Below are 72,089 nucleotides of genomic sequence, written 5' to 3'. Positions count from 1 at the left end.
CAACTTCCGACATTAACATTGTTCAAAACAATATTATCACCATATTTGTGGAAATAAGGACACAATGATGGTGAAACTCTGATACTATGTCCTTCATCGCTGTAAAACTTTTGAAGATCAGGTAATTTCTCTCAAGGTACTTTGCTCATTCAGTGATGTATCCGTCCATTGTCCTGTTGTTAAACATTGTGTTTATTGACTCCTTTCCAAATGTTGTACCACTCTTCCATGAGCCTTGATTCAGTGATACATGTAGCCTATTGAATTTTTTTTCCCTCTTCGCTAAAGGCACTGTGAGATATTTAACGTCCTCCAATGACCAGAGCTCACAGATGGGTCCTCCAGCTTCAAGTCTATCCAATGGAAGGCACACACAGATTAATGCCTCGCCCTGCATGCAAAACACCAGGGTTATAGCTTGGTCGAGATTCAAACCCAGAATAGACACCTCATAGGTGAGTGAGCACACTCCTTGGCCATCCTGCCAGCAAACTGAAATAATATATTTGATGAATATGAATTTTTGGTTTTAGATACTTAAGGAAAAATGCATCATCATTTGGAGGGCCACCCTTGATCACTTGAAAAACGTGGAGAGGTCAGTCCACAAGACAGCAAGTGAAGAGACCACACTCCCCCTCCCCCCAACCCCTCCTCCCACCCGTTATAAACACCAAGTGCCTTATTGTGCACAAAGTGCAATTTTTCACACCATTCGCTCTGATGCCCCAGTTTATTCTTATTGTTTTTGACTGGTTAATCATCACACTATCAGAAGGACTTGGAACCTGCCAGACAATTGGATTGGAACTGGACATGTTTGCTGGACAGCTGGGCAGCATGCTGTGATAAATCGTGCAAAAATTAATTTGCAAATGAGTGAGATGCTGGCACTGTGTGCCAGTGCCAGAATGGGGGGAGATTTTAAACTGTCTTTTAATGGCTTTGTGTGGACACATGGGGGTCTGGAGGAGATGAATGCTTTGAGTAGAAATGCTCACCCAACCAAATTAACAAAAATATTCATTGGATTTATTAATTCGCAAATAAAGAAACTGAGGAGGGGAGTGATTGAAAATTGCACATTTTTAATATTCGATTATTGCATACATATTAATGGTACTGTGGTCCTGGAGAGAAGAAAAAAATATATATGTATATATATATATATATATATATATATATATATATATATACACACACACACACACACACACACACACACACACACACACACACACACACACACACACACACACACACACACACACACACACACACACACACACACACACAGAGCTCTGGAAAAAAAAAAGACCACTCCAGAAAAATTTTAAATCAACATCTCTACATGTATGGCAGCCATTCCATTCCAGTGTCTGTTGAATTCCAACACAGGCACACCTCATTCTACTTAGTGAGGTAGTGATTAGGTGATCACCTGAACCGAATCTTATTTAACAAGGAAAAGTATAAAAACCACTGCTGTGGTCATCACTATCCTCTTGCAATGGGACCAGCTGGATGGCAAAAACAGTGCTAGTAGTACCTCAAAAGTAATTGGAATCAAAAAAATAACCATTGACCACACCAAAAGAGTTGAAAAGAAAAGTTTTGAGTGAGGAAAAGAAGGGTTCAATTCTGGCTTTACTGGCAGAGGTATACAGAGAGCGTCATGTCGCTTCCATCCTTAAAATTTAAAAGATGGCGGTTCATAAGAACAAGGTCAAGCAGCAGACATTTGAGGACAACAAAGCTACAGACTGGCAGAGGGCGAAAACGACTTTCCACTGACCAGGATAACCGCCAACTCATTCGAATGTCACTCAACAACTGTAGGATGACATCAAGTGACCTACAAAAAGAATGGCAAACGGCAGCTGGGGTGAAGTGCATGGCGAGGACGGTTCGAAACAGGCTCCCAGGGGCAAGGCTGAAGTCGTGCAAAGTTAGAAAAAAAGCCCTTCATCAATGAGAAGCAAAGAAAGGCCAGGCTGAGGTTTGCAAAAGACCATAAGGATTGGATCGTGGAGGACTGGAGTGAGGTCATCTTCTCTGATGAGACCAATTTTCAGCTTTGCCCAAAAGCTGGTCGTCTAATGGTTAGACAGAGACCTGGAGAGGCCTACAAAGCCACAGTGTCTCGCACCCACTGTGAAATTTGGTGGAGGACCGGTGATGATCTGGGGGTGCTTCAGCAAGGCTGGAATCGGGCAGATTTGTCTTTGTGAAGACTTATGAATCAAGCCACGTACAAGGTTGTCCTGGAAGAACACTTGCTTCCTTCTGCTCTAACAATGTTCCACAACTCTGAGGATTGGTTTTTCCAGCAGGACACTGCTCCATGTCACACAGCCAGGTCAATCAAGGTGTGGATGAAGGACCATCAGATCAAGACCCTGTCATGGCCAGCCCAATCTCCAGACCTGAACCCCATTGAAAACCTCTGGAATGTGATCAAGAGGAAGATGGATGGTCACAAGCCATCAAACAAAGCCCAGCTGCTTGAATTTTTGCGCCAGGAGTGGCATAAAGTCACCCAACAGCAATGTGAAAGACTGGTGGAGAGCACACCAAGACGCATGAAAGCTGTGATTGAAAATCAGGATTATTCCACAAAATATTGATTCCTGAACTCTTCCTAAGTTAAAACATTAGTATTGTGTTGTTTAAAAATGAATATGAACTTGTTTTGTTTGTATTATTTGAGATTTGAAAACACTGAATCTTTGTTGTTATTTTGACCAGTTGTCATTTTTTGCAAATAAATGCTCTAAATGAAAATATTTAGGGACAACATTTGACAACAAATGACAACATTTGGGAGAAATGTTGTCAGTAGTTTATAGAATAAAACAAAAATGTTCATTTTACTCAAACACATACCTATAAAAACTAGAAAAACCGATAATTTTGCAGTGGTCTCTTAATTTTTTTCCAGAGCTGTATATATATATATATATATATATATATATATATATATATATATATATATATATATATATATATATATATACATATATATATACATATATATATATAATAACACACATATATACATGAATATATGCATGTATATATGTATATATGTATATATGTATATATGTATATATATATATATATATATATATATATATATGTTTTTAGATGTATATATATATATATATATATATATATATATATATATATACACATATACATATACATACATACGGTTGTTGAAATTCACAGATCACCATTGAGGTTCCCCAAAGATCAGTTATGTCGATAAGTGTGTGTCCAGGTTAGATTTCCCCACCGATGTATAACAGGGATTATTCTTGTGCCGGGCTGTGAACCTTTGAGGTTGTGTTATTATTTTCTATCTTTATTTTAAACAATCATCTCCTCATCACCTTCTCCAAAACCGCCAACATCTCCTCATCACCTTCTCCACAACCGCCAACATCTCCTCACCAGCATCTCCACGCCGCTGCCATCTTTTCACCAGCAACAACATCCTCAACAAACAACATCTCCACAAACAAACACGATGGCATCCTCGACAGCGGAAAAGTGATTCCAAACACAGCCGTGTTGGGAGAGTGATTTCAAACACGGCCGCGTTTGACGGTGAGATCGGATCAGAACGTCGAAAGGGGTGGAGCCAGCTGGGGGTGGAAGTTCAAGGGTGAAAAGGGCAAGCGCCGCCTTCGGGTGGCGAAGCCTACAGCGGCTTCACCCTCAGGGCTATAAAAAGGCACGTTTCGACGCTGAGAGGGTTGTAGTTGGCTGGAGAAGTGGAGTTCGTTCGTCGTTGGAGCCAGCCAAGTCACCAAGTGTTGGTCGTTGTTGGTCGTTGTTGGTCAGAGGAGTGGAGTTCCTTCATCATTGGAGCCAGCCAAGTCACCAAGTGTTGGTTGTTGTTGGTCAGAGGAGTGGAGTTCATTCGTCGTTGGAGCCAGCCAAGTCACCAGGTGGTTGGTCATTGTTGGTCGGTGGATGCAGTCGAGTTGGAGTCAGGAGAAGTCGCCAGCCGGACAGAAATCGCCAGCCGGAGAGAAGTGGCCAGCAAACTACATAACGGTCCGAGTGATCGGGCCCCGAGTCGGTCGAACGACGCTGAGGAGTGAGCGGGCTCTTAAAGAGCATCAACTCTAAAAGAGCAAGGCCCGTTCGCTCCTCTGAAGCATCGTCGGCCAGGCCCGTTCGACCAGGCCGCCCTGCTAGGCCCTGGACCAACCAAGCCACCGTTACAACAGCTGCCGCATTGACGACGACACATACGGAGGGTCGCCGACCAAAAGATCCATCGAGTTGCCTCAAGGTAACCTGCCCAACAAAGGTAACCTGCCCGGCCTCGCGGAGCTCCTTCGGTCATCCCAGCTCCGAGAAACATTAAAGGCTTACGAGCCCTGTTCATTCTTTCTTTTCTGGGGTTTTTGAATGGAAGTCTGTGGCACCTTGTCGACCAAGTCGAACTGATTAAGTGCATGTACGTAATAAATAGATATCGGCTGTAGGTTTTTACTCGTGTCTTGTCCCATACCCCCATTCATTGCATTGCTTACGTGTGCCAATAAATGTTCACCATTTTTGAATGTCACCTGCTCGTTGCGTCCCTTCCTCCATTGACTGCCATAATTGCGTTCAGAATAATTAGCTGGCTGATTAATAGCTGATAAAACGTACATCTGGTTCGACAGGACATGTATATATGTGTATATATATATATATATATATATATATATATATATATATATATGTACATATGAATATATATGTATATATAGATGTGTATATATAGATGTATATATAGATGTATATATAGATGTAAGCCTGGTGTTGGCGTAGTGGTTCGGGTAGCGGCTTGGGATCCAAAAGGTCCTGAGTTCAAGCCCCGTTGGCCGCTTGAATTTATACACACCAGGAGGTTGACTCAGCCTGCCATCCTTCCGAGGTCGGCGAAATGAGTACCAGTGTACTGGGCCCGGTGTATGCCCCGGTTAGAATAGGTGTACCATATCCCTGTGTCGTAAGAGGAGACCAGGGTTGCATCAGGAAGGGCATCCGGCGTAAAAACTAAGCCAAATCACGATGCGGATCATACGAATGATCCGCTGTGGCGACCCCTAATGGGAGCAGCCGAAAGAAGAAGAAGAAGATGTAAATATGTATGTAACAGGGTGTCCCAAAAAATGTACTCACATTTTAGCTCCTCATCACTCATTGAATTTTTCATTTATTTTCTGATCAAATTGACCAGAATAATGGCAGAAGTATGACTCGGTTTTGAAGAAAGAAAATTTATCATAAAGTGCAACTGGAAGCACGAAAACATCATGGAAGTGCAAAGACAATTTAGAAGACATTTTCACAAAGATCCACCAATGCGATGCACCATTGCTCGCATCCTAGATAAGTTTGAAACAGATGGAACTGTGCATGACGTCCATAAGGAGCATTCAGGAAGACCACGGTCATCAACCACCCGCGTAAAGGAACATCAATTGCTGGAAACCCTCCACCGATCCCCACGGAAATCTGTACGACAAATGTCTCGTGAGACAGGAATCCCAAAATCAAGCGAATTTATTGGAAAAGTTACATTCCAACATTAATCCATGCTCTAAATGAAGACGATCCTGACCGGAGAGCTGAATTTTGTGAGTGGTACTTGGGCAAATGCGAAGAAGATGCAGCATTTCCATCCAAAATTGTTTGGAGCGATGAGGCCAGCTTCAAGTTAAATGGCTCAATTAACCGACACAATTGCACCTACTGGGCTCCTGAAAATCCGCATGTTACTATGGAACACCATTTAAACTTACCAGGGGTTACTGTGTGGTGTGGGATATCAGCATTGGGCATCCTAGGGCCATTCTTTTTTGACCAAACTGTCACTCATGATGTTTACTTAAACTTGCTGCAGGTATCCGTCGGTCCACATGTCAAAGAGATATTTGGTGACGAAGAGATTTACTTTCAGCAAGATGGAGCACCTCCCCACTACCACCGTGATGTAAGGGCCTATCTCGATGCAACTTTTCCGAACAGATGGATTGGGCGAAGAGGTCATGTTGAATTCCCTGCGCGTTCCCCAAACCTCACTCCAATGGACTTCTTTTTATGGGGATATCTCAAATATAAGGTTTACGGCTCAAAACCAGCAACAGTCGATGAGCTGAAAGAGGAAATTGAAAGACAATGTCTTGTAGTTCCAAATGAAATGATTCGTAACACTGTTGAATCCATTGGTCCGCGTTATCGGCTGTGTTTGGAACGTGATGGTCGTCAGTTTGAACATTTGTAAACATGCATTTATCCATTTATACATTCAACCATTAATCTTGTTTCTAAGTCAATAAACAACACATTTATTATCATTTAAAGAGTGAGTACATTTTTTGGGACACCCTGTATATATACATATATTACTCTATCGGTCAAAAGTTTTCGAACACCCACATTTTTCAGTTTTTACTGAAATTTAAGCAGTTCAAGTCCAGTGAATAACCTGAAATGGTACAAATATAAGCGGTAAACTGCCAGAGGTTCGAAAAAAGGTTTATGTTCCTAAAAGCTGAAAAATAATGTAACTTTCAGAGTTGTTGAAAAAGACCCTTTTCAGGGAATAAGTATTGGGTTAGCAACTGCAGCTGTTCTGCAGCAATGGAAGTAAATTAAGCCTTGAAAGTTGATGCAAACAATTCCTACATGTGTCCCAACTTTTGTTGATTAGTTACAAACCCTCTGTCTGTATAAAAGCAGTGTTGGAAAAGACTGTGTTGCTCCACCCTCTGAAGCATTATTTGGACAATATTGCACTGCAGGAAGTAGTATATTGCTATCATAATGGCGAGAAAAGACAATTAACAAAGGAACACAGACAGACCATTATCTATACATGACTAAAACTCTCATCTTGTATGTATGTATGTATGTATGTATGTATGTATGTATGTATGTATGTACCGGAAATACAGCCAAAATGGTACAAGATAGCGCAAAAATTTGAGGGCCACCTCACTCATAATTCTCCTGTGGTGTGCAGTATCAAGTTTCGTTCAAATCGGGCAATGACAAAAATTATTAAAAAATCAATTCCCGATTCAGTCAAGTACTCTTCAGGAGTATTTGATCAATGCAAACAATTTCAGCGGTATAGTTCGCTGGAGCTGTCTTTTTTTTTCTTGAAATGATTTTTTTCATCATCAGCCATCACAACGGGAACCCAACGGGTTCACGGGTCGTCCAGTAACGCTAAAAAGTGTAGGTCTTTCCTTTGGAGAAATTGCAAAGAAGCCAAGGTGTCAGTGAGTACAGTTTCCTACATCATCAAAATGCACTTGGAAGCTCGAGAAAACTCTGACAGGAAGAGGTCTGGCAGACCCAAAGCCACAACACAATCAGAAGACAAGTTTCTGAGAGTCAACAGCTTGCGTGATTGGCAGCTCACAGGACAGCAGCTTCAAGCACAGCTTAACACTGGTTGAAGTAAGGAAGTCTCAGTTTCAACTGTGAAGAGAAGACTTCGAGCTGCAGGTTTGACAGGTCGAGTGGCAGTAAGAAAGCCATTGCTAAAATGGCAAAATAAGAAAAAGAGGCTTGCCTGGGCCATGAAGCACCACCAGTGGACTACTGAAAACTGAAAGAAGGTCTTATGGACTGATGAATCAAAATCTGAAATCTTCGGTTCATCACGCATGGTTTTTTTACGCCGTTGAGTCGGCGAAAGGATGGTTCCTCAGTGTGTGACACAAACTGTCAAACATGGAGGAGAAAGCATGATGATCTGGGGCTCTTTTGCTGGATCCAGATTCGACAACTTGCACAAAGTGACTGGCACCCTGAACCAAAAGGACTATTACAGCATTTTGCAGAACCATACAATATCTTCTGGTCTACGCCTAGTTGGTCAGGGGTTCATCCTACAGCAAGATAACGACCCAAAACATACCTCCAGGCTATCTCAGAACTACCATAGAAGAAAAGAACAAGATGGTAGGCTTCAAATCATGGAATGGCGAGCACAGTCTCCAGACTTTAACCCCATCGAGCTGGTTTGGGATGAAATCAAAGCAGCCTACAAGTGCAACACATTTGTGGGAACTTCTGCAACAGTGTTGGGAAGAACTTTCCGAACAATATTTGATTTCCATTGTAGAAAGAATGCCGCGAGTATGTTCGGCTGTTATATCTGCAAAAGGTGGCTACTTTGATGAGTCAAAAATTTAGATTAAATTTTGTTCAACAAAATGATTCCAATATTTCTTTTTTATCTGCAATTGTTTATTTGTTCGATGCTTTAATTTCAAAGTACATTGAAACATTAAACCGCTTCAATTTCAGTAAAAACTGAAAAAATGGGGATGTTCTAAAACTTTTGACCCATAGACTACATATATATATATATATATATATATATATATATATATATATATATATATATATATATATATATATATATATATATATATATATATATATATTGTTGTGGTTTCCCGCCGGCACGTCGCCACGAGCACGACCCTCGATGAAGCAGTGGGACCGTCTCGGCTCGATCCCCCGGAATTTACAGATCGCCGGCCCGAGTAAGTCTGGCTCGACGGGTCCTGGTTATTTTGGACCGAAATACACCAATGGGGAGATCACGTGTGGTAGGGTTAATTGCCAACTTCAACTTACCTAAGTACTCGTGTGATCCAGCTACCGGCATACTTCACACTCGGCGGAACTCGTACGGAAGCGAGCCGCTTAAGCGGCCCGTTCCGTGTACGTAGCCGAGCGGTGATATCGCCGAATTCCACCGGCCCTATTATCTTGTGATCCTTTGCAATGGCCGCCTAATCCCTCACACGCAACATGCTCAGTCGATGAAAGAATTGACGCGACAAGCTGAAAACATTTAACAATTGGGGTTTATTTATACAGTAATCGGGGAACTCGGGAAGCACGCAAGAGCAGAACTATACTGAAAACAATAAATGCAATGCAATCATTTACAGCACACAAAGCACTTAACAGTTCTATACTTGTTAGACGGGCCCACGGACACACATACGCACACACACACCCAAGAAATGGTGGCTGATGCCTTTAATAAGGACTTCAGCTCGGAGGGAGAGATGAGCTGAAACCCAGAACCTGGTCTTCAAGCTGTTCGGACCCGGGCTCCAGCGAGGGCGAGCTGGATCCAATCGCCGTGAGCCGCGATCCTTCCTGAGCTCCAGCGGATCCCCTCGCGCTCCGGACCACGTGCTGTTGAGACGAAACACCGAGCCTTCCCGAAGATGCGTCACTTTCCAAGTAGAGCCAGCCGAACCAAGGTGAGGCCACGAAGCAGAACAAAGGCCGAACCAAGATAACTCAGAAGCAGCATGACCCTTTGAACCACCGACTGCACAGCCAACTCGAAAAAGCACCAGCAGAACAACAACCTCGAACCAACTCGACCACCCATGAACCAGGCCGACACTCCTCGACCACCAGGCCAAAGAAGAACCACAACAACCCGAACAAACTCCTCCGATGAACAACTCTCTGATCAACCAGCTCCTCTGATAAACCACCAACAATCAGCCCGAACTCTCCCTTGAACAACTCTCGGCGAACTCACGACAACCAACCAGCCACAACCCTCTTCCGATGAACAACCCTCCCAACAAGACCCAAGAACCAACTTGAGCAAAGCATAGGGCCCCTTTTTTAGTCGCATCTCACGTAGCGAATGCTGGCTCATAGAGAGCTCCATATTGTTGTGGCTCTTCTGGTTATTCTGGTTATTCTGGTTATTCTGGTTATTCTGGTTATTCTGGTTATTCTGGTTATTCTGGTTATTCTGGTTATTCCAAAACCTTTAGGCCTCAGCTCTTTTATATGCAGGATCCAGATCTCCTTAAATACTGAAAATCTGGATCTCCTTAAATACTTTTCCATCACTGCACACATCCTCGCATTGACGGTGCCTTTGAGAGCGTCTATCATGAACATTTAAATATATTCGGACATTTGCTTTTAAGTTTCGAAAAGTTCACGTTACTATTTAAAGATTATTCCATTTAATGTGTTGTAATTTCGTAAATACACGATTTTCTCGTCATGAACAGGAACCTCCATGACGGGTCTCGCTATTGGCTCCATCAAGGCACGTGACTAAATATCGGAAGTTGTTGTTATTGCCTTTAGGACGCGGCTCTTGGACACATTTGTCCTTTTTTTTATCCCTATCGACCCCTCCCCCGCTCCGGCGTGACTCATGCCCTCGTGCGCCACACAACCGCGGGTGGGAGGGAGTTGTGTACGTCATTGCATCACGTGACGGGAGGGTTCTTCTTCCTCTTTGCAGAGGAGGGGGAGGGTCGTTCTTCTTAGTGTTCTGATTGAACCCTAACTATTAAAATGAATCACAGCGCATTTAATCCATTTTTACCCATTAAACAATGGAAGGCGAGCTATCTATGGAACATGCACTTTCCGAGATAACTGAGCTCAAGGAACCTGAATGATGAGTGCGATAATGGTTTCCAGATTCGCAACAATATATAGGCCTATAGCTTTTCATAAATGGCAGGCTTACTTTGTGTCGGTTTTCTTGGTTGCTTGATGCATCTTTCTTTGGCTGGCTGGAAGAGCATGAGGGTTAATCTATGGATATCCTTGCAACCTGGACTAATTGCTTTGGTTTGAGCTGGTTCGAGTTGATTCCCTGCAATTATGGGTGAGGGACGTGATTGGGTCTTGTTATTTGTATTTTATACGCAATTGGCATTGCACGTGGTACATGCTTGGAAGACTCGGTTGTGCTGTCACTGATGACTCATCAACAAGACAGTGATGAAACCTGTGCAGAGGCTGAGGGGGACGCGTAGCATTCAGATTCTCATGTATGTACTACTTTTGAATGTCTGCAGCTGTAGAGGAAACTGGGTCGGGTTTGACACAGCAAAAGGGCTTACCTTGTGTAGCTTTTCGTGGTTGCAAACTTTGCATGCATACTAAGGGAACTCCAACGGAGTGATAAATGAAAATTAGATGTTTTGGTAAATTTAAACACCTCTTTTGAAGATAATTTATGGTCTCAATTAATTATCCTTTATCAAGGCTTCATCCTTGGTCAACCCCTTCGGTCAGCCCACTCTTCCTTGCTGAGGTCTGAATTCACCATTTGTTTTGGCCTGTTCAACAATGTCTTGACAATTGGAACAGGCTGCGATGGTTCCTCAATGATAAAACGCTCAATTTTTTTTTTCACTTTCCTCACTCATCTCGTCGAATGCCTGATCTTCATACCTATGAATAGCTGGATACATTTCAATGCTTATAAATGTCCAGAATTGTATTTACACATTATTTGATACGTGTCCGGATGGTGTTCGTCTCCAGACATGTCCAGATGGTGAATGTCTCAGGACATGTCTGGCCGGTGGATGTCTCTGGACATGTCCGGATAGTGGCTGTCTCCGAACGTGTCGCATCAGTATGAAAAATTTTGAGGGTCATCAAGGGCTAAATTGTATGGATGAAAAAAAACTGATGACGTCATCAATCACGTGGTTTTGGCAGCTATGATTTTTAAAAGAATAAACCTTTAAAAATGTTCTTCTACAGAATGGCTTGACAGATCAAGGGGAAACTTCCCCCATGTTCCCCAAACCTTGGGGATACCAGGGTGTGAACGAATATATAATTAATCGGTCACATGGTCTGGCAGCCATATTGGTTTGAACGAAAATCTTTAAAAAAAAATATTTCTCTTGATCCGCTTCATCAATCGACGTGAAATATCACAATTATGATCCAGTAATCACGGGGAATATAAGTTTTAAATTTCAAGCTGATTGGATGCATGGTCTGGCAGCCAGAATTATTTAATATTTTGAATTTGGGTGCAGGGATTTAAATTAAACTTGGTACAAGTATGTATCACGAAGTAATAATGTGGGCGGAGGCGTATCTGGCAACGTCGCAGAGTGTCCTAGTTTTGCACTAAAAACACGTTAAATGAGTCCAACAAAGCATACTTTTGTACATTTACATTCAATAACATCTGAATCATAAAAGAAAATACCTAACAAACAAAACAAATAAAAGCATTATATAAATAAGAAAAAGGTAACAAGTAAAGTCAAGTACTGTCTTACCGCCGATGGTCGTGGATGGAGCTTGTGGAGGGAGATGGAGTTTGAGGGAAAATGGTGGGGGAGTGGGCCATTACAAGGAGGTGGATTATGGAGCAGAATGCACCCCCCCCCACAATGCCTCTAAATTGTGATGTTCAGTGGAAATTCACTTCAAAATAAAGAATGTAGGTTCATGGGTGGATGCTGAATAAAGACCAAGGTTTAGCTGAAATTCACTTCACAATAAGAGTGTACTGATGGGAATTGACGTTGTTACATGGAAAAGTGTTCCCTATTGGTTGGTGACGTTATCGCGAAACGACATTGTTCGAAGCGACATTGTTGGAGAACTTCTTCCTCTACTCTTCCCTTCATAACGGGTGGGATCCAACTGTAGCAAGTGTCTGCCCTGCCTTGACCACAATATTCTTCCACTTCTCCCTGTCCTCAGCCATTTTTCTCCACTTTCCAACCATTGCCACCTTAATGATATCACTCCTCACACAATCTTCCCATCTTAACCATGGTCTACCTCTTTTCCTCCGACCTTGCTTTCTCAACCTATCCTCTCTCTTTGCCATTCTCTCTTCCTCTATCTGCACCAAGTGTCCAGCCCACTTCAGTCGGCTTTTTACCAATCTCCCCATCAAGCTCATTTGCACACCAATTGTATGTTCATCTCATCCTCCCTCAGTTCATCCATCCTCCTATCCACCCTGTTCACTCCCACAATCCTCCTAACCCAGTTGTAGGAGAACTTAATGAATATATATATATATATATATATATATATATATATATATATATGTATATCTATTGTGTTTGTGTTACGGTTTTGGCACATGCGCCAGGCTCACGAGGTGCATGCTTGGACCCACCCCAATCGCCAATGCTGAGGCCCCCGGACTATGGATAACTCTGTGGCCTGACGGGCTGTTAAGCAACCAAAGATGCTGGCAAAATCAATTACACTGAGCAGGGTCCTCACATCGAAAGCTACATTATCTACTCATCGATATAACTACCTGAGCTGGGGTCTACGCCCTCAATGCGCACCCGAGTAATTATTACAGCAATACGGAACCACTAATGCAGCATTGAATATAATTGGTGGAGCCAATCAGTGCAGCAAAAACTTCCCATCTATCGATTATGAACATGCTATGTAGGATCAATGAATGAAAGCACATAAATGAGCCGGCCTGGAAATGTAACAAGTATCTATTTACACAAGCAAGCAATGAACATTAAAGCACGTATTTCCATGCAAGCAACAGTAATTTTTATTTCACACAAGCAGGAAATCATCAAATAATCAAAGGCGAAAGGCAAAATAACACAAAGAAAAAAACTTACTCTGAATACTTATTTCCCTCTTTTACAGACTTACTCAGACAACAGACATGGCACCATCATTAATTCCGGGAAGAAGGAGACGAGAATAAATGAGGGCAAATTTGCAGAGCGGAGTATGGGGACGACTCCTCCCTTACCTCATACAACCAAGTGGGGTTGTGTCAGGCAAAATATTATGAGATGGGGAGTTAGGGGGATGGGGGGTTGGGTGATGGAGCATCGGTGTTGTGTTGGAAGCGTGTGATGTGTGTATATTGAGCTGTGCGACACCTCCAGGGACTTCACCCTCCCCTTGGCTCATGGGCCACTCACCTCTGGCTCCAGTGCGACCCGCTCCTGTGCCTCATACTCCAGCTCAGCTGGGTGCATCGCAACCTACATTCCGGAAGACAATCTCCCGAACACCACCTTCACGTACAAATCTCACAATTTCTGCTTTCTCTTGAGAAAATTATATTAGAAATTATATCAGAAAATGGGGTTTTTCCAAAACCAAAGAAAATAATGATCAACATTCACAACAAACTAAAACGTCCAAGTCTAATGCATCTATTTATATCAAATTTATGTCAGTAGCTCGACTGACAATAAAACTATTCCCACGTTCTTTTTGGTATATTCATTTCCAGACACCCTGTATGTATATGTGTATGCATATGTATATCCATCCTTCCATCCATTGGGACCATACTCTGTGCAGAGTATTGGTGCTGCCGATGCAGTCTCCTTGGCTATTGGACACAATACTGGGCAGGTCGCCACTCCGATAGAAAATACCAGATAGCTGGCACTCATTTTTTCTGCCCTCGGAAGGATGACAGGCAGAGTCAACCCCACCTGGTATTAATTCAACAGCCGAGTGGGATTTGTACTCAGGACCATCGGATTCCAAGCCCACCACCCCAACCATTGAACCAACACCGTGTGTGTGTGTGTGTGTGTGTGTGTGTGTGTGTGTGTGTGTGTGTGTGTGTGTGTGTGTGTGTTTTTTCCTCAATTACCAAGGTCTCATCAGGGAGCAATATTATTCAAAGAGGACTTTAGGACATGAAACTGACTGTCCTGTCTATATTGCAGATATTAAATAACATTAATTGTTTTTAGATGCTCATTTTGATTATAGTTCACTCAATGAACAATCTTTGTTTATGAATTTCCTGTTACATCACCCTTCCCCAATGTGAAACATTTTAAAACTAAAGTAGGCTGATAAATCGTTAACAGTCAATGATGAATTCAGTAAAATGTTGAACCCAAAGCCCTGGCAATGAAAGTGTTTTTTTCCCCACTTAGAGCCCTCCACCACGTGACATCGAAAGACGACAGCTCTAAAGTGAGATTACTCCACAGCTGTGGTTCAAGACGCCCCCTCGAGCAAGTTGGCTTCCCCTCCCCCTACCCTTTCGTTACCCTACCATCAATCATGGCACATGATCATTCATTTATGATGCTGGCAGGATAACTCAGAGGGGGCACACTTGCCACTCAGCTGTCGAGTCTGGATTCGACTTCCGACCGACTACATACTGTCATCCTGGTGCTTTTAAGGCAGGGCTTTGCTTCAATGAATATGTCTGTCTTTCAGATGGCACGGTAAGCCGGTTGTCACCTACTATCATTCATCAGTACACATTAAAGATCCTCAGACATTAAAGATCATTTTACAAAAGTGTAAGGAGGTCATTGTTTCCCTTGCAAAATTGCCCTCCGTGATAAAATATTCCACCATATTTGGGGACATAATAAATACAGAGGCCACTCTTCTGCTAAAGAGAATGACTTTTATTCTTGTCGTCTTGCACCATGCGATTATATCGTGTCCTCAAACTCTATCTGTAAATTTAAATAATCTTACATTAACCCCATCCTGTTTCAACTCCTAAAATCCAGGCTCACACGGCACACCTCAACTTTTAATTTGTTCCTCTTTACTCCAGTTTGTGAAACTTTCCAGTGGCGATACAATCTTCCTTCTCGGGCTTCATGCAGTTGGTGCACCACCATCTCATGTTATCCCCCCTTTCCTATCTGCAATCTTTATTCCCCCATGAACCCTCACATAATCCAATCATCTTACTTGCAGGTTTCCTCCCCTCTTCTGTCCTCATTCTCTTGCCTGTTGCTTCCATCTGGTGCTCCACTTTCAGTTCGTTGCTTCATTGACTTTTCTCCCTTCGCTCTTCCACGACCTTAGATTTTGTAAAAACAAAAACAAAATCTTTTAAAAATTCGAAGTTGCAAATAATATTCTATTATTGCATCATGAGTGTTGTGTGATGTTTATTGTGAAACTTCAACAAAGCTCCAGGTGAGGGTAAAACTGTGAAAAAAAAAGGTGAAAACGTGAAAAATTCACCGGCTGGACGCACCCCGGGGGTGCTTTCGCGGCTTTCGAGAACCCCCAGGAGAAGCGACAAGCAAAGGCGGTCCTCCTTTGCGATATGGTTTTCAACACGCCTGGGCAAGCGGAGCCATGCCACTCGGCTTGCATCCCGGCCGTGTAATTGCTCGTGAATTTAGGGACACAGCATCTACTAAGTTCCACTGATGGAAGGTGTAATCGGTCGGATCTTGTGTTTTTAATGCGGGGGATATTTTGCTGAAATGTATATCCGAATATGTGTAAGGCAGCTCCGGTACTGGTCTAACAGCAGCCCATGCAGACTTCATTAGAGTGTACATAGATCATACAACCAATTAAAGGAAGATAAAAGAAGGATCAAACCTCCGGCTAAATATAGATCGCATAAAGCAGATCCTGTAGCTTAGGATCTTTTTTGTAGTCTGAACATAGCCGGAGGTTTTATTGTCTTTTTAATTGTAATTTTAGCATCTGCCTCTCCAGTCTGTTTGTGGACCATACACAGGATAGTAAGTGGCAGACACATCCTATGGGATAGGATCTATGTGGAAATATCATGTGTGGGATGTGGGTTTTCATGGTACTGTAACAGTGAAGGGGCTGGCCTGGCAGGATACCCTAGACGTATGCACACTTGCTCCTTTGGGCTGTCCAGCTTGAGTTGGAATCACGACTCACGGATAAACGATCAGCCGAGTGTTTTGCATACAGGGTGATGCGTTGATATGTGTGCTGTCCATCAGAAGGATGCTAAAGAAGAGAACCCATCTGCTCGTATTAGTTGGTGGAGGTTAAAGATCTGATGGTGTCCTCACGAAGAGTAGGTAAGTTATGAATTGATGATCGCAACTTGATTCCTGAGAAATGTTGATCTAAGAAAAAGTGTTATGATGGCATTAAAAAGAGCCGGCAGAAACAACAGCGAGCTTAGATGTGACAAAAAACAAAGAAATCAAAACAATAAGTCCTTTGAGATTTTATTTCGGAAAGAAAAATGCAATCTACTACAATATATAGAACTTGTGTGGCTGTAACTATGTCGCCAATATTCACTCGTCAAATGGTCGTGGCACTGACCAATTGGGTGTGACCGTTTCTCCCAGTATCGTGATTCGTGTCTCTTGTTATCGCGTTTATCCACATCAGCAAACACCGGTCCATATTGGTGATGCGGCAAATCACACACCTTCCTCACCTGTCACAGTGGCGATTGCAATAACGGTGATTACGGTGCGGTGTCTATCACACACACTTTCCTCACCTGTCACAGCCATGATTACAATATTGGTGATTATGGTGCGGCGTCTTTATCACACGCTTTGCTCATGAGATGGAGTAGGATATGTTCCAGGAGTATAAAAAAAATTGATTGAATGATTGATAACTCGTGTACCCCGTATTTTCTCCATCACTGATAATTAATCTTCACCTTATCTTCATCTTAGTTTCACTTACATTAATCATCTTAGTGTTGGCTTAACGGTTGAAGTGGCTGGCTTACGAGCTTAGCGTCGAGAGTTTGAGTCGCTATCGTTTCCGTTAAACAACACCAGGTGGATTGACTCAGCCTGTCATCCTTCTGAGGTCAGCAAAATAAGTACCAGCTAACTGGAAACAAGGAGTACTGCATCAATGGCACAGCCACACTCTCAGAAATGATGCAACCAGCAGTCACAGGCTGCATACGAAATAATAAAATTAATTATAATTGCATGTTGTTATCTCTATTAATCTATTTTTATGTTTTTTTTTTTTTACTTTAAGTTTTATGCTTTTATTGTAAGTAATAACAAAAGTATTGTCAAAGTACATGTCATGATAGAAAGTGGTCCCGTTGATCAATCTATCCAGAATGGCATGCTGGAAGTCTTCCAACTGCAAGTATATTCAGCAAAGCAAACAAGGCACAGCACATACAGCAACTCAGGACCTCTCTTCCCTCCTTCTCTCAAGAGAGAATCTCCATGAAGATTTTTCCTTCTGCCAGCAGCTTTTTCTTTCTCGCTGATTTGAAATCTGGCAGCCAACAGAAAATTCTCACATCTCAGCGACTATTCTACACATGTCAAAAGCTAAACACAACATTAAAACTAGCTGTTCTCCTTTCATACAAACAACTTTTAGAATTCAGAGCTCACTTCCACAAACACACAATCACACATTACAACCAGTATGTTGTGTATCAAACCTTAGGTGTACCAGTGTTGAACACCCATTGCACCTGTACACTTCCCAACAGACAGGCAAACACAATGGAGATGGGACATCACCCAAGCTTTAAATTAACCACCCCAAACCTCCATCTGTCTATAAGATGGACGTTCAACATGCTCTCTTCGGTCAATAAGTGTATTATGAGACGAAGGATTTGTCACTCCTTGGGTGTCATTTCTCTGGTCTCTTGTTTATGCTCCGACTGAGGCGAGTGATCTCACCGTGAAGGACACATTCGATGCCATGCTCAAGTCTGTGGTTGATCAGTGCCCCAGGTGAGATACTCTTCTAGTCTTGGGGGATTTCAATGCATCGACTGGAAATGATGGAGATGGTTATGAGACATGTGTTGGTCTACATGAATATGGAACTGTGAACCATAATAGCACTAAGTTCCTTGACTTTGCAAGAAGTAATGGACTTAGGGTGTCTGGTTCATGGTTTCAGCACCCACAGACTCATCGCTGGACTTGGTGTTACAACCCTGGCAGTGTGGCAAAGGAGATTGACCATGTCATCGTTGATGTTCACTGGAAGATGATCCAGAACTGCAGGGTCTACCAGAGTGCTCAGTTCCTCAATACTGACCACAGGCTTGTTATAGCAACTCTGTAGTTGCAGCTTACTGTATATCCAGGAGAATGGTACCCTCCCAGCCTAGGCTGGATGTTGGCAAGCTCAAGAATGACAGGGTAGCTGAGGAGTTTATGAACTGGCTGAGTGGAGATTTGAGGGGTCTGGGTGCTTTGGGGGATCCTGAAGAGTTGTGGAGTGCCTTCAAGACCACCGTCCTTGATGTTGCCGGTAGATGTTTGGAACTCACCGTAGGGTGAAAAAGAATTTTGTCTCTCAAGGGACACAGGATACCATTGACCAGAGTCACAGGGTCAGGCTGAATGGCAGAGCTGAGCTGTTCAGGGAGCTGAAGTGTAAAACTGTACATGCACTAAGGGTGGACAAGGAGGCCTATGTGTGAGGAATCTGTGAGGGGGTAGAGCATCACCTGTGGTTAAGTGATTCTCATTCTGCTTAAAGGGGAATTCGCGCATTGCATTCATCCAAGCCCATCCTTCGGTGTACTGCAGTTAGAGCAGAAGGTGGTGGGCTCTTGAGAGAGGAGTTCGAAGTGAAGGCCCGCTGGGTCGGTGACTTTGAGTGGCTGCACCGGGCTGATCTGTCGAGCTGTTGAGTAGGATGTCAGGGATGTTACTATCCCTATTGCTGACCCTCCAATCAACTGTGCTCCAGCTTCGTTTGTGGAAACAGGCTGTGGTGAACTGGTTTAAATGGGGTTAAGCTCCTGGGATCGGTGGCATCCATGCTGAACTTCTCAAGGCTGGTGGAAATGCTGCACTTGTGCCGTTGCATGCAGTTCTGTGCTCTGCCTGGAACACAGGCATCATCCCAACTGACTGGAAGAGGGGCCTTGTTGTCCCTCTCTGGAAAGGGAATGCTGATCGCCAACACTACAACAACTACCGAGGGGTGACGTTACTCTCAGTGCCGGGCAAGGTCTTTGCTCGGATAACTTGTGATAGGGTTCGCCACCATCTGCTTGAGCAACATGGTCCAGAGCAGTCAGGCTTTACACCAAAGAGGTGAACGATTGACCGTATCCTTGCTCTTCGGGTCCTCACCGAAGATAGACAAGAGTTTCGGCAGGGGCTGCCTGCAGCCTTTGTTGAGCTCGACAAAGCGTTTGATTCAGTGAATCGGCATGCCCTCTGGAGGATTCTTGGTCTTCGCAGTGTGCCACCAAAACTGATCAATCTGATGTCTGAACTACACTCTGGAACTGAGAGTGCTGTGAGATGTGGTGATATCATCTCTGACTTGTTTCCAGTTGTTACTGATGTTCAACAGGGGTGTGTAATGGCCCCCACACTTTTCAGCACTTTTATGAACTGAATTCTGGGGAGGGTTGGAGAGATCAAGCTGCGGTGCATCGTTTGGGAATGTCATGATCTCTGACCTTGATTTCACAGATGATGCAGTCATCTTTTGCGGAAACTCTAGATATCCTTTTGGGGGCCCTCGAGGTGCTGAATGAGGAGTCGGAGCCACTGGGATTACGGGTTTCCTGGGTCAAAACTAAGATCCAGGCTTTCAATGACATATTTGATGCTGCTATCCTGTCTGTACCTGTATGTATATTTATAATATATATATATATATATATATATATATATATATATATATATATATATATATCCAACTATGTAGCGATCATTTCTTTCTAACACAGGAAACAAACATAATTTGAAGACAGGCCTATTATTCCAACCTTGTGTACATGCAGCTGCAAAGAGAGGGGGAATACACCAAAACTCCATTGGGTGGTTGTTCATGAGAAATCTCCGGAATCCTAATGTAGTTACTTCACCACTGACACATGAACGCTGGCAATCCTTGAAAGAGTGTTTCTTTAGTGGAGGAGTGATTCACCCTCTGAATTATCACCATTGGCAGGCTCAGGGATGAAACGACAAAGAAGGGCTCGAATGAAATGTGAGATCAAGGTATGAAGCAGAAACACTTCTCAGTTTTAAAACATGTACGTTAAACAGAACTCAACGGGATATAGTTTCAGAACAAGAGAAGTAAAGCTATGGGATCAAATAGCATGACTGTCACGGTTAAAGGTTTTTCTGCAGATTTGATATGGACTTTCCCTCCAGTGACTTAGGTTAATACAGGAAGCTGATCTTGCAGAGGTAAGGGCTGGCTGGCATTCTCGATTTTGGGCTGATAGTCTTGATTTGACTCCAGGCTTGATCATAAATTGTCATCCTGGTGTATTGCCGGCAGAGTGTCACATCACTGAGTGTGCCGTGCCTCAGATGGACCTTCAACTGGGTATCCCATCTGCTAGCATTTGTTGGTTGTCGTTAAATATCAAGTGATGCCTTTTGAAAAGAGTAGGCTATTAGGTGCCAGTTCTCCTGGCCAAATTCTAAATCGTTGCCCAAAGCTACAGGGCAATTTGTAATGCGATTTATTTGCCATTGACAAATACATGCTGGCAATCCTTGAGTTTCAGCACAACAGAAATGTTAATTAGCAAAATTCTTGCAAAGGAAACCTTGAACCAACTTGAGAGTTTAACAAGGAAAAAAAAAATGCAAAAAATGTTTTTAATTCATGAACTAATTTTTTTGTTGTTGTTTATTTTTTGGGTTTTTTTTAAATTGTAGTTTTGTGGTTTTTGTATCCCCCCCCCTCTTTCCTTTCCCTTAGGGGGAGGGGGCATGGGCTTGGTTAAAAACACACATCAACCACACAACCCCCCTTGACAAGACCCCCACCAACAGCACTCCGTACACATGCACACAATCACCTATCAATGCTCAAACTACCAAAAAGTCTTATCAACATCCTCATATCCCTCGATCTCCATAACTTCCAGGTACCTATCTAATTCTAATTTAAACTTTTCTACTTTTTCTGCTGCCACTACCTTTCCAGGGAGACCATTCCATGCATTAACTACTCTCTCTGAGTGAAAGTCCCCTGCCGAACTACCATCTTAACTCTCCTCTTCTTTACTCTCAGGCTATGGCCCCTGGTCCTATCACTGTCTACTCTGTTGAATAAATAATTCATCTTCACTTATTTTTTCTATACCTTTCATTATCTTAAACATCTCTATCATATCTCCTTGTAACAGCCTTATTTCTGGTGTGTAAAGCCCTGCTCTTTCAGCCGCTCCTCATAGCTGAGTCTAGCTTGGCCTGGAATCAATTGAGTAGCTCTGCGCTGAACCGTCTCTCTGGCATCTCCGTCTTTCCGGAACTGTGGTGAACAGAGCTGCACACAATATTCTAGATGTGGCCCTCACTAAATTCCTGTACAATGTTAACACCACCTCTTGATTTATAAATGATTCCCCTCCAAATACAACTTAAAACCCGATTTGCTCTACCTATAGCTGCCTGGCATTGTGCTGCCTGCTTCCCTCCCATATCCATTACCACCCCCAGATCCTTCTCCTGTGTGACATGCTCCAAAATTACCCCTTGCATCCTGTAATCTCTATTTTAATTGTTCTTTCCCATCCCCAACACCTTACACTTGCTCAGGTTAAATTACATCTGCCATCTTTTGCCCAATCTATGCAAGTATCAATACTTTCCTGAATCTGATCACCAACCCATCTGCGATCCATCTTACCTCCAAGCTTCGTGTCATCTGCAAATTTGGAAAGCTTACTCTTTTCCCCATTATCCCAATCGTTGATGTAAATAATGAATAGTGATGGTCCGAGTACTGATCCCTGAGGTACCCCGCTATTTACATCCTCCCAGCAAGACATCCTCCCACTCACAGCCACTCTTTGCTTCCTACCACAAAGCCAGTTTGCAATCCAATTAACTACCTGACCAGCCACTCCACAAGCCCTCACTTTGGCTAACAACCTCTGATGTGCTACCTTATCAAAATGCTTTGTTAAAGTCTAGATATACTATGTTCACTGCCTTTCCCTCATCTACCCAATCAGACACCGATTCAGAGAACTCTAAAAGATTTGTTAAACAGGAACTAGCTTTGGTAAACCCATGCTGACTACCTTTAATTAGTTTGTATTTGTTGAAATGGTTCCTCAACTGGTCCTTAATTAATGTGTCCAACACCTTCCCCACAACTGAAGTCAAACTAACAGGTCTTTAATTTCCCAATTCTTCTCTGGATGCTTTCTTAAATAATGGTGTTACATTTGCTACTCTCCAATCCTCCGGTACCTGTCCTGACTCCAGTGAGCTATTGAAAATATCAATTAACATCTCGCTTACCTGCTCAGCCACCTCTCTCAATACTCTCGGTTGCATATTATCTGGACCCAGAGCCTTATCTACTCTAAGATTACCGAGCTGTTCCTTTACTTCCTCCACTCCAACCTGGATCTTCTGTAAAAGTCCTTCCTCACCTCCTCGATAGATACTCTCAGCTTTTGGCAATTCTCCAGACTGTTCTTGTGTAAAGTTGAAGAAAAATACCTGCTTAACAAGCCTGCCATCTCACTTTCATCACCAACCACTCTCACGGTGATATTCCTCAATGGGCCCACACTGGACCTCATCATCATATATTTAAGTCAGTATTATCCCCCTTACCTTGCTGACTGACTTTCTGACTTTCACTCCTTCCATGACATAACTCCAGCTCTCTACTTTCTTCTATCTTCTGCGTCTTCCACTCCCAATCCCAATTTCTGACTTGCTTTCATAACCAACTCCTTCCAACTCAACTTTGACCTAACTCTTCCCATTTTCCCCTCCACTTCCAAATTCCATACTCTCTTAACTCCCTCATCGTCTCTTTCTTAGCATGTGACCCAACCATCTCAAGCCACTCCTTCTCACCACCTCCACTATTATATTGTTGTGGTTACCAGATTCGCAAACCACCATTCAGGTCCCTTAGGTGAGGTATCTCGGTAAGTGCATGTGTAGTTAGGCCCAAACCCGTTGTCTAGTGGGAATATATGTCATTTATACGTGCTGCGACTCTTCAGGATAGCCGTTTTTCTTTTACTATCTTTATTTTGGACCAACCGCCATGATCACAACCACAACATCAACCACCAACCACAACCACCGCTTCACCACAACCGCCACGACCTTCACGCACACCTCACAACCGTAGCATCGCCACCGTTCTTGCCCCGCTGTGGGTACCGGTGTTGGACTCATGCAGAACGCGCGTCGAACAGCGTGTACAAAATCACGGATTTTGTGCTTCAAAAACGGATCAAAAACGACACACGCCCACTTTTTGCCGTCCAATCGGTGAGCGAGGGGCGACTGGCCCGCCCCCAGGGCGATCGATATATGCAAATTTGTGGATCAAAAAGCCTTCACGCCCACTTTTTCTCGGGCCAATGGGGAGCGAGGTGAAAGGTCAAAGGGAGGGGGTCAAAGGCGAAGTTACGGGGGGATAAAAGGACGGTGTTCGTCAGTCAAAAGAGAGTCGCAAAAGGAGAACGAGAACGAGAACGAGAACGAGAACGAGAAGGAGTCGCAAACGAGAACGAGAAGGAGTCGGAACGAACGAGAACGAGAACGAAAGAAGTCTGGAGCCCGAAGCCTGCAGTGGCTGGAGAAGCTGAAGAGAGTCGGACGAGGGGGTGCTCGCGTCGGTGCCAGGAGCTGCACGCCCGAGGGAGGCCGGCAGCGCGACCTGGCCGAGGTGGAGACGCACACCAGGGATAATAAAGATCCTCTATACCCCGAGCATCAGCAACCCCCTCCTGTTTCCCCCCCGCGCTGAGATAGTGCGACCAAGGGGGCCCGTTCCCACCCCCTGCCAGGCACTGTCCACGAGGCCCGCGGGTTGCGGGGCCATCGCCGCTCCGCGTCTCATCACCAGACGGGTAGGCCCGACCCGGTCTCGGCCTCAGGCCTGCCTCATTCTTGAGGGTATTTCTTTTCCTTGGTTTTGGGTATGTGTTGTCGGCGCCGTCTGTGAAGTAGAATTGTATAAGTGTTGCCGTGTGCTCGGTAGTCGGTATTAGCTCTGCACTGTGTTTTCACTTTTATGTTTGCTTTTTGTGTAAATGGAATTGTGTTTTCTTTTTTTTGTGTGCATTTGGTGGAATTGTATTTGTGTGCTTCCCGTGTGCCGCGAATAAATGTGCTTTATTGTTGAACTGTTTCCCGCTCGCTTCGTCTTTTCCTCCATTGAATCCCCATCTTGCTTCACGTAAAGGGTTGGTAGTGGGCTGAATACGCCCGATAATTAATCGAACCGTCGAGGTCGACGATAACACCGCTCGGTTATTCTGATAGTACGGAACGGGTCGCTTAAGTGGCCCGTGTCCGAAGTCGACCTGCGGCGAGGTGCGATCGCCCGGTCTACCCTCCGCGTGGGTACTTAGGTAGTTCGAATTTGGCGAGCAACCCTATCCCACGCGGGGGCTGATTGGCTCGATCGCGGTGAGACCGAAAGGTCCACCCGTGACTGGTTCCCGGCGTTAGTCCGAGAGGGTCACGACTGGATTGTCCGTCCGGTGGGCGACGTGCCGCGATTCGAGTTACGTGGCCGTCGCACGCCGGCGGGCGCGAAGACAGTAACAATATCTTTCAGACCAATCCTTTTCATCAACTCCTTCGTGCTCTTTCTGTCTCCCAACTGCACTCCACACATCTTTCTAATCATTGCTCTTTCTGTTCTTCTCAAGAGACCTTCTTCTACCGATCTCACAGTCCATGCCTCTGACCCATACACCATTACTGCTCTCACACAGGTGGTATAGATCTTTCCTTTCAACTTCAAAGGCAGTCTTTTACCACAAAACACTAATGCAAGCTCGTTGAACTTCTCCAACCCAATCTTGTTCTTCTTGTAACTGCAAGCTCACTGCCTCCACTACTGTTGATGGTGTCACCCAGATAACAAAATCTGCTTACTCTCTCAAGATATTTCAATCTTTGCTCCGAATCCGGATCCTGATCCTGGTGGCTTAAATTTCTTCTTCTGATGCAGGCTTTACACTCAAAACTACAATCCATTCTTTGTGTCACTCTTTTCACATTTGTACATCTACCATGAATCTATTTGTGACAAGAACTGCATCTGATGGCATCACTTACCACTCTTTTACCACAAACTCCACATGGATCTTTCTTAGCCAATTCAATAACCCCCGTTTCTTCACCACATTCCATAATTTTCGTTTTCCCCATGTTGATTTTCAACCCTTTGCCTTCAAACGCCCTCTTCCATTTGTTGAACTGTGATTCCAACTACTCCATTGATTCTGAAATCAAGACTAAATCATCCGCATAAAGTAATTCAAACAGCACACCTTTTCTTTCTGACTCTGACAATACGTCGAGTACCGTCACAAACAGGAGCGGCGAAAGCACCGATCCCTGATGAACGCCCACGGCCACATTGAATTTTTTAGAGAAACCACTACCAACTTGAACTCGTGTCGTTGCATCTTCATAAAGTTTCATTACAACCTCCACCAAAGCCTCAGGAACATTTATTTTGCGTAGCACCCATTCGATGACTTTCCTGGGGACTCTGTCAAACGCCTTTTCCAGATCCACAAAACACATGAATAATTTCTTTTTCTTTTCTTGATAGCACTCTTGCCTGCGCCTGACTATGAAGATCACACCAACCGTACCTTTTCCTGGCATGAAACCATATTGCATCTCACCAATCTTCACCACCTCCCTGAGCCGTTTCTCCAACACTCTTTCCACAAGTTTCATTCCATGTTCCAGTGGTTTCACTCTTGATACGATCCACATTCCATGACACTTCCTTTACCTTTGTCGATGGGTACCAAGGTGCTTTGTTTCCAATCCTCTGGCATGCTCTTACCTTGCATTATCTCATTTGCAATCTGATGTAATACTTCTAATCCATGAGGAGACGATGTAAAATGCTCCTTCGTAATGCTTGATGGACCACCTGCTTTTCCATTCTTCATACTTTCCAAAGCTTTCTTTATTTCTTCCTTTGAGATTTCTTTCACTGGGCCCTCCGTTCTTTCAGCTTCCACTAAACCATCCCACTGATTTTCCTGATTCATGATGGATTCCATATGCTCCTTCCAGATTCTTCTTCCATCTTCATCAACAAAGAAAATCCTCCCATTTTTATCCTTTATACAGTTGCTTTCAGTGATGTCACGAGATTCCCTCTTCATTATCTTCAGTTTCTGAAAAATTCCTTGTCTGTTCATCTGCAACTGTTCCAGCCCTTTTTCAGCTAATTTCTTCATGGCTTCTGCCACCGCCTTATTCGTCGCCTTCTTATCTCTCTTGTATCTTGCTTTGTTTTCTTCTGTGTTCTGTTTCTGCATCTTCTTGAAGCTTTCTTTCTTTCTTTCGATGGCCACCTTCACCTCTTTGTTCCACCACCAGGTTTCACCATGACGTGGTTTTCCTTTACTAACACCACAAACTTCATTTGCTGCTTGTTGAGCACAATTCCTGTACTTTGTCCAGATATCTCCATCTTCTTCCTTTTCCTTCCAGAGAATATCCATCCTTTCAGCAAATTTTCTTTTTACTTCTCCATCTTTCAGCTTCCAGGTCTTTGTACGCTTACTCTGTTGATGTTTCTTTTTCATCACCTCATCTATTTTGTCCACATCCATTACCACCAAGCTGTGCTGGAGTTCCCCAGGAATAACTTTTACATTTCGAATTTTCTTTCTCCAACTTTTTCCTACTAACATAAAATCGATCTCTGTTTCTGCTCCACTGGACCTAAATGTTGCCTTTTTCTCATTCTTGAACCAACTGTTCATGACAACCAGATCCGCCTCCGCGCAAAATTCTAATAAACTTCTTCCTTCATCATTTTTCCTAAATACAGGTTCCTAAATAAACTAAAACCGCCATGAACACCTTCATAGCCATCCACATCTTTACCCACATGACCGCTGAAGTCACCAGTGACAATGACAAATTATCTTGGCCCCGTGCTCTCCACTTCTGCTATCAGATCTTCATAAAACTTTTCTTTTTCAACTTCCTCTCCTCCCACCTGCGGCGCATATCCACTTATCACATGAATTAATTGCTTACCAAGTACCATTACCACCACTAGAATCCTGTCACCAATTCTTTTTATATCAATAACATTACCACTCAGTTCCTCTTTTATCAAAACTCCCACTCCAGCAGCTCCATCACCACCTGACCACAAAAACTTATACCTGACTGGCTGACCCCCATCACACCAACGAATCTTGCTCCGCCTCCTTTCCATCTTGTTTCTCGCACACAACACACATCAACTTTCCTCTTTCTCAGTTCCATTGCGACCTCCATACTTCTTCCCACCATGGAATCAATGTTCCAACTCCCAAACCTCAAGCTTGAATGCACATCGGGTCCATGAGAACCATCATAGGGAAGGACAGGCCTTCGCGGTCTTGCTTGAGGGTTTGTACCATTCTTTTTGAGGTAGGCCGGTAGCACCCACGGGCTGGTTGCTGCCCATGTTGAAGTTGTCCTGCCATGATGAAGTTAATGGAGCCTAAATTTTTTGCGGTGAGCATGCCCTTGCTTACCACCAACCTGTAACCCTAGGAGGGAGTGTAAATGGCCGTTGGCTCTTCCATGAGCTCCTCCGCCCTTTGACAGGTCTTATTTTTACTCCTGCTGGGTGTCCACACACACGCTCCTCACCCGGTTTCAGGTGGGGTTGCCGGTTTAGTCGCCGACGAACCGACCATGAACAGCACAGTACCGGTTTAAATGGTTACCGAGTAGCAGGTTACAACCTGTCCTAACCTGTTCTTTTCCCCTGATATACTTAAAGAAAGCCTTGCTATTATGTTTAATATTCTTAGCCATATCCTTCTCATCCTCTCTTTTGGCTTGCTGAGATATTTTCTGAACTTGCCTCTGTTTACTCCGATAGTGATATAAATCTAACTCCAGTCCTGTTATTTTAAACCCAATAAATGCCTTCTGCTTCTCCTTAATGGCGTTCCTTATCTCACCACTCAACCACCCTGGTCTCTTTCTGTTTCTAGTTTTACACCTCATTGGAATGGACTTACTCTGCACTCTACACTTCTTTTGATTTATCCTTGAGTTTCAGCAAAACAGAAATGTTAATTAGCAAAATTCTTGCGAAGGAAACATTGAACCAACTAGAGCGTTCATAGAGCATTATAGCACATGCAGTGTTACTTCAGTTTTACTTCAATCCTTACTACAATTCACGGACCAGTGTTTGTGTGTTTGTTTGTCGCGTTACTCATTCTACAGTTCTGGGCCGATGACATCCAGACTTGCTCCACAAGATTAGCATGACCCAAATTAATACAAAGTGGTGTTTTTATCTTTGCCGGTGGTCTTTGGGGTGGGGAGCGGGTTACGTTAATTCTCCATGCAGATGTGTATCATGCCTCCAGGTGGGGGAGGGCATTACACGTCTTCACCATTTACAGTACAGTATTCATATCCCCACGTTTTCCAGTGCAGTGAGGTGTTTTGAATTATATACATGTAACCCAGGTTGGTTTTTTTGCCAATGCAGAGCTGTCAGTTTCTTATACACCACCCAAATAAAGATATGCGTCAGAAGAAATTGTTGCATGCTAAGAACAAGATCGCCCGTAGAGAAAGTACTCTGCTAGTAAATTATAAAGAAAGACACACCCACATCTCTCACCTGTGTCTTGTTTCGTGATAAGGTTAGAATGAGTGTAAAACGGGCTTGCGTGAATAAGAGCTAAGACTGTTTTCTTTTAATTACATGCTTTGTAAATACGTGTAAACAGAAGATTTATTGTTTCCAAACCTGCTCGGTGTCTATTTTCCTCCATTGGTTAAGCACAGTATGTCATAAGTAGACGGGAGGTTTGACCCCACTGATTTTCTGCACTCGTCCAGCCGATGTCCTACTTACAGTTCTCCTCGGCCGTATGTCATTAGTCGACAAAGTTGGGGCGTCGAGAGCATGGTTCCCCATGTGGGAGAATTAAATCACTGGTAAGGTAATGCGAGAGTTGGTGCAGGGACCCTACCACATGTTGTCACCTCAGATGACGTCTATGGTTGCTTAGCAACCTGTCAGGTCACGAAGTTATCTGTGGCTCATCAGCTTCAGGGTCAAAATTCGGGATGCGGGTCCAAGAGAGGCCACTCATGACTTCACCTCACACACAGACACCCATATATATCGGGTCACTTTTAAAAGTATAGTGGTAGTTATTTCCTATATTGCAGGTATTTGTGCATGCGTGAGGTAATTTAATTGTTTGATAATATGTGTCATTTTATGTGTGGAAAGCTGCTGTCCTCCCTTCCTTAATGTGTATGTCTAAAACTGCCATCCCTTGATACCCTTTTTAATATTGTCACCTTTGTAATCTGTCTTGTATGTGATTTTAAAGAGACTGATAGGCTGTCAGGCACAAGTTTGGGCAGGAAACTGATGCAGTTGCAGCTGCAGCTCCAGATATGCCCCTCTCCGCCCCCTTCCCACAGGAGGTCATGCCCACCTTCTCTGCTCGAGTCTGGCTCAGGCAACGGCATGAACAATTTTCCCACCTGGAAGTCCCTCAACGTGGAACTGAACTTGTCCTGCCAGACACAGCTCGGGAATATCAGTCTCATCTTTTATTCTGGTCTTTATTCTTGTGCTATGCACGAGGTCTCAAGACAGGCAAACAAGGAAGCTGATATTTGTTTGCTCAGGGGCACATATTTAGGTAGTAGCGTTTAATCATTGTTGTTTTGTTTCCATTTGTATTCCAACCCTTTTTGCCAAATAGATTATAAAAACCATTTGGTCTCTTGGTGCATTTGAGTGTCTCTTATCGCTATTAGAATTATACATGTCCATTAAAGGACTGATTGAGTGTGGGCAATGCACACTCAGTACAAGGACCATCCCTGTGCCTGGCGACCCTGTTTGGTGATCATTAGACAATGTGTGTATGGTACTGATCAGCGAGTTGCATCGATTGGCTCGTGGTTCCATTGGGGTACGTATTTCTTCTTCTTATTATTACTATTTTTGTATTCACTGTCAAGGCTCGTATGAGAGCTAACACACAGAAACACACAACAGGTGGAGCAGGAGACAAGAAGGGTGGGAGAGGGAAGGAAAAAAAAAACAGTGGGGAACAGAGACATTAGGAGATCTGTGGAAGGAGGAGAGATGGGGTCGGGAACATGGGGATTAAAAGATGGACACTACAGGGACTTTCAGGAATGAAAGCAGGGAATTTGAAGGAGGTGGGTTTGGGGTGGATTAATGGGGGTAGAAAAGATCGTGGTTTTGGTTGGGGGAAGATAAGAGGTGGTGGTGAACAGCTGTTTTGAAGGCCTAGAGGGAAGAATGGCATTGAAGAGAGTGTGAGTTTATTCCAAAGGCGGGAAAAGAGGAATGAAAGAGTGAAGGTGAGCAGTGATTCTTGATTTTGGAATTTTTACTAGAAGGGGGTTGCTGGCGGACCTTGAGCACCATGCGGAAATATGGGGGGAGGGGGGGCATATCTCACACAGAGCGGGGGGAGGGGGCGAGGCCGGAGAGGAGACGGTAGAAGACAGAAAGACCACCGACCTGCTTGCGGTGAGAGAGTGAGAGACCCAAAGACTAAGCCTCATCACGGGAGATACCAATGATCCTAAAAATCATTGGTATCTCCCATTGGGTTGCGAAGTTATCGTGGCAGACATACCCATGATCCAATCCCAAATGATTGAATTAGTCAGCCATCGCGACTGCTGGGACGTGATTCATCGGGATTCGACCCGGGCAACTGGAGATGACAAACAATATCAAAAAAAACCAAAACTCACTAAAAAGAAAAAATGCTGGCACCAGATTTCCGGATGTATGACACAGGATAACTACAGAATTAGAACAAAACAATAATAACCAAAGTATAGCTTGAGTTCAACACCATCGATGGCAAAAGAGAAATTCGCTATTAACTCTTTTCGCCAAAAGAAAGGATCATAGACTGTGCCGAAGGAGGAAGGATGACAAATTTGACCCTTTAGTGTGTTATAATATCAATATAATTGGAAGGGAAACTATTAGGATCACACATTGATTTGTACTTTTGTCAAAAACAAAATTCATACCCAAATACAAACAATTGCTGTCAATCCTCCTTTCATAATTTTTCTCGAACAAACATAGTTAAGTGACTTCCATCTATCACTCTCACTGTGACTTCTAGTGTTGATGGTCTGGCTCCCTCTTTGTCTTTTGATGGCTGGCTGCATGTTCAATCATAACGGCTGCTGCACCATTGGTAGTTAAGTGCAAAATAAATGTCCATTACCATTCATTTTTCAATACCTCAATGTCTTCTCTTTTCAGTTCAAAGCAGCAAGAAGCCAAACAAGGAGAGGCTGTACAAGAATGTTAAACAATATCATTCTGTCACTTCTTTGAAGGTTCTCCATCAAGTGAAGGTAAAACAAGAAAACTCCATGCACGTCTGATGATACAATTGACTGCCTCCCATAGAACGGCCCTTGGCAAAATTAAAATATATATTACACTGGGTCAAATAAATCAACATTGGGTCAGTTTGATCACGAATAAATCACAAAGCACGCTTCTTTTCTTTCTTTTTTTTCTCTCAAAAATAACTTTTCCCCTTTCAAACAGCATGAATCCGATATAACACTTTCGTTATATTGTCGTTTGCCTTCAGTTTGAATCGTGAGCCTGCAAATCAAATCTGCCACAGAATCTTATCCAACAGAAACATGAAGAATGGTTGGCAAAACCTTGGATCAAGCCAATGTGAAAATGACCATAAAGAACAACTTATGAGATTCCCCTTATAAAACTCACATAATCTGCTTTTCAACTTGAGTGGTTACAATGTCTGCACTGTGAGGGATGTTCGAAAAGTTATACTAACTAGATACTCACAAATCTGTCAAGCACAAACATTTCTTTTTCATTATGGAAGTACATAAATATGTAAAAGGGACGTGGTGATAAATACACCGAGTTAACTCAAATAAATCTGAGTCCACCCTCTGTCATACCATCTGTCATCCCTCAGACCGGCAAGCCGCAGCTTCTTTGCTCTCTGCCTATCTGTGTAAAATCACAAACTGGTCCAACATGTGGAACATGTCTTTCAATCCTGACAAATCTCACACTCTCACGATGTCTCTCCGAGAGGACCATTTAGAACCCCCCCCCCATCAACTTTCTCAACAATCCTCTTGAAGAAGTCCTTTCATTCAAGCTTCTGGGTCTCACTATCTGCCATGACCTTTCCTGGGGAAGCCACATTTCCAACCTGGCCTCCAAAGTCAGTTTCCAACTGGGAGTCCTCCGTCGTGCAAAGTCCTTCCTTGGCCAACCTGAGCTCCTGAGCACACACAAAAGTTTCGTCTGCGGCCTGATGGGGTTCTGCTCTTCTCTCTGGGCTGGTGCTCCTACCTCACATTTCTCAACTTCACACTGTGGAAACCAAGGCATTTAGGATCGTTGGTATTTCCCATGATGAGGCTGAGTCTTTGGGCCTCTCACTCTCACACCACAGGTAGGGCGTGGTCTTTCTGTCTTATACCGTCTCCTCTCCGGTCTCGCACCCCCCCCCCCTGCTCTGTCTGCAATACATCTCCATCATATTTCCGCAGGCCGTTCAAGGTCCGCCAACAACCCCCTTCTGGTAAAACTACCAAAATCACGAATCGCTGCTCACCTTCACTCTTTCATTCCTCTTCTTTCCCGCCTTTGAAACAAACTCCCACACTCTCATCAATCCCACTCTTCCCTCTAGATATTCAAAACAGCTGTTCACCGCCATCTCTTATCTTCCCCCATCCAAAACCTCGATCTTTTCTACCCCCATTAATCCACTCCAAACCCACCTCTTTCATATTCCCTGCTTTCCTTCCTGAAAGTCCCTGTAGTGTCCATCTTGTATTCCCCATGTTCCCCACCCCATCCCTCTCCCTTCCACAGATCTCCTCGTGTCTTTGTTCCCCACTGTTTTGTCCTTCTCTCTCCTGTCCCTCTTGTCTCATACCCCTCTTGTCTCATACCCCCCTTGTGTTAGCTCTCAAACGAGCCTTGATAATGTATACAAAAAATAAATAAATAAAATCGTCGATTATTATTAGCAAGGGCGAATCATGGAGCACCATTATTCAAAGAGGACTTTTGCGATATGAACATACACTGCTGTGCAAAAGTCTTGTACATTTCTTATTTTTTTACTCTGATGCATAAGGAAACGAATATTTTGTATTCAATACAAATATACCTTTGAGAAAACAAAATGATAGTCAAATGATCAAATTTATACATAATACACCTTGATTTAAACCAACAGCGAGTCTGTCCACCCTTTTCCTTCAAAACCATTTCACTTCTTCTTGGGACACTTTCAAATAGTTATTTTTATAAACGGTTGTGGAATGGTGTTCCACTCTTTTTCTAAGACCTTCCAAAGATAAGCTAACTTTCTGAGATTCATTTTTATTTTTGCTTTGACCAAATATCCCATTCATCTTCAATGATATTGAGATCTGGGCTTTGATGGGGGTAATTCCAGACATTGAAGTACCTCAGCCACCTTCTTCTTTCTTTTGCAAAAACATTTTAACTATTCCAGCGAAGTGTTTTGGATCATTATCTTGATTTAAAATGTAGATTGGACCAATAAAGGTTACATCCCTGAAGATAAAATGGTGGATTAAAATTTCGTTGTATCTTCACTTTGCTGCAGTTTATTATTATTATTATTTTTTGGATGTTCCATACCCTTCACACAATGCTGCCAAAGCAATTTCTTGTCAAGTGTTACACTAGGTGGTTTGCCATTGCCTTCCCATGGTTATTTGTCCATGCTCTATCCTTTTAAGTTCTGAGCCTCAAACAAGGAAGCAGCATGCACCATTTTAAAGTATTTGGTATGACTCGATCGGGGTTTGAACCCGCCAAACTCCCAGAATCAGAGCAGACGCTCAAACAATTATGCCACCAAGTAATGTTTCTGCATTCAATATACCATAAATTTTCAGCAATTTTTCAACACCACTTGAAGAAATGCACCCCAAAGCCTGAATTGAACCTCCTCCATGCTTAATTGTTGTTTTCAAGCAAGGGGTTTTATAAGTTTCAGTTTTTTATCACCTAACATGCTGTCTTCCATGAAATTGAAATAACAAACTTTGACTCGTGTGTTCAAAGCACCGTTGCGCATATTTTAGCCTTTTAGTCTTGTTCCCATTTCTTAGCAGAGGTTTTCTTACTGCAACACATTCTTTAAGTTCTGATTTCAAAAGTGACCTTCGCACTGTTGATGGATGGATGATGACACCTGAACCGACTGCCTGGTTTGTTGTCAATTTAATGCTTGTCTTCTTTCTATTCTTGAAGGATATATTCAAGTAGAGGTCATCCACCTTATTGGGTCTTCCAGTCCTGGGTTTGTCAATTGCAGATGATGTTTCTCTTACTTATTGATTGTGCTTTGGATACCACATCATGAAAATCAAGTGATGTGTGTGATGTAACCAAGTTTGAAGATAAAATGTACAGTGTTCCAGGCATGTCTTGCCTCATGCATATTCATGTTTTACCTCATGCATATTCATGTTTTGCCTCGTGCATATTTATGCTCCGCCAATATGTCCATCATCTCTGCTACAAGTGAGTGAGAGCATTCTTCCCCGATCTGATGGGACGTGCGCATGTATGTGGAAAAGGCACGGTTTTTTACGATGCATTTGTAGTATTTTAAATTGAAGAAAAGGTGATTTGAAACTCTGCAAGTGAAGGTTAAACTGCCTGGAGCATTCTTATTCAATAATCAGGACTCATAGACCGTTCCAGGATAATGCGTACTCCTGCACTCAGTTTTTCCTTCTTGATGCAGAAACACAAATCTATGGCAATTTTGTCCTGAAATTTTAGCCATTTTGTTTTAAGCTAACAGTTATTTCCAATAGATCTGTATTTTGCAGAACGAAAAGTGGGCTTCCAACTTTATGGATGTGTCTAAAGAGGAACACCTGATGTTAACGATGATGAACACATGACAATGAGTCATTTAATTCAATTTGATTTGTAAATGTGATGTATTAGCTATGACAACATTTCATATCAGCTGCTCATAAATAGTTCACTTTGAGTTGTGATTGCAAGTTTTTCAAGGTTCTGATCAATGTGAATTAAAGATTGCCATGGCCAGTGCAACCACTCAGCAAACAAAGTGGTTACCTTGAGTGGCAGAATTTAGAAGCGGCAAAAACATGAATGAAAAAAACTATTCAAGCAAAAACACAAATAAACAGGAAAGTTTCTCAAAATGCAAAGTCCATCTGCATGCGCTTTGTATTCAAACTAAACTTGATGAAAACTACACTTAAAAAAAAATTGTACATTTTATTCATTTTTGTCCTCCATATTGTCAAAATAAAGGCTTGTTGAAGATTGGATGGCAAAAGCTCGATTGGTGAAAATGTTATGGCCTGAACAGACACAATGAAGTTCAATGGTCGCCTGGCAAATCCCCTGGGGAAGCCAGAAGTGTGCCCCGCAATAGTGCGTTGAAGGAAGAACCACGAACGCTGTCTGAAAACAGCTGGTAATGGAGTGTTATTTAAAAAAAAAAACACTTTATCTTCAGCTTCGCAAACTTCAGCTCTGCAGCAACTTTAGCTCCGTGAACGCCGCCTGAGCTCCGCCATCTGAAACTCTCCCGGGCTAATCCAGCACCGACCCTCATACAGGCAACGTGTGGGGATCAGGTAAATGGTTCTTTCTCTGCTTTGTCTTGTTATTTTGTCCCTAGTCTTTACTATCTGTGGTACGACCTGCATTACCTATATATGTTAACTGTGTTAACTATGGAAACTGCATAAAGCCAAGCGAGTTGCAGTGGCCGTGACGGGGTGCTGTAATTGTACAGTATTGAGGAACATATACATATAATGGAGGTAAAGTATGGATGCAATACATATATGTATATAAAATAAATATATATATTAATATATCCACACATATATGCATTTATATAGATATATATATATATATATATATATATATATATATATATATATATATATATATATATATATATATATATATATATATATATATATATATATGTACAGATACATATACGAAGTCCGTCTAAAAATTAACGGGACTGACTTCATAGAAATTTTATTCCGAAAATTATATTGAAATCACAGCTTGTCCCCATCAAAATAGTTTCCCTTCAGTCTCACACACTTGTCCATCCTCTTCTTCCACACTTCGATGCAACCCTGGAAGGCTTCTTCTGGAATCCTCCAGAGCTCCATCGTCACGACCCTTTTGATAGCCTGCACATCAGGAAATCAGGTCCCCTTGATCACCCCCTTGAGCTTGGGGAATAGGAAAAAATCACAAGGGGCCAAGTCTGGCGAATACGGGGGTTGCTCCAGAGTTGGCAAGCTCATCTCCGCCAGAAACTGTCGGATGCTCAGGGCACTGTGAGCAGGGGCGTTGTCATGGTGGAGCACCCAGGCGTTGTTCTCCCACAGATCCCTCCTCTTGTCCAGGACGGATCTCATGAGGCGCCGGAGGATCTCCTTGTACACGTGTTGATTCACTGTTTGACCCTGTGATAGAAACTCAAAGTGAACGATGCCCTTGATGTCAAAAAACGCGATGAGCATCACCTTCACCTTCAATTTCGACATCCTTGTTTTCTTTGGTCTTGGTGATGCCGGAATTTTCCACTGACGACTCTGCCATTTGGTCTCGGGATCGTATTCGAGTATCCACAATTCATCGCCAGTAATGACTCTCCCGACCAGGTCTGGATCGTTCTCGAGGCGCTTGATAATGTCTTGACAGACAGTGACACTTTGCTGTTTCTGATCCGCAGACAACAGCTTGGGGACCATCTTTGTGCACACCTTGCGCATTTCGAGATTTTCAGTGATAATGCTCCAGACAGTGTCCTTGTTGATGGAAAGTTCCTCAGCAATCATCCGCACCTTGAGTCAACGATCTGCGCGTACTATCTGCTTCATACGCTCGATGTTGTCCACCATTCTGCTCGTTGAAGGTCTTCCAGACCGTGGATCATCTTCAACCTCCTCCTGTCCCTCTTTGTGTAGTGTTTCGATGTGGTTAATAATTCTTTCATTTGGTCTGCGTGGTGCCAAAGCTCGGGCATGAGCATCCGGTTTTTAAGAAGAATTTGGTTTTGCTAAAGGGCTGACAGGTTGGCTTAGAAGTACGCACACTACCCTCCAAGCTGTCTATGCTGGGTTTGAATCCCAACCGATTTGGTGTCGTTGTTTCGGAAACTGGTACTGATTTTGCTGACCTCAGAACGATGACGGGCTGAGTTAACCCACCTGGTGTTATTTCAATGGCATGACAGAGCTCAAACTCAAGAACTTAAGATCTTAAGCCAGCCAACTTAACCATGAAGCCAACACCAGGCTAACTCCCCTTCCCCCGAGAGTAACACATGTGCTGCTGCAGCAACAAAGTTGCTCACGTGTCTCAGCCATGACAACGCAGCCGCATCTGAGGTCGTTCAGATAGACAAGTCATTTCAGCGGACCATGACTGAGGCAGTTCATGTGGACATGCCATTTTGACACTGTCTCCTGGGGAGGTGAAAAATTCCAATGGGGAAGGATTATGAATGTTAATGAATTATTATGAGTGTTAATAAGTTATTATAAATGTTAATAAACCACAGAGGGAAAGAAAGGGAAAAAAAGAGATGGAGAGAAGTGGTTAGGGTGACAAGGCGCTGCCTATACAATCCATCCTGTTCGTTTCTTACTGGGTTTACAAAACATTCAAACATTCAATCTGAAATAACGAATTAATAATTAATCCTTCATGAACCTCCGAGTCATTTAAGTATCAATTCTCACACACACACACACACACACACACACACACACACACACACACACACACACACACACACACACACACACACACACACACACACACACACACACACACACACACACACACACACACACACACACGAAAACATTTCTTACCCATTTTATATACTTATATATTGAAAAAAAGTGCAGTTTCTTGAACTCTTGGGAGCATCTTATTTCAAGAAAATTTTGAGCGCCACATGTGTCTCCGTCACTCTCCCTCGTCCTTTGTTGTACAGTATAAAGTTTACCTGAATGCTTGTTTTCAAGTCAAAATGCAAAAAAAAAATTAAAAAAAGGATTTATTTCTTCTTCATTTTTTTTTTCTTCACAGAAACAAGTCTCATGGAAGAGCAAGACAAATGAAAGTGGGACAAACAGGAAGAGGGGGGAGGGAGGAGGGGTGGGGGGACACTGAAACCAGCAAGCAAGAGTTGGGTTGGAAATGATTAATGGGGGTAATAAAGATCATGAGACAGAATTGGGGATGAAAAGAGATGGTGGTGCACTGCTTGCTTGAAGCACTGGAGAGCAGAGTGAGACCCAACAGGTACTGAAGGCGGTTCCATAGACGGGAGAAGTGAGAAATAAAGGAGTTGAGGTGTGCAGTCAGCTTGGATTTTGGAAGTTTAACAAGGAGGGGGACACTGAAAGAATGAATGTATCCTGCAGTAGATAGGAACGATCAGAGGACTGAAAGAGTAGAGGGAGCAATATTGGTGAATAGATGGTGGAAAACATTTCACTCCATCTTCACCACCACCCGAAATATAAATTGAGGGATGTCCCTATTCCTGTTGCACTATTCTCCTACCACTCTCCATCACTCCCCCCCCCCCCCCAGATAAATTAAGAAGGTGAACAGAGCGATTGAATTCACATGGTGGTGGCAGCGCGCAGGTATAATTTGTTTGTTTTTTTTGTATACCTTGTCGAGGCTCGTATGAGAGCTAACACACAACGCACATCAAGGGGGGCATGGGACAGAAGGGGAGGGAGTGGGAAGGACAAAATAGTGGGGAACAGAGACATTTGGAGATCTGTGGAAGGGAGAGGGATGGGATGGGGAGCATGGGGAATAGAAGATGGACATTACAGGGACTTTCAGGAAGGAAAGCAGGGAATTTGAAGGAGGTGGGCTTGGGTGGATTATCGGGGGTAGAAAAGATCGAGGATTTGGATGGGGGATGATAAGAGGTGGTGGTGAACAGCTGTTTTGAAGGCCTGGAGGGAAGAATGGGAATGAACAGAGTGAGCGAGTTGATTCCAAAGGCGGGAAAAAAGAGGAATGAAAGAGTGAACGTGAGCAGTGATTCGTGATTTTGGTAGTTTTACCAGAAGGGGGTTGTTGGCGGACCTTGAGCGCCCTGCGGAAATGTGGTGGGGACAAATCGCAGATAGAGCAGGGGGGCGAGGCTGGAGAGGAGACGGTAGAAGACAGAAAGACCACCGACCAACCTGTGATGATTGAGTGAGAGGCCCAAAGGCTCAGCCTCATTGCGGGAGATGCCAATGATCCGAAATGCCTTGGTTTCTACAGCGTGAAGCCGAGAAAGGTGGGAGGCAGGAGCACCAGCCCAGAGGGGAGAGCAGTACTCCATCAGGCTGCGGATAAAAGCTTTGTAAGTGGTCAGGAGCTCAGGTGGGCCGAGGAAGGACCTTGCATGGCGGAGGATTCCCAGTCGGCGACTGACTTTGGAGGCAAGGTTTGAAATGTGGCTTTCCCAGGAAAGGTCATGGCAGATAGTGAGACCCAGAAGCTTGAAAGAAAGGACTTCTTCCAAAGGATTGTTGAGAAAGTAGATGGGGGGGGGGGTTTTCTAAACGGTCCTTTCGGAGAGACATAGTGAGAGTGTGAGATTTCTCTGGATTGAAAGACATGTTCCACGTTCATCGCAGACAAGCGAACATTCATCGCAAACTGGGTTTTTTAAAGTTTTAGGTCAGTTATGAGATTAAACACGTTTCTTGAGGGGTGCAATAAAGTCGAATTCAGAGAATGGAGAGAAGAAACGCTGCAACATTTGGATTTTTTTAGGCAAGGTATGAAGGAAAGGTCGAATTGAGAGCAGTCTGTTTAAATAGCAGAAGAGTAGTGCATTCTGATACAGTAAAGAGTAGCACACGTGTGAAAGAGGAAGATGAAGCATTATAAGAGATCGTTTTTGTTGTTATTATTAATGTTTGAGAGAGTTTTCAACAGATTATGTCATGGAAGTGTTGTCGAAAAAAAATCGAGGAAGAAGAAGAGGAGGAAGAAGAAGAGGAGATAAAGAATCGGAGAAAGGTAGCGGTTTTTTGAAAAAACAATTTTTAAAGATCAAATATAGTGATTAGTTGGGATGGGGGATGTTAAAGAAAGTGGGAAAGATAGAAATTGAAGATAATGGGGAGAAAAAACAAATAAACACGATCGTACACGAGGGGAACAAAGGGTAGGCCTCAAGCCTCTAGGATAGGCCTCAAGCACCCAGCAAGACAAGTTCGACGAAATCTCACAAAATAGCACGATTTTTGAAACAAAACCGAACTGGAAACACACAGTAACATGTTGGTAAGAAAATAAACAATTAAAACAGGACAGATAACAACCGGAAACTTAACTTTGAGATCGTCAGCAGGGAGCCCCCATAGAGACCTGTCGACGCTCCAAACCCAGAACTGGAACCCAGAACCGGAATAGACCAAATGGCCTCCTCCAGTGTCCAAGGACTCCTTGAATATCCTTGTAAAAATGAATTTTTTTCAGAAGAATATATTTTCTTAAAATAATAATTAGAAAAAATTGAAACAAGACAAACATGAGAAAATCTTTCTTGCAGCTGGAAAAAAAAAATTCTCATGGTTTTCTTGTTTTAGGACAACTTTTCTTTTTCAAGAAAATATTTTATTAGTAAGAAAATTATTTTTGGCAGGGTGCATTCTGCCTGACGGCAGCAACAGTGTCTCTTCATCTGATTGTGTTATCTTTGTTCCTTAGTACTGTCTGGTGTGATTCCTGTATGGTTGTCTAGTCTGTGTGTACTTGTATCTAACTACTTTTGATTCTTCTTCTTTGACATGATTTATGACATACATGAGTATTGAGGTTCAGCCAGATGAATCTTTTGCACTGCAATGTTTTTGTATGCCATGATCTTGCATGTAAATTGAGCACAATAAATTAAACTGCAGTCTATTTCTAATGGTTCTGAGTTCCACCTATATTGCTTAAGGTTTAACAGGTTTTATGGAGATGCCTGTTTCATTAAGGCCAAAACAGCTGTCGGAAGCCGATCTCAGGTGAGGGAAAGGACCTGATATTTGCTGTTGGTGATAATTAGGGCCTATGAGGCATACAAGTACAACGATTTCTTTGCCTGTTTTTGCACTATTTACAAGTGTGGACGTTTTTCTGGTTATTAACTTGATGATGGCATAATCACACAACTACAAAAATTCCATGATTAAGAACATTTGTTTAAATGACATTTGAAACGTGAAAAGCAATTAGATGCAAAGTGGGCCAATTTAAGAGCAAAATGGGAAGAAAGCTGAAATTTTAAAGCTCAAAAATAGAAGATAAGCAAAATTGTCCTGCAGCTAGGTGGTGGTGACCTGCATTACATGATATTGTCTGCCCACAGTGGTGCAGTGTGCTCTCATATCAGTTTGCACATCATGGTCCACAGTGGTTTGTTGTATATCAAATATATCAAATTGCAAGGCAGGCACCACACCCAAGAGTACTGAAATATTGACCGATGAAACAAAGCACCAAAATTGGGGAAAACATGCATTCTCAGTAGAGGTGAGAGAAAAAAAGTAACTGTATATTATTGACAGATTGTTTTGTGGCTGAGTGCGACATTGCTTTTCCTCTTCCTCTCTTTCTTCTCTCGTTTATATTCTCCGTATTCAATCAGCCTTTTTTAAATTTTATTTTATTTTTACACGTGTCCCGCCTGAAATATGGCTTCACTGAATACTTAATTTTTTTTTTCTTAATAAAGATCTTGAAACAAAGATTTTCATGTTTTTTTGGTGTCTTTGTATGCTTGATTGGTCATGCCACCCCCCTGCCCCCAAAAAGGGCGATGTGATGACATCATCTATCACGTGACACGGCACGTCATCTCAAGGATACTTTTGCTTCAGGACTTACGTTGACATTTGGTGTACATATACTCTGAAAAACTCTGGACTCTGAAAAAGTACTGAGAATGCCAGCTAGATGCATTGTTACTGGTTGTAGCAACACATCCGAAGATGGAGTATGCATGATTTCCCAGGTGTAAGAAAAATTTGGACAGCCAAAGTAAAAATGGCCAGAAGAAAGCGGCCTGGCCCAACTGCTTCAAGCATCATTTGTAGTGCCCATTTTGATGATAATTCATGCAACGCCAGGCTGTATTCCCAGTTTGGGATGAATACATTGAAGCGATTAAAAGTCGATTCAATCCCCATGAAGATGAGATATAATTCTAATTGAATGGAGAAGAAGAAATTGTACAGAACAGCTGTGGAAGAGAGTGCGAAACTGAGGGTAAGTCGCGGTTTATTTTTTTGCCTTTCTCTATAGCATCGGCCATGATCACCACCACTTTAGTAACCACTCTAACTTTCTACATCACATACCAGACATGCATACAGGTACAGCCGTATCGGGCATACGCACAGGTTCAGCCGTAAGCAGGGCGAACAGTAAAATATGTGTAGCTTCTATGTGCCAAGCAGATAGATAATTATCTACAGAAACGGGGAAAACTATGAAAGTATATTCTTGTTCTTCTTCTTCTTCTTGCAGATGGCAGCTTGGCTTCCGGGTAGCTATCATTTTGTTGTTAGCATGACTATGCTGCTGATGCTGTGCCCCTATACCAGTACACTGGTACTAATTTCACCAACCTCAGAAGGATGACAGGCTGAGTCAATCCCACCTGGTGTTAATTCAGTGGCAAACGGGGCTCAAACTCAGGACACGAAGATCCCAAGCCGAAATTATATTTGATCTCCGTGACCATGGTGCAGTGTTTGACAGCAACAAACTTTCACGTTGTATTGCCCGTTATTTGCAGATACGTGGCCAGCTGGCAGGGGGGCAGGCATGCGGGTACGGCGGGCACAAACATTCAGGGCTAGAGAAACACGTACAATATTGAAAGGGTGTAGAAGTTAGAAACTACAATAATTATTGTCTGACTTCTGCTTTTGAGTTTTGTCACATCATTTACCAGCACGTTACCCAGAGGACGATTGTGTCACACACACCCCGCACAGTGACACAAACACACACATACACAATTACTTTACTGTAAGTAAATTTACACATGCAATTCTGACACCTTTCCCATCCTGCTCAGCTGTTGAAGTCATACCAGGTGGGGTTAACTCGGCTTATCATCCTTCTGAGATCGGCAAAATGAGTGCCAGCTTGCTGGTATACTGTGTCGGAGTGGCGACCCATCCAGGATTGTGCCCACTAGCCAAGGAGACTGCTTAGGCAGCACCAACACTCAGCACAGAGTATGGTCCCAACCTCCTTTGCCCTCCCATATCTGTCCCATCTTTGCTCTCCTCCCCCCCCTTCCCCCACGACCCCCTTCCAAAGTTGTCCTACCTTTGCTCTCACCCTCCTTCCTCTAGTCAAAGCAAATGGGCATTCCCACATCAAAACACCAAATATGTAACGTTTTCTGCTCCCCTAACATGCTATCACTGACCTCACAGAAACCTGTCAGGGGCCATTCAAAAACTATACAACGCATTTTTTGCCCAAATACGACACCGCTCCCCCCTGTAATGCTCCATAACGCTTCAACAGACAGCCCCTAAAATATTACATAGCTCAATGAAGACATCCCCTCCTCCTATTTCATACCTTAATCCCAGGATGCCATTTATACCTTTGTCTTTTCAGTTCCTACGAATTATATTTGAGAAAGTAAAGGCGGTACAGTGTAGTCAAGAAGAGCAGACAGCAGTCGGAATTCCTGTTATGACGTCATTGGCCTAATCGCTCAGAGTTATGTAATTGTTTCTAAATATGTTCAATTACTATAATTTGCAAATGAGATTCAGTCTTTGGGTCAGTGGAATACAAAATGTTAAAAAACAAAATGTTCACCCTGGCAGGGGTATGCGCTCCACTGGGTACCGTTCTAGTTACTACAATAATTACAGAGAAGTGTTACTTCAAAATACCACCAAATTTCACATTTACCACGTTCTAGCTCTTTGATTCACCACTTACTGGTTGTTATTGACGAGAAGTATGAAAATGCATTAAAGATGAACACAAGAGTAATGAAGACACTAGAAATTAATACAAAGATCATGAATATATGAATATTGGCAACAAATGGAGGCGGATCGGCGCATTTGGAACTCTGGATGATCGTCGCGGTACAAAGCTGACAAAGCTGACAGACGACGTGGCTGGTGGTGCTGCAACAGCGTTTTGAGGGTCAGCCTCAAGGGGTGGTGCAGTCGCATCTGCAGCACCAACGTCGCTCTTCACAGGTTCAGGAAGTGGCGAGACATCATTTGTGAAGATTACAGGATCACAAGACTGATACCAGACATGATCAAGGTGTCTCCAGGTGACTCAATTGTCCTCGAGTTTGTCCTCAATTGTCAATTGTCCACAGGTTACGCAAAGCTGCTTCACTCATGAGTGAGACGGCAGCACCCATGTCTACCTCCATTTCCACGGTCCGTCCGTCTATATCTAATATAACCAGTATAGGACTAGACTGTCTGCCAGACTTTATGTGGAAAAGGTCATACGACTGAATACTGTGGCTGTTAGGGCTTTCTCCATCAGTCATGTTTTCCTGGTTATGCTCCGAGTCGAGGAGGTTGGTTTATGCATTCCTCTCTCCTTGCCCACCGTTTTCGAGACAAGTATGCAGAGACAATATGACCCATCTTGTGGCAGTAGTTGTAAGCGCAATTCTTGAAATAGCACGTAGTGGGAGAATGCTCACCATTGCAGCGGAAACAGCATTTACCAGCACGAGCGACCAAACATTTTCCAGGCGTTTTGGCATCAGAATTTCTGGTCGGATGTTGTTCCACACGATTGACAGATGACAGGTCAGCTCCAGGCTGGTAAGTGATGGAGCGAACATATCTGCAGCATTTTGTCTGCGCACTCCATTGCGATAGCGATGTCCTGAGCACTGGAAAATGTCAGTGTCCGTTCAGCAAGTAGGCGCCGGCGAATTTGATCTTGCTCCATTCCCACTATGAGCAAGTCCCTCAGCATGTCGGGGAATGTAGCACCAAACTGGTAATGCTAGGCAAGGTGTTTCAGGTGAGCTATGAATGCCGAAATGGACTGTGTCGAGGTTTGGCGACAAACGTAAAAATTGAATCGACTCACAATGACTGAGGGTGTAGGTTCACAATGTTCCTTCATATCTGCCACAAGCTTGGCGTGTGTTAAATCCATCGTGGTCCTGGGCATGGTGAGATTCTTCAGAATAGGATATGTCTCGCTGCCGCAAAACGACACCAGGATCGCTTTCTTCCTGGCATCATCCTCTATGCCGTTAGCTTGGTAGAAATACTGTATTATTTATCTATCTATTATTTATGTATCTAAATAATACTAGAAAATACGCCTCCCAGCTTGCTTCGCACAGGTTGAACTCGTCAATACGACCGAGGGACATGGTGATTGAGTAGCGCATGCAGGGAAATAACGAGTTGGTAGGCCAACAGCTAACTGAAATAGCTCAGCTTACTTTCCATGCACGCACGAGAATCCCATCCTCATCGCCATGTAATGTATCAAGCAGGAAAATAGTACTGCAGCATAGCAAACCAATTGTTCGACTTTTCATAAAAGCACCAAAATTGGTACATATGTTGACTAATGTATTCTGAACAATTCTGGATATGGAGCCACTCGAGATTTTGCCTTGGCCAGCTTTGGCGGCCATTTTGGAAAATGGCCGCCATTCTACTTTAACAACATGGGATATCTGTCATTGTTATTCTCTTTGTAGGTTTCTCAGAGGTCATAAATACTCCATGTGATGTGCATTTACAAAGGGAAACAATACAAATGTCACTTGTGTTGATTTATTATATTTCCAACCATTGTATTGGGGAAAAATGGTCATTTTTATGGGAAAATTTTTATCATTTTTTTTTTTTATCATCAGTGACATCATCATTTTATCATCAATGGTCATTTTTATCATCAGTGACAGGTTCAGAAGTATTTTGTTGTGGTGGTGGTAGTGGTGGAAGTGGTGTTGTAATTGGTAATATTGGCTACATGTGGCCCATGCTGCAGAACATGACCACTGTCGGATTCAAGTTCGAACCATAGACATCGACGTCGTCGTCTTGGCGGTGATGGTAGCCCAGGCACTACCATGCGTGGATGAACTCTGGATTGTCTTTGGGACAGGCAAGAACTATCGCTACATCCCTGCCCATGAAATAGCTGCCTCCCTCGGTCCACAGAAGGCACGTGCCCTCCATGTCTTCCATGCCATGACCGGATGTGACACGGTATCAGCATCCATGGGGCATGGGAAGAAATCTGCCTGGGCCACATGGAACTCGTTTCCAGAACTGACATTCTCTTGTGACCCTGAGCACCACGCCAGTCAACATCCAGGATGACACAATGCACTGCATTGAAAGGTTTGTGGTGCTCCTCTATGACCGCACCAGTCCATATACGGATGTCAATGAGGCCAGAAAGAAACTCTTCGCCAAGAGGAACTCCATCCGGCGCATCCCACCAACCTACGATGCTTTGGAACAGCATGTGAAGAGATCAGTCTTCCAGGGTGGCTATGTCTAGGGGCAGGTCTTGGTCCCTCAACCCATGCTTCCATCACCAACAAGCTGGGGCTGGCGGCAAACAGAGGATCGGTCCTACGAACCGCTCTGGACCACAATCCCTGAGGCTTCAAAAAGCTGCTTCGAGCTGGTGTCGTGCGGCTGCAAAAAAGGCTGTAGAAACCGGTGCAAATGCAAGAAGGCTAATCTGCAATGCACTAGACTGTGTGCTTGTGAAGGAGAATGCCAGTAGACAGACGCAGTAGACACAGACTGAGATATTGGCCAAGCTTAGAATGTGCAAATGCAAAGTCGCATTGCTTGTAAAAGTGTTGACTTCTTGATCCAGAGCCAGTACACTTGAGCTCAGAAACTCGTATTGTACTAGACTGATGTATGCGTGTACCATGTGTCCTGGTAGAATGGTAGTAGACAGTAAACTGTAGCCGCTTCAAAGTGAAGTGTGCAATAATTTGACTACATTTTCTGAGTTTGTCATTATCACGATTATCAGTTCCTTTTCAAAATAGAGTAAAGTATGTAATCTATAATGCAATTTTTGTTGAGTCCAAACCCATTGAATGTGATGAATATCATTTGACTCTTGTTCTCCAGGCAATAATGGGTACTTTTCAGTGAAAAGTTTCAGGAGAGCAGCAATTTACAAATCAAATAATGGCTTTTTCACCGAAAATACTGGCTCATAATATTTGAATATGCCTTTTCATGGTTAATTTGCTGAATTTTACACTTTCCTTATATCTACCACCAATACAATAAGAAAATAAGAGCATATAGCCAATTTCGCTAAAGTAGAATTGTGGCCATTTTGGAAAATGGTCGCCGAAGCTGACCAAGGCACAATCTCGGGTGGCTCCATATCTAGAATTGTTCGGAATACATTATTCCACATGTGTACCAATTTTGGTGCTTTTATGCAAATTTAAACAATTGATCTGAAATATCAGACTACGCTGCAGGACTAAAAGCAGTTTGAATGCACCATCAATCTTTTACTGTGCTCCACACACAGAAACCTCAGACCAATCCATGAGCCCAGCTTCGTCATGCCGCTATGTTCCTGCCTCAAGATGACCGCGCTTCTGGTTGATCTGATTCATGAATACGTGACAGACGTCGTCCCGATTGTTGTGAACGACAGGTATTTTATGGACGATGTCGTCCCCCATTTCTACAGTATGATAGCACCTTTTGCATCATTATTTTAATGATCGTCATAATATGAGGATTTGTGATTAGAAAATTATTTGTCAAATTCACTTTTTGACGAGTCTGAAGCAAGTTGGTGCCATTATAATCCACGAGTATGTGCCCGTACATGCAAAAAAAAAAAAAAAAAAAAAACTTTCAAACCACGTGCCAGAAACAACAACCACACAGGCCATTCCTTCGCTCTCACATGCCCGTACATGCGTGGCCGTACGTGCAAACCAAAAAAACCCAAAAATCTTTCAAACAACCACACAGGCCGTTCCTTCGCTCTCGCATGCCCGTTCGTGCGTGGCTGTACATGCATGCCCGTACGTGCGTGGCCGTATAAAAAAAAAAAACTTTCAACGACATAAAAGCAAATGACGACTGGATTGGGGCATTATGTTTATCTATAAATGCGCATAAGAAATCGAGAAATTATTAGAATACAGGAAGTCATCATTATTTGGAAGTCCGTACGTTGTAACCCGTAATGGGGAATGCGGCTGAGGATCTCCTCCCCAACGGCCACGCCTACGCAGCACCGTGTCCTATCATTGGTTGGTAAATAAATGGCCATAACTTGGGAACCACTTGTCCGATTAATATCAAAACCTTGAAAAGGCACATACTCAGGGCCCCAGCAATACATCTGGCAAGTTTCAATTAGATCGGACTAGTGGTTGTCGAGAAACAGCGGACACACACACACATACACATTGCTGGAATTATAGATAGATTGCATGCTGACAGAATTGTTCTGCCGATTACATCACATAGATGACGTAATGACCATGGCAGTTTTCTGGAATTTTAGGGGCAGCACCCACCGGGTAGGCTTTTTTAACGACAACACCTCAAAAAATTAGAATTAAAAAGCACGTTCAGTTCTTTGTTTATTACTTAAAATCAATATCACATGAATAAAAAAACTGTTTGTGGGCCTTTAAACTTCTTGCTACTCACTGTTTATACAGCTGTGCATTACCCCCCCCCCCCCAACATGGCTTTCAGTGACAGTTTTAACCTGTTCTGTTCATGTACACCTTGCCTTCCCCCCTTGTATAATGTAATGCTGACTCCCTTAAACAATGAAATGCTGACCCCATTGCCCAACAGTAGCCTTTGAGGATGCATGCCAAACTTTGTCAAAGTTGACTAAATACTGTTCAAAGTATCGACACCAATCTTAACGTTAAGGTCAAAAGCAAAGGGGGGGGGGGATGAGGTGGGTGATCAGATTCAGGAAAGTCAAGAAACTCTCATTGCATGAGTAAACAAGAATGGACCTAGGTGGAGCTCATATTTCCACCAGGCTGTAGAGCTTACGTTTTGTATCCCACTGAAAGGCCGGATCTGCTGACCTGAACCAAAATCTAATCGGCTTGTTCTTGTCACCGACCCAACTTATCCACCGAGTTTCGTTTGAATCCGTCCATAACTTTTTGAGATATCGTGCTATAACTTGTATCGTTTTCAGCCCTATCACTCAATGGTAAAGAATCACGGAAAAAAAGATTATCGGATGGAGATCTAGATTCGGATCTTCACCGGAATTGAATAAATTTTTCCTTGTCAAACACCCAACCTGTCCATGAAGTTTCCTCTGAAATCCGTCCACAACTTTTTCGACACCGTGCTATGTATCGTTTTTATCCCCACCTCTCAACGGTTAAGAATCACTTAAAATAATTCTAGTATCCAGATCCGGATCCGGATTTTCACCAAAATCTAATCATTTCATCCTTGTCAAACACCGAACCTGTCCGCAAAGTTTCATCCGAATCGATCCACTACTTTTCATCCTGTTCACAGACAGACAAACAAACAGACAGACAGGGGTGAAAACATAACCTCCAAGCACCTTTGGTGGAAGAGGTAAAAATTTGCAGATGTAGTTCAATGGTCAGAAATGTACCGTGTTGGGCATGGGCGGAAATTATATAAATATGAACAAAATATGCAAGACAGTTTTTGAGTGCTACACAGGAGTAATATCTCAGGGTATTTGATAATTATTTGTGAATGTAGAATTTAGGTAGTTAGCACAATTCCAAGCAACAATATCTGCTCCGTGGTGTACACAGAGCGTCGGCTCTGCGTAAGCATTTTCCTGGCTCGAAACGGCAATGGGAAAAGAAGAATATTTTCGGTTGCATTCGCAGAGGCACAGATTGTAACTCGAAGGAGGTGGTGTTGAGTAATACAGGAATTTATTGAAGCCTTATCTCATTTATTGTGTTCAGTTTTGGCAGCTACATTTGAGGAATGACATAGCTGCCATTTTCAGGGCTAGTCCCATCGATTGGAAGCCCTGTAGATAGACTCAGCTATGAGCAGCAGCTGAGTGAGACTGAACTTTTTACTTTTGAAAGGAGCTGATTACGAGAAGGTCTCATAGAAATTCTTAAAGTAATGAAAGCCATTGTGAAAATAGTTGCAGGAAAGATTTTTTTTTTTTTACCAGTTTGTACACACAATAGAAAACTCATCTTTTTTAGGACAGGGTATGGGCAGAAAAAATAAAGACAACAAATTTTCTCAACCAAGTGTTAAGAGAGGTATGCTTACCACCATAGGAAATGAGGTGAAGCAACATGTCAGGTGTGAGCCCTTCCTTCTTCAAAGGAAGACAGAGAGAGAGAGAGAGAGAGAGAGAGAGAGAGAGAGAGAGAGAGAGAGAGAGAGAGAGAGAGAGAGAGAGAGAGAGAGAGAGAGAGAGAGAGAGACAGAGAGAGAGAGAGAGAGAGAGAGAGAGACACAGAGAGACAGAGAAGTTACACTTGGTGGACAAGCAGAGAGACAGAGAGAGATAGAGACAGAGACAGAGGGACAGAGAGACAGAGACAGAGACAGAGACAGAGACATAGACATAGACAGAGACAGAGAGACAGAGAGACTTTAAAACAATCATCCCTCTTGCAACTAAGTCTCCCCTGCTCTTCTTGTGTTGAGAGGAGACATAAGGACATTGCTCAGAAGGGTAGGTAGCTCATGGCTGGTTTGTTTGATATTTGGGTGTGGTGTACATGTTATGCTGTGAAGGTTCATTTAAGTATCGACTCTGAACCTTGGGTGTTGTCAGGTGTCAATGCAAGCCTCACCGAAGTGCTCCCACATCCCCCAACTTAAAATGTTTGAAATGTTACATTTAGTCATTGTTGATGTCGTGTCTGTGATTTATATTTTTGCTCCTGCCATGTCCCTGCTGTCCCCCTTCCCATTGAGTGGATGTCAGGTTGGATTGGGTTTGTGGTGTGGGTCGAGTTTGTCGCATGGAGGGTGATGGTTCTGTAAGATTGGGTGTTTGGGTTAGGGTTGGGGATGTCAATGTGGAACGGCCATGATGAGCCAATTAACCTCTTCCTGGGTAGAGATTTCCTTGTATAAGTGTTCGCGAACAAACAGACTGGACCTACTTTATTATACAGATTGTTATTGCTTGTTTCACATTATAGTTTTATTTGTCTTTTTGTGCCGGCAGTAAAATAAAACTATTTTATGTATTATCCTTTCTGCTGCCATCATGTTTATTTCTAATTGTTTCCTCATTTATTTTTTTTAATGCTAAATGTATGCTTTATGATGAGCTACATGTTGTTAAGTAAAATTAGATTGAAATTGAAATTTTTATTTTTTTATCCACAAAAAAATGGAAACAGACAGAGAGAAAACACTTTTACATTAACTCAGTTACCCTCTCTATCTCAAGGTGATATACCAATCAGGTATCAGGTATCAAACAATGCTCACAAACTTGGGGCAAAATAAAATATTGTACAAAGCATTTCCGAATGTAACTCAAATTATAAATGACTAGTGCGGGCCCGTAGGTGCATGCCAGTATGTCCAGCTTCGTTCCTTCGCTCTCGTAAACGACAACTGGATTGGGGAATTGTTTCAATTAGATCGGACCAACCGTATCATAAATGGCCATAACTTGGGAAACACCTGGGAAACATACTCAGGTCCCCAGCGTCAATTGTGACGTCATATCAAACGAAGAAGAAGAAGAATTGTGACGCCCCTCTCTCACCCTTAGTCTCGTCCCTCCTCTCTCCCCTCTCCTTTCTCGCCCCTCTCTCTTGCTCCCTCTCTCGCCCCCTCTCTCTCCCAATGTATTCACAAGTGTCTACCAAGCACAACAATTAATAATTCAAACCTTGGGAAAAAAACAGCTTTCAAACCTTGGGAAACACTTGGGAAACAGCTGAAACGGATGAAGAACGATATCAAACCTTGAAAAGGCACATACTCAGGTCCCCAGCGTCGATTGTGACGTCATACCAAACGAAGAAGAATTGTGACGTCAATCGTGTAAAAAAACAATAAATAAAAATTAATTGTGACGTCATTCGTGACGTCATAGCGCTGTATCCTGTCATTGGTTGACAGATGTTATTGGTCATTATTGGTTCGACAGACAATATATAGGTCATTATTGGTTGACAGACATTGGTCATTGTATCACGTCATTCTTTTTATTACTGCCAATTATTGTGCAATTATTATTATTAATATGCTGTTATCATTATTCTGAGATATGTTTGGGAAAAAATGGCATGATAAGGTGGAACGATACTTCAGCTGCGATATATACACCTTTCCAACACTGAAAAAAGCAATAAAATGGCCGTAACTTGGGAACCGCTCATCCGATTGATATTAAACCTTGAAAAGGCACATCCGTGGGTCCCCGGCAATATTCCTGGCAAATTTCAATCCGATCGGACCGGTGGTCGTCGAGAAACGGCGGTCGCAGACAGACACACACAGACACATTGCTGGAATTATAGATAGATGACAAAAATAATGGCAATACTACAGCAAAACCCACCATCAAATTATCAAAATTGCGCAAAGAGAACATTTCAACATTCACCTACAGTATCCAGTATCCTCAACACAACCCACGGACCCCCATAAAACGGATGAATATATAAATTAGTCTTTGGGGCCAACTCACAAATTTGGATTGTCATTTCCAAAGATGCACTTCATAAACAGGCATCTACAGAAATTTGGCCAAAAACCTATGAAGTGGCTAAAATGGCTGTTACCTTGATAGTGATAAGATGTCCTGTTAAAAAAAAAATGTTGTGTGTGCAACAGGACAGGAATAAGAGAGTGGTTCCATTTCTGTCCAAGCAGACAGAAGTCGACTCGACAAGTCAATAATAGGCTTGTTTCCATCATTTGCTATCAGTCATCAATCCTTATCATCATCACCATCATCAAACTTCACCACATCCCCTTCAACCACATTGGCCTCAGCTGAAAGACGTCAGTACATTTAACTCCATTTTTCATTCGGGTACACTTTGCAATCACACATGGATGAGGACATGTGCAAGACAGTCGCTCCACAACTGCCTCAGGAGCTCTAGAAGTATACTCATCCAATGACTCATAAGGTCATTTCCATCATTTGTGATAGTCCAACCCCACCCGTTTGTTCGAAGTATATCTGCAAACAGATACAAACCATCCATCAATCCATCGGGACCACACTCTATGCAGAGCATTGGTGCTGCCTAAGCAGTCTCCTTGGGTATTGGGTACAATGCTGGACAGGTCACCACTCCGACATAGGATACCAGCAAGTTGGTACTCATTTTGCCGACCTCAGAAGGATGACAGGCACAGTCAACCCCACCTGGTAACCTGGTATTAATTCAACAGCCGAGGGGGATTTGAACTCAGGATCCTAGGATCCCAAGCCCATCACCCTAACCATTAAGCCAATATCAGCCTTCGACACAAACGTTGCTTCAAAATGAATGTTTGGAAGTTAGAATGAAGAATGTACTGTTGGAGGGTTAGAGTAAGGTGGAAGTACCGGGGATTCATGTTCTTCCTTTTGGCACAGATATTTACATCAGTAATCTTCTTGGAGCCATAGAGTAGACCAGTAAATGGTTCCAGCAGTACAAGGAATTTTAAAGAAACTTGCAACTGTTCACCAAGTTGGTTCATCAACAAGTGTGCCACGTCTCGGATAGGCAACAAGCTGAAGATCTGTCCACTAACATTAGTTAGTTGGTGGACGTTAAACATCCCAGTGTCATTCGACAAAGAACAGGAACCGTGAATTATTTCTGGCACCCTGAAGAAATTCTAAATTCCGACCTAATTGTGCAGGGGGCACTGCATCAGATGCTGGGCCGTCCCTCATCAAAAATACAAACATAAAAACAAATTGGTAATTGAATCCCAGTCCCATATATGATCACTAATGATGACCAAGTTGATTGAATGCATTCCAATATCATGGATCATCCTTGATTTTCCGTGCAGACAGTTTCCCACCACGAAGCGAAGCACGAATAAGCGTCACATCCAGAAAATGCGACAAGTGCAGGAAATGCTACGCTCACATTAATCTTAAGAGCTGATGCATTTTTCTAATGTCAACATATCTGCAGGTGTGGGTTTGCATTCCACATTTTTGGAACGGAGGCTTAAATATCTTGTGCCAGTAAACAAGACGGAGCAGAATCACATCAGTCTCCAAGTGGCTGCATGTCTTTAGCATGCAAGAGCAAATAGGTGTGAGCTTCTTCATGCTTGTACTTCAAAGCTTGAACTGCTTCCACATTTGTTTCAGCGACTTTGTGGCACCTCTGTTCAAATGCAAGGAAGAGTACGATTACGTGCATGGGAAAGGGTGGCGGAGCCCCTGGTGGTGTACAAGTGTGATACAGAAGAAAATGGCACTAAGTTTTGTGCTGTCCACTTCGGCTTGTGGGAGGGGCTTTGTAAGTGTATGGACATGAACCCACAGGTCAATCATTCGAGAGCCATCAAGGAGTTTTGTAAGCCTGTGTTTACCTGCCTACCCCAATACCACCTCCTTTTTATGATTACAATCTCTCTTTCCAATCCAAACGCCGTTATCCATTATACCAAGCTGTTTGGACCTGGTTCAGTTTGTGCAGTATTGGAAGACATTGTTTCATATGATGTGTGGATAAGCTGTTGCAGGCGGTGTGAAATTCCAGGCTGCGGATCATGTTGTGAAAAAGAAGCCCCTGGCACAAGATGCAGAATCCAATTTGGCATGGAACATGAGCCGGTTGTCTTCCCATGTGAGTTTCCTGTATATTTGTCATGGCCATCGCATCCTCGTACAGGCTGGCTACCACGCCGATTTACCTCGAACCACGCCTATCCTTACCTCTGCCATCAAAGGAGGACGGAGTTTAGGTTTTCACCCATCTGTCTGTCTGTCAGTTTATCTGTTTGTCTCTCTGTGAACAGGATATCTCAAAAAGGTTGGAGACGGATTCGGACGAAATTTTGTGGACGGGTTAGGTGTGTGACAACGACGAAATCATTCTATTTTAGTGAAGATCCGGATGCAGATGCTATAATTTTTTTTCAGTGATTCTTCACCATTGAGAGATGGGGCCAAAAATGATATGTAGTATATGTAGTATAATATCTGAAAATGTTGTGGATGGATTCAGACAAACTTGGCGGACAAGTTGGGAGTGTGAAAAGGAAGAATTGATTAACTCTTGGTGACGATCTGGATCTGCAAACGGATCCGAGATTTTTTGAAGAGATCCTTCACCATTGAGTGAAAGGGCTAAAAACGACATAGAGCATAACATGATATCTCAAAAAGTTATGGACGGAGTCAGATGAAACTTGATGGACAGGTTGGGTGTGTGACAAGGACAAATTGATTCGATTTTGTTGAAGATTCAAATCCAGATCTGGATATGAGAATTTTAAAATTTTTTCAAAGTGATTCTTCACCATGGACAGGTGGGCCCAAAAACGATATCTATAGAATGATATTTCAAAAAGTTGTGGATGAGTTGTGAAGAAACTAGGTAGATGAGTTGGTTAGGTGACAAGAACAGGCCGTTTTGGATTTTGGTTCACGTCTGGATCCAGATACGGCCTATTAGTAGGATACGAAATGTAAACTATTCAGCCTGGCAGAGGTATTCACTCTACCGAGCACTGCAGTCTACCAAGTGCCGCCTGTCCAACTCACAATCCTGTGAGATATGTGAAAAAGATATGTTCCAAGAGGTAGTTGGCTTTAATCACAATTTTAGTTAAGGATGATTTAAGAAGCCTACTCTATGTAAAAAGGGTGCTGATTTCACAAAAAAAAAAACAAAAGCAGACTTGTTGACCCTACATAAGACAAAATTGCCATTTTGGCCACTTTTTGGCCAAATTCTGTTTGTCCGCATTTGGGGGTGCTGATGATGTACATCTATGTTTAAAGGGTACTGAAGCACATAATATAGGTTGTCTTTACAATATATAATGAAGAAGTGACCAATTCTGGCAAATTTTTGGCCAATATTGGCCAAATTTAAAATTCCACGTTGCGGAAAGATCACATGGTATCATAGTCTTTTCATTCAGTGTGCTTAATACAACTGATATGGGATATTGGTTCACGAGTCAGGAAGTGACCACTTGCACTATATTCGTTAAGGGTGTGTGTCTGTCTGTCTGTCTGTCCTGAGCATAGCTCCATGGGTTTTAATGCGATCCTGATAAAAATTTGGGTGGGAGGTTTATATCATGATGTAGTTGTGTTTTCCGGAGAATGGGCATGCTGCGCCCATTATGGGCGGAGCCACGCCCAAAAAACGTGTTTTTAGGGGGTAGCCGATTTCAAGTTACATCTTCTCCGAGGGGGTTTGTCGAATCTGGCAGGGGTTTTGGTATTTGGTTAGCCCAATGGCACCTGCATAGCCCCACGGAGCTCGATTTTTCATTTTCGTCCCAAGGTCAAGGTCACAAGGTCACAAACTTAGAAAATGTCAAAAAAAAATCAATAAATGAGAAATCGAGCTCCTGGGGTTTTCAACTGTTTCGAATGCAAGTTGGTATGCAAGTAGTGAGTGCTCTTCGAGTACTACAACTTTCATCATTTACGTTTTTCCCAATTCCCGCCAGTTTGCCCATGGCGTCCCCTCGAAGGTCAAAAAATAAAAAAGGCGAACCATGTACATTGCTCGTGAACCATCGCCGTCTCCAGACTTGTTTACTATAAAGTTGAAAATCTGCCCAATCTGGCCACATTTTGTCAATTGGCATTTTTGAGTAATATTTACCTCCACCACCGAAGGTGAAGGAGGTTATATTTTCATCTCTTTCTCTGTTTGTTTGTGCACAGGATATCTCAAAAAGTTGTGGACGGATCACGATGAAATTTTGCGGACAGGACAAACCAGTGTGTGACAAGGACGAACTGATTAGATTTTGGGGAAGATCCGGATCCGGATCCGACTCGTGCAATTTTTAAGTGATTATTCACCATTGAGAGATTGGGCCAAAAACGATATTTCAAAAATGTAATTGGCCCGATATGTTCTCATGGATCAGGCATTACGTGGCGATGGTATGCGCTCTGCTGAGTGCCCTTCTCGTTTGTGTTTGTTTGGGTTACAGATGGAGGATGGTGTGGAGGTGATACAGTGGCTCGATTTACTAAACAGACATGGGAAACATCTGGGGACAAAGCTCAAGTCAGAAAACAATATCAGAAGAGATCAAAGTACCTTGTTCTTTGTGATGCGATAAACTTAGAAGCTCCACTACCTATAAACCACTACCTCATTATGGCTTTCACAAGTTGACCAGGTTGAAAATCTTCCTTCAGAAATACAAACCGACCGATCCAGACATGAATCATGTTCATGCTCATGAAACAAAAGGCAGGCATTGGAGAAAAATAAAGGGAATTGATGCAGGCATGCTCACACGCTGCAAAGATGTTCCGGTTGAAAAAATTGACACGGTGTAACGATGTGGCATATCTCTGGAAGCATGCACATCTAAGAGATCCACTAGAGAACATTCAACCCACAGATCATGGCTGTAAGGAGGTTAATGGAGTTTTTCTACCACTCTGGTTTACCGGCAATCAGATGCCAACTATGCTTTCTGAGACCATGGAAGAGGAAGATGTCACAAATGGAGATGAGGATTATGATGATGACTATGATGGTATTACTGATGCTGAGTCAGAGGATGAAGATGGCAGTGACATGGATGGGGATGACTAATTGAATGTGGATTTGATCGTGTGTGAATAAACCCACCTATGTTTACCTCCACCACTGAAGGTGGAAGGTGGTTATGTTTTCACCCCTGTCGGTTTATTTGTAACTTGCAAAATCGAAGATTTTTTTTAAGTACAAAGACATGACAGAAGTAAATAGACACCTTAAATTTCTTCATTTCATCTGTATAACGTAGTTTTACTCAGTGATTTGAACTAATATTCGACTATTTCTTTGCAGAAACGACTTCCTGGGTCTTGTACGACAATTAACTATGCCAGGAACCCAGGGAGCACACAAACTTTCCGATTTTAAGAGGACGAACTGTTGACCAATCGGAAGGTGGAGTCAAACAGCGTCAGATAGCTCAGAACCTTGGCATTCCACTTTCTACGGTCAATGGGGTGATAGTGCAATTCAGCAGTGAAGGCAAGGAATCCACAGCTTCCCATTCTGGTTGATCTGGGCCCTCAGAAAGATGTCTTTGAGCTGTCAAGCGGTCCATTGAGAAAACTCCCCGTTGCAAGGCTGCAGATTTAGCAGAGGAGGTACTGTGTGGGTGTGTTCGCTCAAGAACTGCAGTGCGGTACCTTCATCAACTGGGCTATGATGGGAGAGCAGCTAGGGGAAAATCTCTTCTTAGACCAGCCAACATTGAAAGTAGAAAGAAGTGGGCTGACGAGATGGCCAACAGACCCTTGGAGTTTTGTGAAACTGTCATTTTTTTTTTCAGATGAGTCCCAACTTACTCAATTTTCTGATAGTGGATGCATATGGTCTGTAGATTTCCCAATCAAGAGTTCTCTTTGAACCGATTGCAGCCAACCATCAAGCATGGTGTTTTTTCAGTGATGGTGCGGGGAGCAATCTGGAGCGCTTGTCAGTCAGAGCTTGTGGAGTGTGTTGGCAACATCAACTGTTCGACACACATTTATATCCTTGAGGATGGACGTCTCCCTGTCTTCTCCACTGGTCAGATGGTCAAAAACAACACTCTGTTCATGTATTATGGAGCTCCATGCCACACTGCCAAAAGACCAAAGAATGGCAGGACAGAAATGGGATCAAGCGACTTCCAAGGACAAGTCAGTCTCCTGACATGAATCCCATTGAACACCTCTGGGAAATATTGGATCGAGCTGTGCAGAAAATTCCAGGAAACCAACATCATGGGCAGAATTGCTAAACCGTTTGCATGAAGCCAGGGCAGAAATCCAACAAGAGAATATTTCAGAACTCGTTAGTTCAATGCCTGGAAGAGTAAAAGCGCTGAAATCTGCAAATGGCAAGTCAACCAAATACTGTTATGAATCTGGCAGCCATTTGCACACAAACAGACAGCAGTCCCAAAGCTTAGTTATTTCGATAAGTATGTGTTTACAGTTAGAATCCCTCCTTCTGTCTAATGGGAATTTTGTGTGTGCGCTGAGAGTTATTTTTTTTAGTTCGGTTTTTATACCAATTATTTAATTAATACCAAATACCCCGAGACATCAACAACAACGGCACCGTCCCTCACTCAACCCGGTGATTGACTCAACTCAACTCATCCCCATTGCCCACGTATTTTTGGCTGAAGGCGTGGGCGGAGCCTCCATCCCCTCAGATTGAGGCTCCGCTCCAAGGAAGGGCATGGGACGTTTCCTACAGCCAATGAGCAAAGGGCGAGCATCACACGCGAACCCTCATCCAATCGGGAGGCAAGTGGGAAAGAAGAAATCGCTTCCACCTCAAGAGAAGAGAGGGTTGGTCGTTGTTAGAACGTCTGCAGTCTTGGTGGCGATTGGCTTCGTCTGCAGTCGTGGTGGCTTGGTCTCAGTCGTCGTCTGCGGTCCTTTGCAGTGGCTTCTCGTGGTCGTGGCAGCCGAGCAGCCAGGAACGTGGGCAGTGGACTTTGGGTCATGGGTTCGAGTCCCACCGTGGTGGTTTGGAGTCGGTGTGACAGCACAAGGCGGGAAGGTACCCCGGCCAGGCTCTACCGAATAAAGACCGACGGGGTCCATCTTATTTTGGGTGTGTGTGTGTGTGTGTGTGTGTGTGTGTGTGTGTGTGTGTGTGTGTGTGTGTCTGTGGGCCCCGTCTGTAAGTAGAATTGTTAAGTGCCTTGTAAAATGTGAATTACATTTCTTATTCGTGATAACTCTGCTGTGTGTCTCCCTTCCCGATTATTGTAAAATAACCCCCCACCCCCTGTGTTAAATGTTCCAGCTCGTTTTCTGTGCTTTCTTTCATTGACCCAGCACGGTGCGGGTTTGAGAAATAGTAAGGCCGTTGGTGCCGTAAGTTGGCATTGGGACCGGCGTTGCTCTGGTAATTCCGCTCGGTTACGCCGGATCGGAGTCGTTACCTGCGACTCGGATCAGACAGAGTCGGCCCAGAGTGTGGTTTCCCCTGTAGCGAGACTGCGTGGTTATTTAGGCATATTGGAGATTGAGACAATTAACCCTACGTCACGCAGTCGAAATATTGGCGTCCATGGTCCGCAAAGGGACCCGTGACCTTTGGAGTTATCCAAGGTTACGACCTAAATTTCGGGTGTTAGGTGGGAGACGACTCTACTGCTCCACCAAGTGGTCGTTTATCACCACCGAACCCCGGCCCACAAAAATACTCGTGTATGTATTAAAATGGATCAAATATACTTCAAATGTTCAATAAATAAATTCTTTTAAAATCATTGTGTCTATTTACTTCTGTCATGTCTCTGTATATTTGTCACAATTCTAAACATGCAATTCACAAATCGCCTACAAGTCACAATTCTAAACCGATTGTCATGAAGCTTTACCAAGTTGTAGAGGTAGTCTCAACTGAGAAGCCTATTAATTTTTAGGTCAAAGGTCATCTTGAAATCAAGTTTCTAAAATTGTCATTTTTCATCCCATTGACTGGAAAGTTGAATAGGATTTGCATATTGCCTCACTGAATTTTGAAACCAACTATTTGAGGTCAAAAGGTCAAAGGTCAATTCAAGGTCAATCATTGGTATCTCCTGTGGTGAGGCTGAGCCTTTGGGCCTCTCACTCTCTCACCACAGGCAGGTCGGTAACCTTTCTGTCTTCTACCGTCTCCTCTCCGGTCTTGCCCCCCACCCCCACTCTGTCTACGATATGTCCCCCCCCCGCTAACCCCCCATATTTCCGCAGGGCACTCAAGGTCTGCCAGCAACCCCCTTCTGGTAAAACGAATCACTGCTCACCTTCACTCTATCATTCCTCTTTTTTCCCGCCTCTGGAATAAACTCCCACACTCTCTTCAATCCCATTCTTCCCTCCAAGCCTTCAAAACAGCCGTTCACCACCACCTCTTATCTTCCCCCATCCAAAACCTCGATCTTTTCTACCCCCGTTACTCCACTCCAAACCCACCTCTTTCATATTCCCTGCTTTCCTTCCTGAAAGTCCCTGTAGTGTCCATCTTGTGTACCCCATGTTCCCCACCCCATCCCTCTCCCTTCCACAGATCTCCTAATGCCTCTGTTCCGCACTGTTTTGGCCTTCCATCTCCCGTTCCTCTTGTCTCATGCCCCCCACCCCACCTCCCCCCCTTGCTGTGTGTTGTGTGTTAGCTCTCATACGACCCTCGACAATGTATACAAGAAAAACAAATGAAATCCTTCAATACAGCGTGTGTGGTGAAGCAAATGAGTACACTAATATTAAAATATGCAATTTATGCTTTTTCAGTTGAAAAACAATTAAAAAGCGTACTTAATATTTGAAATGCAAAAATCTTGTTATTATTGTGATAAGCACCTTTATATATAACAGAAGGAATGAAATCGTTTGATACAGCGTGACAAGGGACCGCAAAAGAATGATAGCATAAGAAGAACTGAGCTTTCAGCATTCGGCGATCGGCACAAAATGCGATGGTGGGCGGAAGTGACGTCTTTTGTTCGTTCGTACATGAGGGGGGAGCGTTTCTTCGTTTTTTTCCGTCAAGTAATAAATTAAATGGTTTTCACATATATAACACATTAGTTTCACAAATTTCCATTGAAATACTCAGGTATTTCCGTCAATTGTCACCATTTCCGTCGAGGTTACGCACTGCATCTACCGGACGGCCGTCATTGGCTGTCTTGAGGCACGTGGGGGGGGGGACGGGGGGGACACCGGACCCACCGGAGACGTGGTAGACGTCGGGGACATTTCAAACTCGGTGCAATTGTATACAGCGCACGCGCTGTAAAAATGATCTGAATTCGATATTTTTTTAAGTGATTCTTCACGATTGAGAGATAGGGCTTAATAAAAATAAAGAGAAATTACTGCACCGCAAGAAGGAAGCCAGACATAACAATACATGCATGCACACACACACACACACCCCACAAACATACACACACATACATATCGTTACCCTCATAACAAAAGTGCCCGAGCTTCATCAACAAATAAAATGACTGAGGCACTTTTGTTATGAGGGTAACGATATACATATACATACATCCGTGCACATATATATATATATATATATATATATATATATATATATATATATATATATATATATATATATATATATATATATATATATATATATATATATATATATATATATATATATATATATATATATATATATATATATATATATATATATATAGAGCCTGGTGTTGGCGCAGTGGTTAGGGCAGTGGCTTGGGACCCAAGAGGTCCTGAGTTCAAACCCTGTTGGGACACTGAATTAATATATGTATATATATATATATATATATATATATATATATATATATATATATATACATATATATATATATATATATATATATATAAATATATATAAACCAAGTCGAAAACACCAGGGGGTTGACTCAGCCTGCCATCCTTCCGAGGTCGGCGAAATGAGCACCAGTTGTACTGGGCCCGGTGTAGGCCCCGGTTAGAATAGGTGTACCATATCCCTGTGTGTCGTAAGAGGCGACCAGGGTTGCGTCAGGAAGGGCATCCGGCGTAAAAACCTATGCCAAATCATTATGCGGACAACAAAACTAATTTACGGTTGGTCCGCTGTGGCGACCCCTAACGGGAGCAAGCCGAAAGAGGAAGAAGAAGATATATATATATATATATATATATATATATATATATATATATATACATATATATATATATATATACATATATATATATATACATATATATATATATATACATATATATATATATATATATATATATGTTTAACCAATAGTACTAATTAAATAATTTATCTCCAGAAAATAATTAATTCATTATTATCATATCAAATGCAATCGGAACTTGTTTAAGTGAACACCAACCAAACTTAAATAAAAGGTAATGATGGAGTCTAAAAACATTCTCACAAGCCCTGATTAAACAATTAGCCAAATAACCTCTGTTTAACATGATGGAAAAAAAAAACCTTCTCAGCACGTTCCACAAAATCATACTTCACTGAACAAATTCTTGCAGATCAAAGCCACTGAGATGAAAAGACATTGTAACCCATTTAAAATGGTTGCGACATGGAAAGGTGTACAAGACTACCGGGAAACTGAAATAATCAACTTTATGATATACACTTGTACCGAAGCCATTCTGTCCAACTCTAACCAACACATTCATATATGCAGCAACTGTACAATCATTACCACTCCTGTTTGCAATCAGGCTATCTGGATAAATCTTGAGAAGCTTCCTATCAAAAAAATTATACTTAACAACACAAATATCATCGATATAACGAAATGTACGAGATAATGTTTTAGCTAATACTAATTTTTTCTCCTTCATCAGTTTCTGCATAAATAAAAATTTAGAGGAAATACGAAAAATGTCCGCTCGTAGGGGGCTGCAATTCCCACCCATGGGAATACCCTTAACCTGTTGAAACATTATCCCACAAAACGACAAAGTATTAAATAAAATAAAATTAACAGCACCCTTAAACTTCTGCTTATCAAAACAATGAAAAAAACTTGAGTCGGTCTTTGTAGAAAGGAATGCTCTATCAAACCGGACACATAAAAACTTATTAAAAGAGTTTAAAAACCTTGTCAATTACTTTGAAGAGTGAATCCCTCACAAGTACTAAATCCAAATTTGTATATAAAGTTGAAAAATCAAAAACTTCAACTGACTTGATATTGAGGCATATAATTCTATCTAAGAGCTCTAAAGAAGAATTAATACTCCAGAAAATGTTAATACCAGAATTATTCTCAATTGCTAAACAATATTTCCTGAACTGTTCCCTAACAACTTGTAAGCCTGAGTTAACTATAACCAATAACTGTTTGGTAGAACACTGCTTGACACCCGTTATAAACATATACTTGTACAGGTTCTTATGAAGCTTCGGGATCCAGAAAAGCCGAGGAATACAAAGATTTACCGCTTTACATTTAATACCGAAATTATTAACTAAAACGTCCTGATGCTCAGAGGTAATATCTTGGAGCGACTTATGACAAGGAACACATGTGCTATTTCCCATACCAGTGAAAGGAACTATATCAATGCCTAACTCTCTTAATAAAACCTCTACATAAAACTTTTTACAAACCACAATAAAATTATTAGCAGCCTTATCCGCTGGAGCTATTATGTAGCTATCATGGAGATCTTGCGTATCTTTACAAACACTCGGCTTGTTCAACACTGGTTTGTTTAGACTGACCCAGTGAAAGCAAGCCCCGACTACTAAAATAAACTTAATCTGATATATATATATATATATATATATATATATATATATATATATATATATATATATATATATATATATCACAATATTGATAAAAGTTGTGCCAGGATTCAGATGAAACTTGGTGGGCAGGTTGGGTGTGTGACACCGACGAATTGATTCGATTTTGGTGAAGATTCGAAGCTGGATCTGGATACGATAATTACTTAATTTTTAAAGTGATTCTACACCATTGAGAGATTGGGCCAAAATGATATAGCATGATATTTCAAAAACGTATTGGGCCCGATATGTTCTCGTAGATCAGGCATTGCGGGGCAGAGGTATGCGCTCTACCGAGTGCCCTTCTAGTTTCATATGTTTGAGTTCAAAATGTGCGATTTGATTATTGTATTCTGGATACTCCATGCACAGTATTTTGGTTAAAACTAAACATTGATCGCCATAAAATGCCATTTTATATTTTCTGTCTATATTTGGAATTATAAATTTGATCTTCATGAATTTTTACATGTTATTCATATCAAGTACAAGTTTGTTACGATTCGGATGGAAAATTACTGTTTTTGCCAAAAATGGCCAAATCTGGCCAAAGGTTGACTACATTGATCAGTCTATATTCCTTGGCCAGATCCTGGCCACAAAATAGTCGCGCGAAACATTCAGAAGCTCCTTAATACAAAATTATAATACCAGACCGTCTGTTTAAAAATCTCTGATTTTTGCCCATATTAGGCCAAAAAGTGGCAGAAATGGCAATTTGTTTTACGTGGGGTCAATAATATATATTTTTTTCATCAGCACTCTTTTTTTTTTACACAGAGTAGGCTTGTTAAACCATCCTTACCTAAAATTCTCTGACTGTGACCATGATTGAAGCCATTTACCTCTGACTACCTCTGACTACATGAGCAGGTCATGGCCGGTAATGGTCACCTGTCCAACTCACAATCCCGCAATATATGCAGAAAATATATGTGACAATAAATGACCCGAAACCAATCATGTTCTTCTTGATGCATATATGCACATCGTTAAAAGTAAATAATGACCTTGTATAATGACATGCATTTAAGCCCTGCTTGAGAGAATGCCACATAGTTATGTGGGCCGTGTATAAGTTAACAGACCGTTGAATCGATCCCTGAGGTCAATGTTCACAAGGCCCGTTATGCCTATTGGCTCAATATCCTTTTAACTGTTGTTATGGTTGTTTTACAATTATGGGAAAACTTATAAGGAGGGCATGGCGATCTGAATATTAAATATCCGAAGATATCTTTGACCTCGCATAGCAGGATGCACCAATATGGTGACTATATGATATTTTTTTCCAAATATAAGTTGTAGGTGGAATCAAGTGAACTGTCCAACCAATGACTGGAACAGAATGTTACACACACACACACACACACACACACACACACACACACACACACACACACACACACACACACACACACACACACACACACACACACACACACACACACACACACACACACACACACACACACACATTATTGCAGTACCATGTATATTGTCACTATTTTGTGATTAAAATTTATTGTTAAATCTTTAGCATGGTGACATCTTCTCTTCCCGCCATTGTGCTGGGGCTCATGAACCAAAAGGCAAGCACTGAAAAAAGCACAAGATTCAACCAATCACAGTTCAGTTATCCGGGACCTTTTTCCATATGTAGGGGGGCGAGTGAATGAAAATTCCTATACCTGTACACGGGACAGTACCTTTCCATTCATTTTTTTTACATTTGACAGGAATATTTATTTAGACAGGAATATTTATTTGCAGTATTTTTTTGACTTCCCAAAATGTTATTGAACTGTGTGGCCTCAGGTGCACTGCCCTTTTCTATTCTCTGTTCTTTTTACTGTGACCTGCTGTGGTGGTCCTCCATCCCAATATTCCCATATATGATGTCTGAAAGATCGAAGAAAGTTCTGTGATTTCTTTTTGCCTTTTGAATGACACTCATTACACTGGTGTTTCATGCATGCTGAGACCTGGCAGAACCTCCACTGGTGTGGGAGTTTTTTTCAAGCTCATTGGTAAAGGTGAGCCATTCTTGCTTTTCCTGAGGGATCCATCACTAGTTCCCAATGATCAAGAGATAGGATGTTCCATCACATCTCATGATCAACTCATGGAGAAATCATAATCACTCATCTGAACATGTTCCACAACCAAATTCAGAAGCATAGCATCCTGAAATTAATTTGTGATTTGTTTCTATGGATAATGTATATTCTTATTGGATTATGCAGATTGAATAATAAGGTATCATACTTATTAAACATGCAGTGAAAACCACATCTTAAACATGTAAGCTTACTTTTCACACCACCGAGGCACATGCCTGGTGTTGGCTTAACGGTTAAAGTGGCTGGCTAAAAATCCTAGGGTCTTGAGTTTGAGTCCCTTTCGTCCGTTGAAATAACACGACGTGGGTTCACTCAGCCTGTCATCCTTCCAAGGTTAGCGAAATGAGTGCCAGCTTACTGGTAACAGGGACACTGCATCAGCTTCCAGAAAAATGATGCAATCAGCAGCCACTGGCTGCATACGAAACAAAAACTATTGAGGCACACCTTTGTTGCTCTCGAAAATCCATGTGTTGAGTGGTGCTGCCAGCTGGTGGCGATTTCATGAACTCGTGTATGTTGCAAAATTTATATAACAGTTATTAATGGTCATGCTCAAGAAAATCAAAGCCTGGTTCCTTTTCAAATTAGATGCAGCAAATTTGTTACAAGGGGATATTAGAGAAAGTTAAGGGAATCAATTTCAAACTACAGACATCCCATTCATTTGTGCGCAGCACATGGTTTCAGGTTTACATCAATGCCAGGGAGCGTGGCGGTGCGGAGGATACAGTGCCTCCTGTTTGGCCAGTATTCTTGCAATAACTAACCTACTCTTCGTCGAACAACACGGTGGGGCATTTAACGGGTCCAAAAGTATTGTGAGCAGATGGGTCTCCGGCTTTATGTCCATCTGAGGGACGGCACACTTTGTAATGCAAATTCCTGCCTGTGAATCACCAATCTGAGTTTATAAATCAGATCGACAATCAAATCCACTCGAGATTATACCGCGAAACAATTGTAAAAGTAAGTGTGCAAAAGCTCTGCAGTCTGCTATTTTAAGTGATATAATCGATGACATCAAAATATATATATATATATATATATATATATATATATATATATACACATATATATATATATATATATATATATATATATATATATATATATATATATATATACACATATATATATATATTGTCGCGGATTCGTGCCCGCCGGTGTGCGAACGGCCACGTAACTCGAATCGCGGCACGTCGCCCACCGGACGGACAATCCAGTCGTGACCCTCTCGGACTAACGCCGGGAACCAGTCACGGGTGGACCTTTCGGTCTCACCGCGATCGTGCCAATCGGCCCCCGCGTGGGATAGGGTTGCTCGCCAAATTCGACCGACCTAAGTACCCACACGGAGGGTAGACCGGGCGATCGCACCTCGCCGCAGGTCGACTTCGGACACGGGCCACTTAAGCGACCCGTTCCGTACTATCGGGATAACCGAGCGGTGTTATTCGTCGACCTCGATGGTTCGATTAATTATCGGGCGTCTTAACCCACGACCAACCCTTTACGTGAAGCAAGATGAGGATTCAATGAAAGAAATGACGAAGCGAAGCGGGAAAACAGTCCAATAATAAGCACATTTATTTCGCGATGAACGGAAAACACACATATACAATTCCACCAAAAGCACATGGAAAAGAAGACAAAAAGCAAATGCAACAATGCAGATCTAATACCGACTACGCGAGCACACGGCAACACTTATACAATTTTACTTCACAGACGGCGCCGACAACACACATTCCCAAAGCAAAAGAAAAGAGAACCACCCTCCAGGATGAGGGGGTAGGCGGGCCTGGGGCCGAGACCGTGTCGGGCCTACCCGTCTGATGATGAGACGCGGAGCGGCGGTGGTGCCTCAACTCCGCGGGCCTCGCGGACAGTGTCTGGTAGGGGGGTGGGAAGGGGGCCCCCTTTTGTCACCCTATCTCAGCGCAGGGGGAAACAGGATGGGGTTGCTGATGCTCGGGGAAAGGAGGATTTCACCAAAATCGCGGGTCCCGCGACGAGCGTCTCCACCACGACCTCGGTCGCGCCGCCGGCCTTTCTCTCCGCAGTTCCCCGAATCCGACGCGAGCACCCCCTCGTCCGCCTTCGCCGCCGCCGCCTCTCCACAGCTCCGTCCTCTTCACTCCGACTCCGCGAACTCCCAACTGCACTCTTCCTCCTGCGAACTGAACTCTTCCTCCGCTTCCAACTCAACTCTTCCTCCTGCAAACTGAACTCTTCCTCCGCTTCCAACTCAACTCTTCCTCCTGCAAACTGAACTCTTCCTCCTGCAAACTGAACTGCCTGACGAACGCAGTCGTTTTTATAAACCCCGTGGCTTCGCTCCTTCATCTTTGACCCTCTGCCTCCGACCTTTCACCTCGCTCCCCATTGGCCCGAGGAAAAGTGGGCGTGAATGCTTTTTGATCCATGAATTTGCATATAGCGACCGCCCTCCAACGCCCTGGAGGCGGGGCCAAATCGCCCCTCGCTCACCGATTGGACGTAACAAAAGTGGGCGTGAGTCGTTTTTGATCCGTTTTTCTTCGGAAAGTCCGCGATGCTTTTGAACACGCTGCACGGTGCGCGCCTTACACGAGTCCAGCATCGGTGCCCACGAGTGGCGCGAGATGACGGTGATGCGATGGTGGTGAGTTGTGACGGTAAAGGTCGTGGCGGTTGTGGTGAAGCGGCGTTGTGGTTGGTGGTTGTTGTTGTGATGGCTGTTGAGACGTGGTTGGTGGTGGTAATCATGGCGGTTGGTCCAAAATAAAGATAGTAAAAGAAAAACGGCTATCCTGAAGAGTCGCAGCACGCATGAATGACATTTATTCCCTCTAGACAACGGGTTTGGGCCTAACTACACATATACTTACCGAGATATCTCACCTAAGGGACCTGAATGGTGGTTTGCGAATTTGGTCAACCACAACAATATAGATATATATATATATATGTATATATATATATATATATATATATATATATATATATATATATATATATATATATATATATATATATATATATTTATATATATATATATCACTGGAGTCTTCATCCACCTGAAAAATACCTTGAAGTCTCGTCCCTATATATATATATATGTATATATATATATATATACATATATATATATATATATATATATATATATATATATATATATATACATATACATATATATATATATATATATATATACAGTGGGGAGAACAAGTATTTGATACACTGCCGATTTTGCAGGTTTTCCCACTTACAAAGCACGTAGAGGTCTGTAATTTTATCATAGGTACACTTCAAGTGTGAAAGACGGAATCCAAAATAAAAATCCTGAAAATCACATTGTATGATTTTTAAATAATTAATTTGCATTTTATTGCATGAAATAAATATTTTATACATCAGACAAACAGAACTTAATATTTGGTACAGAAACCTTTGTTTGCAATTACAGAGATCAAACGTTTCCTGTAGTTCTTAACCAGGTTTGCACAGACTGCAGCAGGGATTTTGGCCCAATCCTCCATACAGATCTTCTCCAGATCCTTCAGGTTTCGGAGCTGTCGCTGGGCAACACAGACTTTCAGCTCCCTCCAAAGATTTTCTGTTGGGTTGAGGTCTTGAGACTGGCTCGGCCACTCCAGGACCTTGAGATGCTTCTTACGGAGCCACTCCTTAGTTGCCCTGGCTGTGCGTTTTTTTTCAGAGACACGCCCCATCTTCAGTGCTCTTATTGAGGGAAGGAGGTTGTTGGCCAAGATCTCGCGATACATGGCCCCATCCATCCTTCCCTCAATATGGTGCAGTCGTCCTGTCCCCTTTGCAGAAAAGCATCCCCAAAGAATGATGTTTCCACCACCATGCTTCACGGTTGGGATGGTGTTCTTGGGGTTGTACTCATTCTTCTTCTTCCTCCAAACACGGCGAGTGCTGTTTAAACCAAAAAGCTCTATTTTGGTCTCATCAGACCACATGACCTTCTCCCATTCCTCCTCTGGATCATCCAGATGGTCATTGGCAAACTTCAGACAGGCCTGGACATGCACTGGCTTGAGCAGAGGGACCTTGCCTGCGCTGCAGGATTTTAATCCATGATGGCGTAGTGTGTTACTTATGGTTTTATTTGATACTGTGGTCCCAGCTCTCTTCAGGTCATTGACCAGGTCCTGCCGTGAAGTTCCGGGCTGATCTCTCACCTCTCATGATCATTGAGGCTCCACGAGGTGAGATCTTGCATGGAGCCCCAGACCGAGGGAGATTGACTGTTATCTTGAACTTCTTCCATTTTCTAATAATTGCGCCAACAGTTGTTGCCTTCTCACGAAGCTGCTTGCCTATTGTCCTGTAGCCCATCCCAGCCTTGTGCAAGTCTACAATTTTGTCGCTGATGTCCTCAGAGAGCTCTCTGGTCTTGCCCATTGTGGAGAGGTTGGAGTCTGATTGATTGAGTGTGGACAGCTGTCTTTTATGCAGACAACGAGTTCAAACTGGTGCAATTAATGCAGGTAATGAGTGGAGAATGGGAGGGCTTCTAAAAGACAAAACTCACAGGTCTGTGAGAGCCGGAATTCTTACTGGTTGGTAGGTGATCAAATGCTTATTTCATGCATTAAAATGAAAATTAATTATTTAAAAATTATACAATGTGATTTTCAGGATTTTTGTTTTTGATTCCATCTTTCACAGTTGAAGTGTACCTATGATAAAAATTACAGACCTCTACGTGCTTTGTAAGTGGGAAAACCTGCAAAATCGGCAGTGTATCAAATACTTGTTCTCCCCACTGTGTATATATATAT

The sequence above is a fragment of the Eptatretus burgeri genome, chromosome 11 (genome assembly GCF_056783735.1).
Source record: "Eptatretus burgeri isolate ZD-2024b chromosome 11, Ebu_testis_v1, whole genome shotgun sequence".
NCBI classification, from domain to species: Eukaryota; Metazoa; Chordata; class Myxini; order Myxiniformes; family Myxinidae; genus Eptatretus; species Eptatretus burgeri.
This window is presented reverse-complemented; position numbering follows the sequence as displayed.